Below are 72,089 nucleotides of genomic sequence, written 5' to 3' on the forward strand. Positions count from 1 at the left end.
TGCACGATACAAGAGATTGTAAGATTTCATCATGAACTATTAGGTTTCGAGGTACCGCTCATCAACTTTTGCATATGAACAAAAATGCTTTGAATCATTGAATGAATGTAGAGTTTGAAAGAAAAAATAATATACTTGTTTCTAAATAATAGACAATGTCAACTTTAGTATTAAGTGATGGAAGCAATTTTTAAAACTTTTTTTTGGTATTGTTATATTGCCACAATCGATTCTGAATGCTCACAGTCACACAATCCTTCTTGAAGAATGTCGCTTTCATAGTTTGCGCATACTCTCGCTCTCCTTCCCACTCTACATGATCCACTTTATATGACTTAAATGCGTTCTAACTCGTTCGGTGTGACTTAGATCCTTATTTTCATACATATATAATAATATTGTTATATAAAGGGATTATTACTAATACTTGGGCTTAAGGCCCAAATGTTACTCTAAAATGGAAACAAAGTCTTGATTTTCACTAAAAGGATTAACCTAGAGAATATTTCTCTACAATGAATTTCACTTTATACTTTATACCACAAAAGAACTTATATTACTAAAATGACCCAAAGTTAAATTTTAATATAATAATAAAGCCTTAGATTATGAAATAAAATTACAGCAAGGTCTTTGAACAAAATATTTAATATTTTCTTTTCTTTTTAATTTTCTCACGGTAGATTAAAATTATACAGTAGCTTAATAAAGACTTATAGACTTCTTTGGACAAAAGACCGCATATATAAATTAAATTTAACGAAACAGTATAGCTCTGATACCAAAATTGAGTTGGATCTAACCAGATAGAAGCATGCAAAATAACATAGAAGTAAAATAACAATTAAATCACAGAAATGACTACCGAACCTGATAACACTCTGATAACGCTCTATAGAAATGCCTGAACACCGACAAAGAACGGGCCAACAAGCCAACAGTTCGAGTCAACTCACAGAAGAAATTGTTAAATTAAAACTAAGGCGGCTTGTACTAGTTGGATTCAAGAAAATTCTAGGATCTTCACTGTCTGGCTAAAGAAAATCTATATATTTGATCTATTTGTCGACAGAAGTCTTTTACCCGAAAGTACTAAAAATACTAAATAAGGAAAAGAAATTTGTTGAACAGGAGCAAACTGGATGATTTATTTCATGAAAAATATATACATGGATACACACTGTTTATACATGGATACACTCTCACACTATATGATACAAAGGAAATATACTGAAGGAAGTCACAAAAGAAAACACACTGGAAACTGAAGGTTGGGATGCTTGATGGTTCGAGACTTGATGGCTCTAGAACTCGATGATGCTTACTTGAGTAGAGAGGCTCCTTTTATAGCAGAAGAGAGGGATGAATCGGCGGTTGAGCTTGAAGATGCTGCATGGATGGTTGAGATTTTAGATGCTTTAGAGATAAGATGGCCTGAATTATTGCTGAACCGTTGATGTCTTCTTCTGGAGAATTATTTCTGTTTTTGCTGTTGAGAATCTGCTTTCAGTGGATTTGCTTTTAACTGTACACTGTTGAGAATCATCTTTTTGGATGCTGAAGCTACTTTTTACTGTAGAGAAATTGCTTTTCACTAGAATTTTTGCATATTGGACAAATTTCTGTCGGTAATGCTATTTGTTGGACTGTCAACTATTGCTCTGGCATGCTTGCGGGCCAGGTATTCATCAGTACTGTCTAGTGAGCTGGTTTCTTCATTTCTGTAGGCAAGATTAAACTGTTCTAACAACATCTTTTCTTCATTTATTATTTCTTCAACTTCTAGAGATATCCCAATCTCTGGAGGGGATTTGATGACATGAGGAATTCTTGCTTTAACAAAAATTTCCATGTTGATATTATGATCATAGAGTCTGAAACCAGGATTGTAACTTGGGTTGATTTGTCGATAGGCTTTATAGTACACCAAATGGTCGAAGGTGGCTGGTTCGATCTTATTGCGAAAGTTATTTACAAAATCAACATGTTGGGTAAGAATTTTGACTTCAGTAGGATCAGAATGAATGTAAATTTGATGTTGTCCCAAAATTATAGCTCTATCCTTTACCCATTCTGGGAGAGTGTTGTGGATTTGAAGGAGAATTGGACTTTCTGGCATAAAATTTTGAGTTAGTTTTTGTTTGAATGCAATGGCTTGGTTTAAACGGTTGAAAAAATTACATAAAGAATTAATATATTCTAAGGGAGTATCCTTGGGTATGATGACGTTATAGATCATTCCTAGTTCTAATAGCTTGCTTAAATAACAAATGGCTGTTTTGGTAGAGAAAAAGGGTTTTTTTAGTTATTTCAAAAGGAATAAAGAAAATAGAGTCTATATCTAACAAGATAATGGCTATTAGTATGTCAGTGCCTGTTTGTATTAATCGTATGAAAGTATAGTTATAACGGGTTCCTTTGGGTGGACTGTTGTTTCTGAGGTAATTTTGGATATCAATCCATTCCTTTAACCCATCTGACTTAATTTCTTCAAGGATAAGTTCTTTGATGTCATCGGGAAAGAGCTCAACTTGTTGTCTCAGGATTTCTCTGTATGCAGGAGAAAACACGGGTAATAACTTGGCATACTTGGTTTGTACCTGCAGAAATTGAACCTTCTGAAGATTTTCATCTTCATCAGTCCGTTGCTCAGAAATAGTTAGTTCCGTGGGATTTGTTGTCGCCTTTTGATAAGCTAAATTTAACTTTTATAATGAGATATAAGCGTCTCATATTCTTGCTGTAAATTCTGATACACTTTATTAGATGATACGAAATATTTCACTTAAAGTGTTTAGATTTCTGACGAGAGTTCTATCGGGGTTGTTTCTAGAAAACCAAATATTATCTAAAATAAGTTTTTGGTTAGGAAAAAGATTATGTCTAGCGCAGAACTGTTGAGCTGGGTTTTGGATAATTAAAAGAGAATTGGAAGTGCCTGGTATAAGGCTATAGCTATTGTTGCTCTTGATCTCCATTCCTGCAAAATTTAACAATCGATTAGTAAATGAGATAGAATATCTGTTAAATAATTATCTTTTCCTCTGACATGTTCAAATATAGGTTTAAAACCTCTTTCAGTAATACAGTCAATAAAGGAAATCCATCGTTTAGCATACATCCGCTGTTGTTTTGCTTTATTTGCAAATTTAACTATATTATCACAATCTGTTCGTATAAGAAATTCTTTATCAAGGAATATCTGAAACTTTTCAATAGAGTTGGTTACCCCTAAAATTTCCAGATCTGTCGAGGGTAAAATAGATTGTGCTTTATTAAAAGTTCCACTAGCATGGCGACAAGTTTGTTCTTCATCTCGAGAAGATTCTTTTGTTGGTTTTTGAAGAAGTAATCTTACCCATCCTTGAGCTGATGCATCTGTTTGAATAATTTTATAACTTTTTTCAAGTGGGAGTTGTAAAGGTTCTAACTAAGAGACTAAAGATTTAATTTTCTTAACTAACTCTATATCTTGGGTATTGAAATACCTTTGACCATGTTTTCCTAGTTTTGAATATAAAGGTCTTACTAGTTGTCCTAATTTTGGAATAAAATTACGACCATAGTTTAATAATCCTAAAAATGCTTGTAACAACTTGGTTTTTTCTAATTTATTAGGAAAGTCTAGAATCTTTTTGACAATATGAGATTGTAATTCTATTTTTCCATCTTTTATGTATAAACCTAAGAATTCAATATCTTGTTTTTCTAATATCATCTTTTTACTACTTATAAAGAGTCCTTGTGTTATAAACTCGTTGAATATAAGTTCAAGATATTTTCTATGTTCTTCTTTAGTTTGACTGAAGACTAAGATATCGTCGATGTAAACACAACAGAATTTTGAGTGTTTATTAAATATAGTATCCATTTTACGCTGAAATTCTTGTAGCGCATTTTTTAATCCAAAAGGCATAACAAACCACTCATAATGTCCTTCAGGACATGTGAATGTTGTCCATTCAATGGATTCATCGACCATCCGGATTTGCCAAAATTCTGATTTACAGTTAAATTTAGAAAATCATTTTCTATCTTGGATTCGATTTAGTAAAACATCTATATTAGGGATTAATTTATAATCATACGAGTCTTTCCTCTTTTTATTTCTGCATAATTTCTAACCATAAAAGCTGGACTCCTATATCGACTATTACTTTTTCTTATTACTTTTAGTAATAGCAGTTCCTTAATTTGTTTTTGGAATTCTTCTTGATCGTCTAAGGTATGAGGATTATCTTGTGTCTTAATAGTTATAAAAGGATTTATTATATTTAACTTTGCTTCAATTTTATTTTTATACCCGTGTTTCTGGGGGTCTTCTTCTAAAATTTCTGTGGTTTCAGCTAATCTTATAAGACTATCAATGTTTAGCTTGGGGTTTTTTAATATAACTTTATTATTAAGGAAAATCTTTGGTTCATCAAGATGACTAAGAAACATTAAGGCTTCAGAAATGTCTTCTAAAAATTCGGATACATCAAATAAATTTTCTGTCGTTTCTTCTGTCATAGGAAGTATTAACATAGGTAATGGCTCCTTTATCTTTTTGAGGAATATAAGGATCTCTAGATAGAATAAAGGTTTCTTTCTTAAAAAACTATAAACCTGTAGGTGTGTACATAAATCCTTCGGTAAGTGAGTTTATAAAATTTAATCCTAAGATAAAATCATAGGTGCTAAGAATATTATTAACTACATAAGTTTGGGGTAAAACAAACTTTTCATTATTAATTAATATAGGAATGTTTTGGACACAATGGGTTATTGGAAGTTTTTCATTATTATACTGGCTTATGTTAACATTATAATTTAACTTTACCAAGGCTTCGTCTGAGACCAAATGTTTTTGAATTATACTTTTAGATGCTCCAGTATCAAGCATAGCTGAGGTTTGAACTAATTTTTCTCTAAATTCTAATGTTACTGGGAATTGAATTAGACTAGATGGTTTATATATTGAATTTATAGATTTAACTAAAATATCTTCTTGCTTATCTTCATATTTTGTATAGCAATTATGACATAATAAAGTTTTACAATGGTTTTTACAGTAATGACCTTTTTTAATAGATGTGTTGCACTGTTTGCAATTATAAGAAGAAAATTGAAAACTAACTAAGTTATACTGACATGAGGGATTACTTATAGTGTGAACGAACTCTTCTATTGAATGAAGCCCTTGTTCAAAGTCTTCATCATTATCAAAATTGCTATCTAAGCTCTCGATACTATATATATTTTCATTATCATCGTCAGAGTCATAAATACTTTCTAGTTTATATAATTCTTCTATCTGTTATTCAATATCTTCAAGTATGTTGATTTTTTCTTGTATCCTTTTAATAGGATTCTGTTTGTATCGATGAGGGCAATTTGGTTTAATGTGTCCTGGATCTCCACAAATAACATATTTGTAGTGTCTTTCTTTTGTGGGTAAATTGTTTACCTTATTATCCTTGTCTTTGTTGTCCTGTTTTCTCCTACATACAAAGAAATTCTAAGACAACAAGTTGAGCTCTTTTTCGCCGCTTTCTGAATTGCCTAGGGTTAATCTGACATAAGGTTATTTATTACGAAAGTTCTTGTAGGTCTTGCTTTTACGCAGATTATATTTTTTAGGTTTATTATGCTTATAATTGTAATTTTTCTGAGGCATACACCCATACTGGGGTGGAAAATCTATTTGTCTACACGTATAATAAAATTATTTTTTGATTTGTTTAGACTCTTTACGTTGTCGACATTCTGCTTTTAACATGTTATATACATGATTAACTCTATCTCCTATGGTTAGCGTAACGCGTCTAGGGTTTTCTAACTATTTTTCCCATATTTTAGTTCCTACGCTTCTGGGTAACTTCTGAAGATATCGATCAAATAATGTTTTATCACCTGTTTTACCAGTGGCTGCAAAATACTCAAAAAACTTATTAGTGTAGTTTTTTATGTATCTAAAATTACAAATCTGTAGTAATTCTAAATTATGTAAAGCTTCGTTTTGTTTTATTAAGGTGTCATCTAATAATCTGTCTTCACCAATTAATACTTTTTTAATGAGGCTTTTAAAGCCTTGAATGGTAAAATTATCACGTAAGATGGTATAATCATTTGGATAAATTACTTTATAAGCCTGCCACCAGTCATGAATGGTTTCTCTTAATAAGGTTTCACAATAGGTTAAGACTTGAGTTCTATTGTCAAAATTGGTCAAAATAGATTGCCGAATACAATCTTGTTCCCAATTTTCGATTACCTTTGCCCAGTCTTGGGGATCGTGCCTTACTATATCTAATATTGTTCCTGATGGTTGCGCTGGTATATTATCATATTGTCTACGATATTGTGTTAATGTGTACATATCTAATATATTTCTATTTTTAACATAAGTTTCTCGTGAGGGATTTAATCTTTGTCCAGTAGTGAAATCATCACTTAGGGTATTACTACCTGAGGTGTTAGTCTTTCTTTGGTCACTCATTTCTTGGTCGATTGACTTAGTATCTGATACTTCTGGTGCTTTCCCTTCTCTATGCTCTATTACATTTAACTCTTCTTTTACTGTATTTAATTTTAATGCTGTATAGAAGGATTCAAATTCGACACTTAGAATATTTTTCTTAATATCATCATTATTTCCTTGTCCTAAATAAATACTTTCGATAAGTTGGTATTTAGGTTCTGGATATTTTTCTTGCAATGCTTCTAATTCTAAATTATCAAAATCGTACATTATTTTATCTAGAATTTCATCTTCTAATCTATCATAAAGAACATTTATTTTTTCAGGAGATTCTATCTCTATTAGTGTAGTTAAGAAGTCTTCTTGAGTATCATCAACTAAATTATCTTGTCTTTTATAATTACTAAACCTTATGCTAGCATCTCCGCTATTTGATACATAGATCATATTATTTTCGGGAATCTTTTTAGGTGTAGTAGTAAGTTTAGGTAATTTCCATTTTGTTCCTTCATGGGTAATACTGCTTACTTTTTTGGCTTATATCATCTGGACATATTTGCTACTAAAAGGTTTAACTATTTCACTAAATTGGGCTTCAAATTTTAAGTTATACTAATTAACTGTTTTTCCCATAAATAAAGTATTAACTAATAGATTTTCAAATTGTTCTGTTATATTATATCCTTTTGTGGATATAGCTATCTTAATATGTTTACTGAATTCTCTAGTAGTCATCGTATAATTGGGAATACATCCTACTTTTGCGGCATTGTCGGTTAAGTCTATTTCGGCGCTGACTATTTGTGCTTGTTGATGGTTATTCCATCGGTCATCATAAGTATAAGCAAGTGCTCTAGTTTCAATTTCTGCTCTGTTTAATCCTACTAATCCTATCATTATGACGTCTAAATACATAAGTTCTAAATTATTATCATTTAGTTCTTGGCATGCTTCGGGTGTTATAAGGTCTAAAATAACTTGATTGTTAACTGCACTTATTTTTCTTTGGCTAAAATGATTATATATCTTGCTATGAAAATCTAATAAATTATTAGAATAAAGATTAACTTTATTTTTTACCTTCTTCATTCATTGTTCTATATATTTTTTAGCATCATGTTCATTATCATATAAATCTTCTACTCTCATTATTTCTTTGGCTTTTCTAAGGATAATGGCTATTGTGGTATTTGCTTATGAGGTTGAAGTTGTAATAAATTTATACACTTGGCTGTTGTAGGAAAGGATTGGTTATTAGCTGACAATTTTATCTCTTTTATTTTATCTGATAATTCAGATAATTCTTTTGAAGATTCTCTAGGAATGCTTTCTTGTATTACTTATAATTTCTCTTCAAGTTTATTAACTTTATCAGATAACTGGAGTAATAACTGGATTAAAAAGTTATTTTGTCTAATATGTATATTAATTAACGGTACGTCTGTTTTAAAGTTAGTAAATCCTATAAGTTCTTTATCTATTTTGTAAAGTTCAGCTAACGCGGTTAAATAATCAGGACTACTAGTGCTCATAAAACTATTGTAATAATTTTTGGATATCGGTTTTAAGGGATTTTAAAGAGTCTATGATTATTTTCTGGTTTTCAACAATATTCTTAATATCACTATTGATATCTTTAATTACGACTAATATTATCTTGTTATCTAAATTATTTGGACTAGAATTCTGTATTATTTGTTCTTTAATATAATCTAAATTTTCTCTTAATCGTTTTATAAAAGTATCTAAATTATTAAAGTCAAATCTATTCATAAACTAAAATCGTTGTCGTCTATCTTCTAAAATATTTTGTATTAATATAATTCTAGATCTAAGTTCTTCAATTCTTCTTTGTAGACTACGTATTGTGTCTCCTAATTCTAGTGCTATGTAGAAGTTTCTAAAAACTATTTGACAAAATTCTAATACTTGAATAAGTTATTCTTTGGGTAAATTGTGCATAAATTAAACTCCTAGGGGTGAAAATATAAATTCAGCTTAATACAGGACTAAAATAGAACTTAGTCCATGTATTTGTAATTATGTAAACTACGTTTGGCTATGGGTAATATATTTTTACTGTAAAAGTCCCTTATATAAATATGTATATAATTATACATACATATGCTTGAATTCGTATATATTACTAGTATTCATAAAACTTTAGTGCACAAATGAACGTGGAGAGAGGGCATTAAGCTTCTTTGTCCATTCAATTGCATGCAAAAGCCATCACACCTCAACAATAGGGTACTCACTAGTCTGCTACACGTTGCCTAATTAGTACTTACCCAACAAATCCTAATTAGTAATCTCTTATAACCCTAATTAGTAATCTCTTATAATCCTAATTAGTAAAGTAGGTCCGGATAAACATTAATGTCTCACAAACACCATGGAGATCTCCCCGCCACAGATTGTGCTTTTGCTTTTCTGTCTCTAATAATTTCAATAACTTTTCATAGGTTGAAGGCCATCAAGAGGGTTCACTTTGGGAAGCAAAGTAAACTTGATGCATACAAAAATAGTCTATAGAGCCCCAATTGATCTAGGTGACCAGAGCACAGGACTGGCAAGGACCAAGATGAAGAACAGTAGTTTACACGAGCTCTTGGCAACAAAGCCTCAATTTCGTAAACAATGAAAAAAAAAGGGCAGAACCTGAGTAGCATGGGTAATGGTAAAAATGAGAATGGAAGCTCAAATTACATTAGAGCACAAAGGAAAAAGGAATAGGGAAAAAGTATGGACTTCTTAAAAAAAAATTAAAAGCGAGAACAGAATTCAAGTTTACAGCTCACAAGAAACAACAATGGCGCAACTATTTCAATATCTGTACTCATAAACAAAATCAGAAACCAACTAATAAAACTCAATCATGTCAAATTCAAACAGCATATGATTTTGCTACTTGTTTTAGGCACGATACAACACAAAAGCAAAACAAAATTTGCGAGAATAGATTCCTACTACGACCAAATTGTGCAAAAGACAGGTCCCCATGGCACAGTAGTAGGCATCTGTCAATTGTAAATAAAGAATAAAAAATCTTCAAAGTCACTAACCCCCTAAAAATAATATCATAAATGACTTCCCAATCGAAAATAATCTACCTTGCCAGATCAAAACCCATCAAAGGATATCAGCAACATTTGCTGGCAGCTCCTCAATTACCACATTATAAAACTTCTGGATGTCAAACAGCATTCTATCGTCGTCTCGGGTCACAAAGTTGATGGCAACACCCTTCCTCCCAAATCGTCCACTTCGTCCAATCCGATGAAGATAGTTCTCGGGCTGCGTTGGAAGATCAAAATTGATCACAAGAGAGACTTGTTGAACATCAATACCACGCGCCAAAAGATCAGTGGTAATGAGAACGCGAGAGGAACCGGACCGGAATTCACGCATGATAATATCTCTCGTGTTCTGGTCCATGTCCCCATGGGTGGCAGAGACTGTGTGATCACGGCTGCGCATCTTGTCAGTAAGCCAGTCGACCTTGCGCCGGGTGTTAACAAAAATGACACTTTGTGTAATGGCCAAAGTTTCATAAAGATCACAAAGTGTGTCAAGCTTCCATTCCTCCTTTTCAACATTGACATGGAATTGTTTGATACCCTCTAGAGTGAGCTCATCACGTTTCACAAGAATTCTCACTGGTTTATTCATAAATTTCCTAGTGATGTCAAGGGCCTCAGGTGGCATTGTGGCAGAGAATACCCCGACCTGAATTTTTGGTGGCAGCAACTGGAAAATATCATAGATCTGACAAAAACAAATTTTCATCATTAGAACAGGAATTGCTTCATTAGCAAGCACAGCTTCAACTGAAATATCTCCATATATAAGCCTAACAACTCAGCAGCATGCAATCAATGAAAACAAAAAGGCAGTGCATGTAATACTTTTCTTCAAAAACTACAGTCCTAACCTATTTCTCTTCCAACTTATTTTATTTATGCAATTCAACTCAAAATTGCCAAGGGGCAAGTTATTATTATTATTATTATTATTATTTTAAAAAGACGAGATATTGTAAATCAAAGCAAGCTTCGACTTACTATATAGAATGGATCATTCCTCATGTATATATTTCATTAATCATTTCAAACACAAATTATGTGATACGCAAGTATGCAGGTGACAACTTCAGACAAACAATACACGTGAATCAAAGAAAAGCACCTGATCCTTGAAACCTCGTGAAAGCATTTCATCTGCTTCATCCAACACAAACATTTTTATGGAATCAGGGCGAAGTGACTGTCTCCGCAACATGTCAAAAACTCGACCAGGAGTGCCAACAACAACATGAACTCCACTAGAGAGAATGCGCTGATCTTCACGGACACTGGTACCTCCTACACAAGCATGAACCTGCACACCAAGATAGTCACCAATTGCCCGCATAACCTTCTCGATTTGCTGTGCCAGTTCACGGGTGGGTGCAAGAACCAGAGCTTGGCATTGAACCAAGGCATAATCAAGCTGCTGGAGAATTCCAGAGCAGAAAGTTGCTGTTTTTCCAGTTCCAGATTGTGCTTGTTGGATCACATCAAGTCCTCTGCAGAAGGGAACAATCCCCCTTTGCTGAATTGCAGAGGGCTTCTCATAACCTACAAAGAAATTCAGACCCAACATCAGCTCTCCACTTTTCCAAAAGGGCGATTAAGAAGATAAACAACAATATAAGTCAATAGTTTGAGAACATTGCACAACATAAATTTTCACCAATCCCGACGACGCACTAGTCAATCCACAAATAGATAGGCTACTGCCTCTAACTCTATTACATTTGAGTCACTGAAATTAACAGCTCTCATTGATTTAAAATTTGAACGCTCTAGAAAAGAAGCTACGATAACTAAAATAGTAGAACTGAATGATCATGATCATCTAATCAGGCATAGTGTCATTTAATTTTTTAATTGAAGAAACAAATAGGCTTTATGCATTGCGCATCAAAACCTCCCCAGGAATTTATAATAAACTAAGAAGAGAAAGCAATAAGTTGCTCTACCATAAGCAAAGATGCCCCTCAGGAGATTCTCCAGCAATCCCATTTGATCAAAGGTTTCATGAACTTCATCAGATGTGGTGAAGAATTCTTGCCCATCAGTCCCAATGGTGTCCCTATCAATTCATTAATCAAACATGACAATTATCATTAAAATTACAAGGTAAGAATGAAGTCACAAATTTTTAAAAGTAAAAAAGGAAGAAAAAGGACAAGAAATATCGTACAATTCTTTCATTTTGGCGTCATACTGAAGGCCATCAAATTTAGAACCCTCTGGTGCTAACCCAGCCATAACTGCAAAGTTCTAACAGTATAGGAATATGAAGCCCCACAAATTAACAATGAAATTGAGCAAGTATACAGACAGTGAACTTGAACTGGTTCTTGAGAGACACAAGTGACATAAACAGATTTTTTCCTTTTCCCCTACTTTCCCTGATGAGTTTATCTCTCACCAGGGAAGAGAAATCAAATTTAAACCAAAATCTAAGCCTTCATTGAATTGACATCAATTTGAACACATATAAATACACAAGTATAAACATACCTACAAGCACATATAAAATACATAGTACACAAGTATAAACATGCCTACAAGCACATATAAAATACATAGTAAACAAGTATAAACATACCTACAAAAATAAAGACAGTAGTGGCATAAGGAGATGGTGCAAGACAAGATTTTTAACCAACACTCTAGTAACCTAGTCGATTTTCGGGTCTAGAAACATGTCAACAACAGAAGAAACAAGAGCTCACCATATACCAAGAAGTGTTCTTCAAGGACAGAATGAGGAGGGAAGAGTGTATCTCTGGAAGTATTTTCTATCTCATCTTCAAGTGCATTAAATTTCCAATCCTAGCAAAACTAATCCTCATACAGAGTATATATTTACATCACATGTATATAGCCTAGCAAAACTAATCCTCATACACTATATATTTACATCACATTTATATAGCATAAGCCATAATGTCATGAAGGAAAAAAAAAAAAAAAAAAAACAATAGATTTTTTTCCAGAAAAGTGAAGAAAGGCAATAGATTTAATCAGAACCATTTCAAACTATGGGTTATCAGATATATGCGAAAGTGAAGCACAGTTGATATTGTCATCCCAAACAATCATGCACACAGATATATATATACACATGGACCATATTTTATTCAAAACAGATATTCAAGCCAACCCAATAAAGCCCAATAAAATTCACTACAAATAACCGCTCAAAATAAATATACATATATAGAGAGGTGAAACATATTAATAAGTACCTGATATGAATGAAAGGTCGTTAAAAATCTGTGGAGGGCAAGGGTTTTCCCAAACTCCTCCGATCTACGCCGCCGGCTTGAGGAAGAGAAGAACGAAGCAGTAAAGGAAAGATTTGTGAGACTGGGTAAGTGTGTATATCGTGTGTGTATATCGTGTGTGTATATATATATATACTTGTGTAATTCTAATAGAATTGTGATATATTTGTGTGTTAATTCTACTAGTAATAGAATTAGGATTTCGTCTTGTGGGCTTTTTTTTGGCATCCTGTTTTTACCCATATTCTGATTTACAAGTCATCGTCTTGGGCCTGCAAAGTAAGTGGGCCTGACCAACAAGGCCGGATTGAAATGAAAAACAGGTACTTGAAATAAAAAATTGTATACTCGTGTATTGAGTAACCTTTTAAAAATAAATAAATAAATAAAGTAACCTTTTTACTAAAGTTTGGCGGGAATCACAAGTAATGTGAAAAAAAAAAAAAAAAATGTACTTCAATTGTCATATTATAACTTCCTTTTCATTAACATTATTTGCCAATATTTGGCGCTTCTATGCAATGTTAAAATTAGGTTAAAATATTATATTCTCGGTCATTGTTTAAGTATAATAATAAAAATTTAAATTGAATAATGTCAAAAGTAAATTTATCTCTAATTTCCTTCTGGACATAATCACTAACTCCAAATTTATTATGAAACTGTTAGTAAATATCAAAGCCCTTTAAATAATTTTCTGAATTGCTAATGAAATGGTCCACACTTCTGAATAATCCTGTAATGATACTGTTCCTTCTAGGAAATCTATAAATAAAGAAAAAGGAGCTTTATGTGGCTGGCCAATTCGTCATTAAAAAAAAAACTCTAAGTGTAGTTTAGATAAGATTATTGTAGTCTATAATTTGAAGTTTGAATTCTCTGTAGTATAACATGTCAACACATGTGTCGTACGATAGTGGATGGTCACGATCATTCACATGTATGGTCGTGTCACACGTATGAGTGATAGCGGTCACCCGATTGTTATAAGAGGTGCTGTAACAACAAAATATTTACATCCCTATTATTTGTATAAACCGTTTATAAGAGTGAGGTTTAAATTATCTATACTTAATTAAGTTAGGAGGAAGAAATTGGAAAAGTCTTTTGATGACCATAAATAAATCAACCTTGAATGACACAAACACTTCCAAGGTTTACACAAGTACGAATTAATATTTCCAGTTATATTTATAATTCCAATTAATTTTGCAGTCTGTTTCATAATTAGGATTCCATTTTGTGTTATAGTGATGTGCCTAAGTAATTATCTGCTGTTTCAATTCTAGCTCCAAAAATCTCCGAGAAAATTTTTAGCTTCCAAGGTTCATCACTTGCAATATATTGAGTATATTTTATAAGTTTGACAAAGTATTTCACGACTTAATATCTTTTTTTCTGTTTGGTTGACAGTTTATTGAAATGTTGCGAAAGGTCTGTTATCATATAATAGCATTCTCCATTATTTTTTATTTTTCAAAGTTTTTGAAAGCTGTTTTCAAGACTTAAAACAGACTCTCAACTCAATAAAGGAAAATTATTCTCACCAAAGAAACATTCAATATTCGCGTAGCTTCCTCTTAACAAACTTCTTAAAAAAAAAAAAAAAGTTACAGAACTCACATAAGAAAAAAAAAAGAAGGTTCAGTCCAGACAAAGCTACCAAATATGATGTTTTATAATGTGAACTAGATACAAATTAAATCCACACAGATCATTTTTCTCAAGCCAGACTGAAGGAACCTGCAGTGCTCTCAACAAACTTTCTTGCTCCTTTAAACCATCTCTTGTCTCCGGCTTGAGCCTTGCATATGTAGAGCTTGCCATCAGACACAGTAGCTGTGATCAGTTGGTGCTTGCCGCCTTCATCTCCGTCAGCAGTCCTTGTCAACACAGACAATGAGTAGTACTGCTTGCCACCGATCACCGGAGTAGCAGTCTCCAATATGTTTGCTGTTGCTACTGCGTCCGGATCAAAACCACCCTGACCAATTCCAGTTCATATTCCATAATAAGAACAATCCCATGTGTATAATACAAATTTCATGTTCTCGCCATGTAACATTTTTTAGCTTAAGAAATGAGGATTTATGTGATTCACCCAAAACTTGGACTACGTTGTTCAGAATGATGACAACCACCCCCTACTATACCGATGTAGAATTAGAGCTACTTAACAAATGTGAAAATGCCAAAATACTTCCCAAAATATTCGATCAAGGGTATTTTCACGAAGTTCGGGTAAAGTGTACAGTATTATCAGGCATGCTCCAGGCATGCTCCATACTCGTATCATCTACAATGGGAATTGCATTTCTAGGTGTCTAATTGAAATAAACCATATATAGTCAGCAATATTGTCCGCACAATATAGCAGTGTATTAAATAAATTTTCCTCTAACTAGTGCTAATGAGTTACCTCTGAAGAAGTTTTGCCAGAGTAGGATTGTTTGCCCAGCAAATAGTCCACCTGAAAAAGAGTAATATCAAAACTTAGTTGTCAGCTAACATTGTTCCCAACATATATATGTGAAGTTTGGACAATCTACTAACCAAAAGAACACCAACAAAAGATCTCAAGACAAAATGACAACATCAGGAAACAATTTTCATGATTCCAAGCAAAGAGAGAGGATAAAAAAGGCTTACCTTGGAGAGGAACTCTTCGGGTGAACCAAAGTCATTAATGGATTTCTTGTCGGTGGGGGTGACCATAACAGCGACCATGGTGGTGGAGTCGAAGTTGTCCTCGTATCTAAGAACCTGACCAGGGTACTCAACCTCCTTGCTTGGGTTCCATTTTGCTGGTAACAAGATCTTGAATCCCGGTCCATTGTAAGGCAAGAAGTCTGTGTTTGTCTTCGGCTTCCCAAAAACATTGGCTGCAATCAAACATTATTCATAGAACATATTCCATCACAAAAGAAAGAGCCAACATAAGCCAAATAAATTGGCTGCAACCAAACATCACTTAAATAGTTAAGAAACATGTTCTACACAGAGCCAAAATATGCTAAAAACATTGGCTGCAACCAACTATAACTTCAAGACCTAAGAAACATTTTAAGTGCACCAAGCCAACATTTACTTCAAAACTTAGGAAACATGTTCAAGTACACCAAGCCAATATAAACCAAAAACATTCTTAATTTTTCTTACAATACAAAGTAAATAAATCAACATACATACATATTTGAAAAATGTTAAGAAACCAGCTAATTTGTTGGATGCTAACAGAACAGAGTTAATAGATACATTAAACAAGCTTTATTGTGGATTTCTAATATCATCTTATTTAAGTGCACAATTGTGTATCGCGAAAAAATAAAATAAAATTGTGGGCTAATTAATCAAGCTCTTAACCTTAACGCTTAGAATCAAATTTCATACTGATACATTTATCAATTTGTCATAATTAATGCCTTACAATAACATTATATCAGATGCTAATTGGTAATTAATGGGCTAAACATCTTTTGAGCCTATAACAACAGACCATGAATGAATAAAAGTATTTTATGATATGTGTCGTGACATCCAACATGGCACTTAAAAGAAATAAATAAATGTCCCCCTGTTATAACCAGAATAACACCATTGACATAATTAGCATTCACAAACACATTTACATTGAGAGAGATGACAAAAACACTCTTAATGTGAAATATCATCATTGTTTTTAATTCAATTCAGGAGAATGAAGTATAAGGACTACTACATCATTTGATTTAAAGGAAAAAAGAAAAAGAAAAAAAAAGGAGGGCATTTATAAAAATGTCCCCTTACACTTAATAATTATATAATTGTTAAAAGTACAATCACACATTCACACCCCACTTATGAAAGGTAATTTTGTCCACTTTTGAGGGGTAGTTTTGTCCTTTTAATTATTAAAAAAATTCCAGTAGAGTGTAGCATGAATATCATCTCCCTTTCTAAATTTCTAACAACAAAATTAGATTTTTGTTTATAATTATATTATTTCCTAAAAGAAAATGTTGAATTTGTTTATAATTGAATCTATTTTTTCAATTTGAAGGATTAATCATGGGTTATGCAGACATATATAGAAGTAATTAAATACCAGCTTCCCCATAAGCTGCATCAGCAGGGGCAACCTTGGAGCCAATGGCTGCAGCACCAATGAGCACAGTGAGGGCCAACCGGCGAGAGACGACGGCGGCGTCGTCTTCATGGACGGCCTGTACTTGTTTTTGGGCACGGCAGACAAGTTGGTTGGGCTTCATGGATGTCACATGGCGTGGCTTTGATGATGATACAGTTGTTGGTGTGGTGAGTGCATTGTGGTGCAAGAAACAAGCTGTGGAGGCCATTAATTCGAGTTAATCTCTCTCTCTCTTTTGATCTTCTTTGTATTTTGGGTATGAAATGTGAGATGAGAAGTAAGTAGAAAATGGATTATGTTGTTTTTCTTTTTGTGAAGGAAAATGGCTGGTTTTGGATTTCGGATGTGGGAAGTGGATGATGATAGGATTAGATTTATGAGTTGGATAGAGTTCTATTGGCTATGCTTTTGCCACGTGTCACTTCACAATTCTGCGGTGTTTGTTTTGTTGCAATCATGTGGACTTGTATAGGGACACTAATCCTATCTTCGAATAGAATTGAAGTTAATCGAATATTGCCATTGCTGGTTTGATCCTGGTTTAGGAAAAGCGAACTGTGATGCAAACCTTATCTCACCATAATTACATACATACCTTATGATTTCACAAATAAATATAAATAAAAAGAAAAAGAAAAAATGTTTTTAAAGCTGAAGAGTTGAACAACATAATTCATTAATTTATATTTTTAATCGGTCATATATATAAAATATAAAAAAAGTGGAACCCATACCTTTTTTTATCTTGTAAGTTAATACCGGTTCAATTAAAATATATCATCCATAGGTATTCCAAAAAAAAATTCATTAATCTTTCGAAGTTTACCGGAATTGGATTTCAAATTTTTTATTTTATTTTAATTACACCTTGTAAATCATACTCTCTTAACAGAAATATGGTGGTGTTGTAATTTTTGAATCAATAAAGAAAACTATGTAGGCCTGTGTGTATATATATATATATATATATATATATATATATATATATATATTTCTTAACAAGAAACTCACACAGCTTACAAAATGCACATATAACTTATTCAAAATTAATTAATCAAGATACTAAAAGTGTATATATAATAGTGATACTAAAAGTGTACATATAATAGTTTCTCTTAGAGTATATACATTCATGCTCACGGATATTTGTAAGTTTGGCATACACAATGCATACATATATATTAGATTTTTAAGGGCTCATAAAACTGAAATTGTATGAAATAACATGGAGTAGGACCAAAACATGCGCCTTTATGAACCAAATGGAAATACAAATCCTCAAGGATGTCATAGACTAACCCCTGTTAACCTAATAATATAACAAATACGGTATTTGAATTGTGATATAATAGACGAGTTCTATAATAAATACGGTATGTGAATTGTGATATGATAGACGAGTTCTGATACTACGACTCTCTCATATATATTGTGAATTCCATCACACCACGGTAACATGGTGGGACCCACAACATATAAGAGAGCCATAAAATATTCCCCTGAAATTAGGGAATCCAAGAAGTTATAAGTGACACACTAGTTATGAGTCTCATTATTAGTGGAGCTCCTGCTCTTTTGCATATTTCTGTTTGTTTCAATAAAAACAAGCACCAAATTGCTGATATAAGGTGTGGAAATAGAAATCTACAATAGCTATATAGATAATAAGTTAAATTGGATTGAGAAATAGTAATAGGGATGTCACTATTAACACATACAAGCACCGTAGATCATGGTTAGCATTTGCTCATAATCAAAGTTAAATTTGCCGGCTTCCCGGCCAAAACACAGATTATTACAATGAAAACAAATGTGACCTTAAAATTGTTTGCCGTTTATTCCATAGACTTATATACCAATTTGTCTCTTGACTTTGAGCTTTAGCTTATTAGGGAAGTAATTTTGACCACCACAGCCTGCTTTTGACTCCAGTTTATATATATATATATATATATATATATATATATATGCAAGTAGTGAGGGTTATTTATTAATATATTGTACAAATTTATGATTCCTCTATGTGACAAACTTGTCAATATTGATGATTCTAGTTAATCAAGTTTCTAACTATCAAATTTAGTACAGCAAATAGTGAATTGCTTAACTTTTTATGATGCAATTTTTGTGGTAATTTTAGTGCTTAAGTCATGTATACATCATCTTTAGCAAGTAGTTAGTGAGGTTATATATATATATATATATATATATATATATATATATATATTGTACTAATCTATCAATCTATATGACAATGGAGAATTAATTGCTTAATCTTTTATGATGCAGTTTTGTGGTAAGTTTAGCTGCTGAAGTCATGTATTGCACCAACCAGTCAAACCTTTTTTTGATTTAATTTTCCATAGAGACAATTTGAGAGTCAAAGGATGTTAAAATAGTATGATAATTAATTAATTTGTTATAATAATGTGATGTGATTATGTAATTGTCAGGCATTTATGTCCCTTTCCTTGTGTCCCAACTCTTAAATAAATCACTAAAAAACAGTCACAAAGTGTTTGGTATTTCATTAATTGAAGTATATGAATCAAGTGGCATAAGCTATCACCCAAAATATTATTAGGTTTTTTTTTTTTTTTTTTTTTTTTTTAAAAAAAACTTGGTTCCTTCAAGTCTGGTTGTGCAGATCTTGTTGGTTCAATAATACAAAGAAGTGGACATACTACCATATATTGCATCAGATAATCAAATGATTTATTTCCTTTTCCTTGCTTTTTGAAAAAGTGTGTTGTATGATCACCAAGAACATAAGTTTTAATGGTGGATTAGGTTTATGTCATTGTTTTCAATTGCATGATCAAAAGAAGGTATTAGAAAAAAAAAAAAAAAAAAAAAAAAAATACACACTTTAAAATGCTTAAACAAAATTAGTCGAGTTACATCATTTGTGATATAAAATGGTTGTTTCCGTTGACGTTTATAAGAATTAATTATGGAATCTACAATCATACTTTTTTCTTTTGGATTTTATGTCAACACTTACATACGTCTGTGTTACAATAAATTCTGCATTCAAGTAATTATCAACATATTGATTAACATAGAGATGAGAAAATTTTATCCGTCATGTCTGTTGAAATATAGAATTGTAATGAACAAACAACAAGAATGGCCAAAACCTAAAGGCAGGAGCCATTTAAAAGCATAGTTAGATACACAAAGTGCTTCAAAAAAAAAAAAATATATATATATATATATATATATAAACCATTAATCCAAAAATATATATTATGCTAATAGGAAAAACAAAAAATATATCTATAACTTAAATTGGATGTCCTTTGATATTGACTGGCTTGGCTCAAAATTTACTCCATTCTATAATGTAAAAATACTCTATGATTTTGGATATAGTCATCTAATGAAAAGGAAGCTTCAATTTATTTATTTCATGCTGTCAATTTCTTAAGGTTTTCTTTCATGAATTCAAACATAAAAATGACCAATTTTTATGTTTCAAAGATATCCAAATAAACCCTTGTGAAATTTGGCAATCCGGTGTGAAATGGACGTAGGCAAGAATTGTTGTGTCAACAACATAAGTTTTTTAATAAATGAATTTACTATGGTACCTTTTTTATTTGTTTTGTCTTTTATAAAAACACCAAGAATAAGGGTAAAATTGGTATTAAAATTTTTTAAATAAACTTTATAGCCCTTTCATTTCATTTCATTTCATTTCATTTCATTTCATTTCATTTCATTTCCTCCCATTTTTAAAAGGATAACAAAACTCACCAATCATTAAGGGTAGCAATTTGTGTTAGTGAGTTGTGTCGATATAAAGATATTATACTAAATAGGTAAATATAAACCTAACCCATTTAATAATCATGTCAAGAATCTTCAACACTAACCCAACCCGTTTATTAAACAGGTAAATGTATTAACCCGTTTAATGACCTGTTTATCAAAACGAGACATTTAATATTTAATCAAATACTAAATATTAGAAAAAATTTGTCATAATTAACCCAAATATTCAAAATAAAAAGAAAAATTATAAGATATAGATAAAGTTTATGTTAAAATAACTTAACTATCTATAGTAATTGGGTTTAAATAGGTAACATATTACATAGATCATAGTCATGATTATAATATGTTAACTTAAATAGGTCATAAACAGGTTACACGAGTTGAACCCCTCAACCCTAACCCAACATTGTTAACTAAACGGGTTAATCGTGTTGACCATTTTATGACCCAAACTTATTTATGCCAAACCCAAACCCTTTTAACTCGTGTTGTGTTATCGTGTCGTATCGTAACTTGCCACCCCTACCCATCATGCCTAATTTATATCTCCCCATTTCCTTTTTTTTCCTTTAATGATTTGTACCAAACATAATCTAACATTCCCCTCCATCACCTTTCTTTAATTTATATTCTTTTCATTTCTCTTCGACCCTCGTATTGGTAGATTGTAACGCTATTTACATCATTTGAAAGTTCTGTGAGTCGTACGCAGCGGAATGTATTTTAGAAAAGTATTAGATTTTGTAAAATAGATCAATGTCATTACCAACTTTACTTATTTTAGTAATTAAACATTTAATCATATGCATATAAAATAAAGCAAAGTATAAAGTTAGAGATGACACCAGGATTTTAACGAGTAAACCCCAGTTGATAAAATACGTCAACTGTTATGAGAAAACCTCGTGGACTGCGCAGTCCAAAGTAAACCAATCCACTATGCTTGAAACAAAGTATACCAAACTTTGACTCTGGCTCATACCCTATCGCTCTACCCAACACCAACTGCTGACGATCCTCTGGCTTTACGACTCTCCGTCCAATAACAACTTGACCTCAGGCTTACACTTGCTATTCGTAAAAAAGTAGCAGGTAGATCAGACAACACTCCACGAATACTCCAATCCTTCCAAAGTGTGATTGCGTTTACTTCTGTTCTTCAATCGTCTGAATGATGTAGAAGAATATCTGTTTCGTCTGATTGATGTTAATACAACTGTATGATCACGATTAGGATTTAAACACCACAACTCTAAACTCACTATGTGTTTAAGTGTATGTGTTCTAGAAATATATCAGAAAAATTAACTTTGATTTTCTGCAAAAATAGTTTTCTTACGGCTTAGAATAATATCTTAATAATAATGTAAAAGCCGTAAATAAACCAATGAATATGACATGGTTTATATAGAGTACAGACTGACATAATCCCTCTGAAAATAAGGTAAAATTCGTGCATAGGATTTGGTACAATTCTAGACCAACTAGGAAACAATTCTGAATAAGGAAACTAAAGTTGTATAGCAAACAGGACATCTTAAATCGGTTCAAAGAAGTTGAACCGGTTCAAGTTTGGCAGAGAATTTTTGAAGCCAAACTTGAGCATCTTGAACCGGTTTAGAGGGGCTGAACTGGTTCAAGGTTTGCAGACCTAAATTTTTTAAGTCCTTCAGTCTAGGTTCATTTTACGGTAAGTTCCGGCCAAAATGATAAGTGTAAAATGTGTCCGACCTTGTTTAGAATCCTTCCTAAAGTGGTGTTCTTACCTTTTTCTTCAAAAAATCTTCAAGTATGGAAAGTTTGAACACCTTCCCAGTTCTGTAGTCCCTGTCGAACTTGATAACTTGTAGAACAAGTAATTTGAATTACAACTCAACTTGGACTTGTTATGTCTACGATAATTGCCAAAAATAAATTAATATCTCACAATCTCCCCCTTTGGCAATTTTGTGACAAAATCCTAAAAACAATTTTTTTTTTTCAATATACCCAAAGCAGAAAAATAAATTACATTCCTTGTTAAAAGGCAAAAATTGGACATATGACCACCATTCTTCTTGGAAACAAGACGTGACCTGATTCCTGCACACTATCAAGCAACAACTACCAGTGAATATTAATAAATAGAAATTTATAAAAACTCTCCCTTAAATATATATCCAAAAAAAAATTGACTATCTGTTCTCTCCCCCTTAATATCATACTGTGTTATCTCCCCATTTTTGTAACAAATTGACAAAAAACAGTATATAAACATGAGAACAGAAAAAACATATTCCAAATAAGCATATTGAAGTCATTGAAAGCATATTCCAGGAATATCCAAAAAGAAAGACAAGATGTGCAATAATTAAACAAAACATGATGTCATGATGCATGAGAAAATAACATTAAAAACAGCATCATGTCCCCTCAACCACATAGAGATAATAAACAACATATTTAGTCTTCACCACTCTCCTCCTCATCCTCCTCATCCTCATTTGTATACTCATCCCCTTCCTCATCTTCTTCCTTATCTTCAGCTCTCAGAGATGGATCGGGAGGTGCATGCCTGTATACATCTTCATCTGGAACTCTTGACGGCTGTCCTCTCAACTGATTCATCTGTAGTTTGAGATCTCGGATCTTAACCATCATCCTATCAAACAACAAATTCTGATGCTGAAGTAGATGAGAATACATGACGTTGGCATCTGCTTTCGTGAAATTTCCTTTTGGAGGAAATATTTGAGAAATTTCTGAAACTTGTGATGACCCTTCATCAACAATTCTCCTAGCTCTTCTAGCATTCTACCGAGCAGTCTTTGACTTGTTCAAAGCACGAGGATCCAATTCAGTCATGTTAGGCTTATGATAAGCTCTTGGAGGAATCTGTACATTCTTCTGTTTAAGAATTTCCATGATGATCATTGGAAACAGAGAAGAATACTTGCGAGAATTTTTCTTGTAATGAGCTATCAAAAGCTGCACAATAGATTCTGCAAGCAGTATAGTCTCATTATTAGCAAGAAAATAAAGCACTTGTGCTCGATCAAGAGGTAGTTCATCCTTCTTTCCAAAGTAACCCAGATTAGCCATAGCAAATAAATTGAAGAAGGTCGCTTCATCTGTCAGAAAGTGAGCTGGAATACTATCTTGGTTCAGAGAAGAGTTCAGCACACGTATCTTTGGAACAATCCGTGTAAAATCAAGACCGGTGACTGTCAAAGGCAGAGTGTGTCCACTAAAATGACGAGACCAAGGATAGTCTCAATATCCTCCTTTTCAATAGTATAATCAACTCCAAACAGAGAGACAATGAAGTAAGTGTCATAAACTTCACGGATATTTGCATAGAAATAGCTAATCATATCCGAACAATAATAGCCTTTGCTAAGCTTAGTGAAGTAAAGCCAATTATTCAATTTGATATAGTTCACAAGTTTGCACCCTGCTGTGTTTTGGAGTTTCTGAAGATTCACATTCCTCTCTATCTTTATTGGCCCATCCCGGTAAATAGAGATATATACCTTCCAAGCTTCTTCATTGTAAAAATGGGACTCATCAAATTCAATCCTACCAGTGCTAGAAACTGATGGATATCTCATTATAGCCATACTAGGAGCTTATGAACCACTTTGAGGTTCTTGGATAGAGATGCCGGTTCAGGACCTTTTTGGTGGTCTTGGATTTACAATTCCTTTCCCCTTTGCTTCCTTAGTCAATTTAAGAGCCATGTTCTTAGAAAATATTTCACTTTGAAGCTTGTGACTCTTTCAGGAATTTTATCAAACACTTGGTGTGCAACCCCAAAAGTGTTGATAGAATAGCTTGATTTCTTCTTCAATTCACCCAAAAAATCAAACAACAATTGCAAACTTATATTCCCCAAGCACAATTAAGCTTCAATCTAGTCAATCAACTCAAACAATTAACCAATCCTCGAAGTTGAAATCCCAATCTTCACAAAACTCACTTAAACCCATTTTTCAACTTCAAATCTTCACACAATTTCTTCAATCTTTGATTTCAATCTCCGATGCATGTAATGATCAATATTATAGTATGAAATGAATGACAAGAAATTGATATGATGCATATGGATATATATGTGTGAGATGTAGAGTGAGAGAGAGTAAGAGAGGTAGAGTAATGTTGCAAACAAATGAGGCCTGAAGCATTTTTAAACCCAAATCCCGAGCCCTTGAACCGGTTCAGCCCTCTTGAACCGATTCAGCCCTATTGAACCAGTTCAAGACCCCCAGTCTTGAATCCACAGAGAAATTTGGAAAAACAACTTTTCAAATTCTTTCTAAAAAAATATTTTAACACATCGGTGATTAAAACTATCAACAAAAACAAACTGAAAACCTAAAAATCAAAATCTTTTTGAATTTTCCAAAGTTTTCAAAAAAAAATTCTGTTTTTTTTTTCATTAAAACTAAAATCTAAATCACAAATCATTAAAATCATCCAGTCAACACATGATTCAAAACCCTTTCAGAGAATTTTAAAAATATCTGAGAGAACAAATATTTGGCTTCACAGATTCTTCAAATAATTTCAAATCTCAGAAAGTAATCACAACATGAAATCAAACTTGCAAATTTTACTGAAAAATTTAGAAATTAATCTAGCAAGTTCATGTGTGTGTGTGAAATATAATCTAATCCATCTTCAGTTAAATTTCAACAGATCATTGTCTAAACCTTATTGATCGAAAGTATCAAGATAAAATTGTTTTGAGCAATTTTTTCAAGGCGGCTTTCACTCTAAAGAGTAGTCAGCAATTCCCTAACTCAACTTATCTTCACTTTTAGCTTTAATTCACAGTTTAATGGGAGTTTTCAATCAAATCTCAATAGGTAGCCTTCTCCTTAACACAGTATTCAGCAAATTTTTCTTTTCAGGCTGAATTTTATTTTATTTTTAAATTTTTTTAAGCTCTTATTTTTTTTTTTTAATCAATAACCTTTATAAATTTTGTGAACGATAAACCCTAGTCAGCAGATCAAAAGATTTTCAATCAAATTTGTCAGAGATGGACTAGTGCACAAAAGTATATGAACTTAAGAGATTCAAATCTAAAAATCCCCTAATCAATGCAAATCATCTTTTAATGTATAAATTACAGACTAAGAATCTATTTTTATCCAAATTATCATGTGTCTCAATTTGCATTCAAAGATAGATCATAAATCCTTCAAAAGAATTTTCACATGCATATCAAGAAGATTATGATCAGAAATTCTCAACCCTAACCAAACCCTAACAAGTGATCCAATGAGAACATAATATTCTTTTAAACACAGGCCATGATCACTGTATTTTATAGGACTTAGTTTGAAGATGAAGTCCTCTTGGAAATTTGTTCCAAGGACTAAATAGGCACATAATCGATCAAATTAGTCTTTTTGATCCATACAGTTCTCACTCTCACTTCCTGTAATTCTTTTTCATTTGTTACCTCTTTCTTAAGCAAATTTACAGCTTTAGAAACCTTAAGTGTCAATTTCTTTTTCCCCCTGGAACGCACCTTGTTCTTAACATGAGAATTTTGACAATCAATTTTAGAAAAGCCTTTATTTTTCCTGTGAAGGCATGTGTTATACTTATGTCCATTCTTTCCATAAAAAGTGCAATGTAACAATTTAGGCACATAAGTCATATCAGAATGTGATGCATCAGACAAACATGGTTTAGGCATAATAGCAGGTTTAACCTTTAACAAATCCTAACCCTATTTTATCATTCACATCCTTACCCATGTTGATTATCTTATTCAAACTGTTTTGACTCATATTGAATCCTTTCAATTTATCTTGTTCAGATTTCAATTCAATTTCAAGATAATCATTTTTCAAAGCAAGACATTCCTTCAATGAGTTAGCAACACTTTACCTTATCCTCAAGAATGATAATCTGCTTCTCAAGTTCAATGATGACAGAATTGCTTTCCATAGCCTTTCTTTTTCCTTCATCAATCTGTTTCTTTAGGTCTTCATTCTCTCCTCTTGCTTGGATAAGCTCTTTTACTAACTTATTGACTGCCTGTTTGGTCTCCATAGTTTCTTTGACCATTTTCTTCAGTCTTTCATCGTCTTTTTCAACCTCTTTAACTTGTTCATCATGAACTTCACTGTCTTCGTTATCTGAACTGTTAGAGTCATATAACTTAACGACATGAGGACCTCTATCAAGAAAAGTGAGATAAAAAAAATTATTAGTATCATCCTGAGGAGAATCACTATCACTCAAAGTAGAATTTTCAGCCATAGAAACTTTTATTGCTTTTCCTTTATTCCTATCCTTTTGTTCTTTCCTAGGACTATGACAAACATTGGATGTGTGACCTTTGCCACCACAATTCTAGCAAGTAAATTCAGTTTCTTTTGATTCTTCTACTTTCTTCTCATTAAACCTAAATTTTGACGTTTTGTCAAAATTTTGAGGATTAGCTATGTTGCTAGTCCTTCTCCTCTGTCGTCTTTGCAAATTCTGACAGAATTGCCTAGACAAGAATGCAATATCATCCTCAGAGTCATCATTTATAGAATGCTCAACTTCTGTAGATTTTAAAGTAAGATTTTTCTCCTTCGGACTTAAATCAAAATTCTACATCTGTGACGGCTCAAGTTTTTCAACCCGGTGCGTCAGTGATGAACCGAAAGATGATCCGATAACGGATCCGAAATGCGGAAGCAAAAGACAAACAACGGTCTCTAGAGATACAACATGACTCTAAGACACCATTGTGACCCTCAACGAGGTCACGGGACCTAAATGAATCAAATGTGGAAACAACATTTCAAAAATGGACAAGAATGCACCTAGGGGCAAAATCGTCATTTCCAGCCTAAAAGTGGGTGCCACCGAGCACACCATTGGAAATACAACGAAAAATCAATGAACTTAGACTAAAAAATCGCTTGATTCGGAGTTCGGATGAAGAAGATATGGCTAACGGAGGAAGAAGGGGCAAAACGGTCAAAAAAAATGGCAACCAAGAACATCTAACCGGTTAGGAAGCCAAAAATCTCGCCAAAAACACTGCCCAAGCACATATAACCAGTTACGAAACCCCTCGTCACCGTTTACATGTGAAGGAGGCAGAATGAGCAGCCCAAAAACCTGGCAACAAGGATTTTTCCGGGAAAAATAGAAATTTGAGAGCCAAGATGACATTTTCTGGAAAAACTCAAAGAAGAAACCCCCCTCAAAATTGAGTTTTCTATGTCGTTCCTAAGGAAAACCGAAAAATACGCAGTGTGAAATGCCCAAAATGCCCTTCCAAGAAAACTGGTCCAGAAGGTCCAAAAAGCTACTAAATTTAAAAACTGAGAGCTGAACTTCGGATGCGATTTCCGATGCCAAGTTGGCATTTTCGGGAAAAACACGAAAAAAAAACCCCCCTAAAATCATATTTTCTAATCAACCATGTGAAGAACGGAATTTATTTCCCAAAGAAAATTCCCAAAATACCCTTAGGTCAAAATATGCAACAAAAGTGAAAAATGAGTCCGTAGGAGGCTCATTTCACCAAAGAAGAATCCTTGCCCAGAAACGACCATGCACGCAAACGTAACTTACCTATTAAGACATGCTACAATGGTCCATGGCCCAAAAATATGGTCGATACAAAATATGATCCCCCAACGGCCAAAATGCCAAAAACGAAGTTTGAAACGAAAACTTGGAATTTAAAATCATAAGATGGTTTCAAAATGCCGTTTGGCCCTTGGCCATACTTCATACATGATTAATGAATGCTAATGGAAGAATCAAAATGGAATTCCCACACCCAATGCAAACATGGTAAAGCAAAAACTCAATATTTTTCAATACTTTCATAATATTCCATGAAGTCAAAATTTACATAGGATACAAATTACATGTCATTGGCCTCCGGCCTCATCTCATACATGTCAAATACATTGTAAAGAGTGTACTCATGTACACATTACATATAAGGAATCAAATGTACACATGTTGACATATAAGAATATAATTGGCATTCCAAGCCAACCTTCACAAAAATGGAAGTCTCCAAGTCCACAAACCATCCAAGCATAATGAAGACCTCAACTTTGATTCTTGTACCTGAAATATGCCCCAGTATCGTAGGGGTGAGTAACATAAAGTTACTCGTAGGAAATGAGCATGTATCGACCTAGGTTTTACAAGTTTGCATGATTTAATTATTGTGCTTCATTCCACCTAACGTCTATGTCAAATGTGAGACTCAAGGAGCATCCTAGCTACCTAGGATCATTTCTAGCATCAATCACCTCATTCATGCAATTTTAGCAACATTGGTTCATGCTTACACAAAACAACAACATAGGAGCATGCTTACACAAGCAACAACATATAGATTCTCAAGGTTATCAACTTGAAGTCTAAAATGCAATATCAACTAAATTATAATAATTTAGCATAATTAGAATATCTAATACCACACATCAAGACATAGATTCTCTAAGTTATCAACTAGAAATCTAAAAGTGTGAAATCAACTAAATATAGCAATTTAGTATGGATGTACTTAACAACATCAAAATCGCCAATAGCCAAAACCACAAGTTAACAAGGTGAACATGATTGTCAACTTAGAATTGAAAGCGAAAACAAATAGTGGGAGACTTGGACATCACAGCTCGGATTTTCGCCGAGACAAGGAAAATTTGGAGCTACAAACCCCCAAGCAGCATACCCAACGCGCGAACTTTATAGGGCTAATTTGGAGCTACTAACCTCCAGGCAGCCTACCCAACGAGCGAACTTTTGACTTAGAGGACTCTTGTCCCCGTACTAGAGCCAAACCCTAGCCATCACAGTTTAACATTGTCCCAAGCAACTCCAAAATAAATAAGTTAACAACTTATACGCATTACTACTACATAGTAACAAGATAGCAATATAACTCTCAATTGTGCATAATAAGCATTTCATATCCATAATGCTATGAAATCACAAGCCAACAATATATTCATAAAGAAACATACTCTCATGAATATAAATTTAACAATAATGCTCTTCAATGCATATAACACAATCTAGTGAATACATCACAAGTCTAAATCCATGCTCTTAAAATAGAAACAACTTCTAAAACATGATTAGATCCATGGATACACAAGATAGAATTTAATTATATCAAAATAATTAAACTCTCTAGATTTCAAATCATTTCCAATTGGCCCCAATTTAATATATGTTAATAGACATATCATGGTCATTACATATATTCACACACAAGCTTAATTAGGCCCATGAAACCACCAAAATAGATTTTAATTAATTCCCTTAATTAAAGTCTCTAGATTTCCAAACTCAACCAAATGCTCTCAAATTAAAGTATGTTAACAAACATGCCAAAACTTAATTTAGAAGTATAACACAACTCAATTCCATGCAAGGTATGGCCATGAACTTAAATCTTTCACAAAAGATAAATATTAATTAAAAAGAGCAATTCTTATTTAATTAATCACAAATTAATATATGTTAACCAACATATTAAAACAAGAGTTTCTACCATGCCACAATTCAAAACCAAGTTTCTCATCATCATGAGAATTAAATCTTATACAAAGAATTAAATGTTTCAAATTTCCTAGATTTGATACAAGGCATGCATATAGATTGTATAAACATGGAAAATACACAATACAACACATATAAAATCCTAAAACATTCCCTACCTCCATTTGAGATGAAATCTCAAATCCCCACCAAAATAAATCGGCTCCGAATCCGACGAAACTCCTAGGTTTTATCGAGGACAACACCACGAACATGAATCCCAAGGAAGTGCCATCAAAAACACAACTTGACTTCAAACCCGAACTCAAGAAATGGTCAAAACGAGATTCCAATCGGTTGGAATCGTAGGCCTCGCCGAGGGGAACAATAAACATAAAGGCATCACCACTTTTTAATGAAGGGAAGAAATCCAAAAGAGGAGAGAGAAGATGGCAGCCATAGATGGAGCTTGGACCGACCATGAGAGAGGATAGAGGGAGAAAAATCTGATTTTTCTTTCTAAGACCTCCTATTTATAGAAAAACTCAAAAAGTGCCCCGAACGGGCCCCGCCGGGTCCGGAAAAGTGAAATTCGAGTAGACGCGCTCAAACGGAAAAACTCTGTGTACAAAAAAGATTCCAAATGAGAAAATATGAACAACGGAAGAAACAGCGTAAAAAACTGAGTCCCGAGGAGAGAGTTATGCCCAAAACAAGTTTGGCGCAAACCGGGGCCAGAAACCCTGAAACTGGAAAATATCGTCCAGGAGGAAATTCTAAGAGTCCACGACTCGACGAAATGTAAAAATGAATCCCATACGAGGATCCGGGCTCAAAACAAGGCATTGAGCCAATAACTTTCATTAATTGCACAATGGTCCTTCCAAAAAGTGAAAACTGCGAAACTATCCCAGAATGAAAATATCTTCCAAAAGATATTTTCTTAGATACCCCTGAAATAAAATATCTTCAAAAGATATTTATGAAAAACACCCCAAGAAAAGAAAAAGTTTCTAAAGAACTTTACATTTATGCCCCTATGGGCACCGGGAGCAACCAGAATACTTTCTCACGAAAGTAAAGATACGTATCTCATAGAAATCATTGGGAATGAAGATACGCGAAATCAGAAACCAACTCCGAACACAAGAAGTGTGGTTACGCAAACAGAGTGACAAACGAGGAAAAGACGAAATAGGGAAAAAGACAAAATAGGAAAAAGACAAAAAGTGAATAGTGTCGAAAAAAGAAAAGTGCGGAACTGACTCGGTCCTCAAAGGAAGTTGTCAATCCACAGAAAAGAGTCTCGGAAATCACTCCAGAGCACTCGAGACGACACTAATCGACAAGAAACCAAACTTAGAATGGAAAAGACAACGAAAAAAATTTATCCGAAAAATCCGGGTCATTACAACCTTCCCACCTTAAAGGGATTTCGTCTCCGAAATCCAACCCCAACAAAACAAAAAGGCGAAACCAGGATAACTACAGAGTACATCTCCGAGTACCCCACACAACATGCCACACCAGCGACCTCAAAGCTGAAAGGAACACACAAACCAGTGTCATTTGCACCCACGTGCTCATGACAAGACAACCTCTCGAAGGCAAAATGACCGCATAGCCACACGACAAGTCAGAACTCACACAATGAACCCAAGGTCAGACAAGGGAATGGAAGACAACAACCGAAAGCATTCCTCCTGATAAACCATCAAACTGATCCAAAAATAACCACCAAAAGGACTCCAAGAAACCACATATTAAATCAGGGTACAGAACAAACACAACGTGGCAGTACGAATAGCGACCAGAACTCGCCCACGACGTACTCGAATGTGTGGTAGCAATGACAGTATCTAGTGCCCGCCCACACTTACTCGTTAGTAAGGTAGAATCGACGACAACTAGTACTCGCCTACAACACACAACTTGTACGGTAGCATGACAGTATAAGGCACTAATTCATAACCTGCCCCCCACTAAGTCTACCTATGAAACCTCTTGATACAAATGACATCAATGTCAAAAATGATCATTGCCAAAAGCACTACGAAGACCAACATTTTGTGAGAGTTGAGATATGGTCCAAAGATATCCGGCCGGACCATCTCGGCTAATCCCAAACTTTAACAACAATGTCACAGGCACCCTTATGCTTAAGGCCCAAAATCCTCAACACAACAAAACTAACAACTCCAATGTCTCAAAATGCTACTACCAACAACATCAATCGAGAATCCAGAGCCTGAGAAGCAAATCAAAACTTTCAGAGATCAAAAAGAACCTCACCATAAGGCATTTCATCGAAAAGCCTACATTTCTCCCTAAAACTGATCAACTACAAGACCAATCACCATAATCAAACATCATATCCACATCCCTATCACGGATAACTAAATCCTCAAAATACAAATCCACCAAGTGGCACACACATCAAAATGCCAACAACTAAGGTCACAAAATGAATCTCTCAAAGCCGTACTTGGAAACACCAAGTTAAATCAAAATTCCTCAATTTTTGATCCACAACCAATCATCGGAACTACGATTCCTCAAAACCATGCTTAGTCATAACTAAGACGAGAAACTCCATAACAAGCCATATCCAACAGCAATCCTCCAAAACTTTTCCTAAAGGTTAACCACATCTAGGTCTCCAAAACGGAAACAAGTCTCCAAAAGACATTCTCAAAAGAGCATCGAGCTCACCTCACAATCAAACAAATCCTTAATGATATGGACACAAGTCCCCACAAAATGATCTCACACCAATCAACTCACTCTGAGCACCACAACTCCGTCAACAACCACGGCAAAAACTCCCCAAGGGAAGACACGAAAGAAAGGGAACCACCAGTCCTAAAAAGGACAACTCCATAACTCCATCTCTGAAACAAAAGACAACAAGGTCAAAAGACTTCACCCCCTACATGGAAGTAAGCCGACCAAAATACATCAAATCCTCACCAAGGACTCAAGACAATGATAGTGATCCTCACAGACCAACTAACCCCAAAACTATGCACAATGCAACGAAGAGAGGAGACTCACTCCTTGTGAAGTCCCTTACACGAACCAAACACGAAACCATTATGGAAAACCGCATACACACTACGTGTGACCAAGGGAAACGAATGGAAAAATCAAACTTGGAAGTCATGCATATGACAAGGAATGCAACTACCAGAAGGAAAATCTACTCACATAGATAAAAATCAAAGGTACATGCGTCTCCACGTAAGCACAAAAGGATTTGTTACTAAAGCGTAATAACAACATAGCATCTCTAAGCATATAAAGAAGGCATGCTAATGCCACACAACAAGAAGGCAAATGTGAACATACTTCCACCTAATCATGCATCACAACATCATAAATCATACTACTAACATGATAGTAAACGAAATTGCAGAAAACAAAAGTGATGCAACAATGAACCCTATGGACATCATGTCCTAGAGCGTCTAGGTAAGAAGGAAGGACCAGTCCTAACCCTAATTGTCTCCAAAAATCAATGCTATAACAACCTGTTTCCAAATAAACGTGAACCCTTACCACAATGGTAAGACCCTAACAATCCATCTCCGAATCTAGAGGTGACACTAACAGTGCAGTGCTCTCACTACCCGTAACATCAATCAATCGACTTGATCCCAAAAGTGTCATCACGCAAGAACTCCTCAAGGAAAATGGCAACTATAGCCATACCAACAACAACCAAATCAATCACCACGACTGATCGCCAAAACAACCATCATCATCACCGATCAAAGGACAATGCCTATCAAAACAAAACTAACATTGATTCCACCTCAACTGCGCTTGTAACTAGCCAGTACGGTAGCATGACAGTGCCATGCACCCGTCCACAAACGTACCCGCCCAAGAAAAATGCAAGTTCCAGAGGAATCTTCCTGATCAACCAAGGATCTTAAGAGGTCCATAACCTCATAATGGCCCAAAACCAACAAATCCACCACTACGGTAACGCCAAATGACTTATCTCACAAGAGCCTAAACAAAAGGTGACCATCCACCTACCTCAAAACCAATACTAGGTCAACAATAACCTATACTACCACGAAACTGTGACTACAATCACCATCAACCTCAACTCGTGCCTCAATGACCAAACTCGTGTCATGCCAAGTATGCAACACAATTATACATATACAATTCTAATCTAGCATACGTCGCAGGTCATGCTCTTTACATTAGAATAAAACAATGTTAAACAAACGGCATATAACATGTAGCACGTAAACACATAAACATGTTATCAACCAAAACATGTTATCATAAAGCATATAAATAGAAAGAGCATGGCAACAAAAGCATGATATGCAACCAAAACCAGTCGTCCAAAGATTTTCGAACCTAGGAGCTCTGATACCACTTGTGACGGCCCAAGTTTTTCAACCCGGTGCGTCAGTGATGAATCGAAAGATGATCCGATAACGGATCCGAAATGCGGAAGCAAAAGACAAACAACGGTCTCTAAAGATACAACATGACTCTAAGACACCATTGTGACCCTCAACGAGATCACGGGACCCAAAGGAATCAAATGCGGAAACAACATTTTAAAAACGGACAAAAATGTACCTAGGGGCAAAATCATCATTTCTAGCCTAAAAGTGGGAGCCACCGAGCACACCATTGGAAAGACAACGAAAAATCAATGAACTTAGACTCAAAAATCGCTTGATTCGAAGTCCGGATGAAGAAAATAGGACTAACGGAAGAAGAAGAGGCAAAACGGTCAAAAAAATGGCAACCAAGAACATCTAACCGGTTAGGAAGCCAAAAATCTCGCCAAAAACACTGCCCATGCATATGTAACTGGTTACGAAAACCCTAGTAACCGTTTACATGTGAAGGAGGCAGAATGGGCAGCCCAAAAACCTGGCAGCAGGGGTTTTTCCGAGAAAAATGAAAATTTGAGGGCCAAGATGACATTTTCTGGAAAAACTCAAAGAAGAAACCCCCTCAAAATCGAGTTTTCTACATGAGTACTAAGGAAAACCGAAAAATACGCAGTGTGAAATGCCCAAAATGCCCTCCTAAGAAAACTGGTCCAGAGGGTCCAAAAAGCTGCTAAATTTAAAAACTGAGAGCTGAACTTCGGATGCGATTTCCGATGCCAATATGGCATTTTCTGGAAAAACACGAAAAAGAAACCCCCCCTAAAATCATATTTTCTAATCAACCATGTGATGAACGGAATTTATTTCCCAAAGAAAATTCCCAAAATACCCTTAGGTCAGAATATGCAACAAAAGTGAAAAATGAGTCCGTAGGAGGCTCATTTCACCAAAGAAGAATTCTTGCCCAGAAAAAACCATGCACGCAAACATAACTTACCTAGTAAGACATGCTACAATGGTCCATGGCCCAAAAATATGGCCGATACAAAATATGACCCCCCAACGGCCAAAATGCCAAAAACGAAGTTTGAAACGAAAATTTGGAATTTAAAATCATAAGATGGTTTCAAAATGCCGTTTGGCCCTTGGCCATAATTCATACATGATTAATGAATGCTAATGGAAGAATCAAAATGGAATTCCCACACCCAATGCAAACATGGTAAAGCAAAAACTCAATATTTTTCAATACTTTCATAATATTCCATGAAGTCAAAATTTACATAGGATACAAATTACATGTAATTGGCCTCCGGCCCCATCTCATACATGTCAAATACATTGTAAAGAGTGTACTCATGTCCACATTACATATAAGGAATCAAATGTACCCATGTTGACATATAAGAATATAATTGGCATTCCAAGCCAACCTTCACAAAAATGGAAGTCTCCAAGTCCACAAACCATCCAAGCATAATGAAGACCTCAACTTTGATTCTTGTACCTGAAATATGCCCCAGTATCGTAGGGGTGAGTAACATAAAGCTACTCGTAGGAGATGAGCATGCATCGACCTACGTTTTACAAGTTTGCATGATTTAATTATTGTGATTCATTCTACCTAACGTCTATGTCAAAGGTGAGACTCAAGGAGCATCCTAGCTACCTATAATCATTTCTAGCATCAATCACCTCATTCATGCAATTTTAGCAACATTGGTTCATGCTTACACAAAACAACAACATAGGAGCATGCTTACACAAGCAACAGCATATAGATTCTCAAGGTTATCAACTTGAAGTCTAAAATGCAACATCAACTAAATATAACAATTTAGCATAATTAGAATATCTAATACCACACATCAAGACATAGATTCTCTAAGTTATCAACTAGAAATCTAAAAGTGTGAAATCAACTAAATATAGCAATTTAGTATGGATGTACTTAACAACATCAAAATCGCCAATAACCAAAACCACAAGTTAACAAGGTAAACATAATTGTCAACTTAGAATTGAATGCGAAAACAAATAGTGGGAGACTTGGATATCACAGCTCGGATTTTCGCCGAGACAAGGCAAATTTGGAGCTACTAACCCCCAGGCAGCTTACCCAATGCGCGAACTTTATAGGGCTAATTTGGAGCTACTAACCCCCAGGCAGCCTACCCGACGCGCAAACTTTTGACTTAGAGGACTCTTGTCCCCATACTAGAGCCAAACCCTAGCCATCACAGTTTAACAATGTCGCAAGCAACTCTAAAATAAATAAGTTAACAACTTATACACATTACTACTACATAGTAACAAAATAGCAATATAACTCTCAATTGTGCATAATAAGCATTTCATATCCATAATGCTACGAAATCACAAGCCAATAATATATTCATATAGAAACATACTCTCATGAATATAAATTTAACAACAATGCTTTTCAATGCATATAACATAATCTAGTGAATACATCACAAGTCTAAATCCATGCTCTTAAAATAAAAACAACTTCTAAAACATGATTACATCCATGGATACACAAGATAGAATTTAATTACATCAAAATAATTAAACTCTCTAGATTTCAAATCATTTCCAATTGGCCCCAATTTAATATATGTTAATAGACATATCATGGTCATTACATATATTCACACACAAGCTTAATTAGGCCCATGAAACCACCAAAATAGATTTTAATTAATTCCCTTAATTAAAGTCTCTAGATTTCTAAACTCAACCAAATGCTCTCAAATTAAAGTATGTTAACAAACATGCCAAAACTTAATTTAGAAGTATAACACAACTCAATTCCATGCAAGATATGGCCATGAACTTAAATCTTTCACAAAAGATAAATATTAATTAAAAAGAGCAATTCTTATTTAATTAATCACAAATTAATATATGTTAACTAACATATTAAAACAAGAGTTTCTACCATGCCACAATTCAAAACCAAGTTTCTCATCATCATGAAAATTAAATCTTATACAAAGAATTAAATGTTTCAAATTTCCTAGATTTGATACAAGGCATGCATATAGATTGTATAAACATGGAAAACACACAATACAACACATATAAAATCCTAAAACATTCCCTACCTCCATTTGAAATGAAATCTCAAATCCCCACCAAAATAAATCGGCTCCGAATCCGACGAAACTCCTAGGTTTTGTCGGGGACAACAACACGAACATGAATCCCAAGGAAGCCCCATCAAAAACACAACTTGACTTCAAACCCGAACTCAAGAAATGGCCAAAATGAGATTCCAATCGGTTGGAATCGTAGGCCTCGCCGAGGGGAACAATAAACACAAAGGCATCACCACTTTTTAATGAAGGGAAGAAGTCCAAAAGAGGAGAGAGAAGATGGCAGCCATGGATGGAGCTTGGACCGGCCATGAGAGAGGAGAGAGAGAGAAAAATTTGATTTTTCTTTCAAGACCTCCTATTTATAGAAAAACTCAAAAAGTGCCCCGAATGGGCCCTACCGGGTCCGGAAAAGTGAAATTCGAGCAGACGCGCTCAAACGGCAAAACTCTGTGTACAAAAAAGATTCCAAATGAGAAAATATGAATAACGGAAGAAACAACGTCAAAAACTGAGTCCCGAGCAGAGAGTTATGCCCAAAACAAGTTTGGCGCAAACCGGGGCCAGAAATCCTGAAACTGGAAAATATCGTCCAGGAGGAAATTCTAAGAGTCCACGACTCGACGAAATGTGAAAATGAATCCTATACGAGGATCGAGGCTCAAAACAAGGCATTGAGCCAATAACTTTCATTAATTGCACAATGGTCCCTCCAAAAAGTGAAAACTGCGAAACTACCCCAGAATGAAAATATCTTCCAAAAGATATTTTCTTAGATACCCCTGAAATAAAATATCTTCAAAAGATATTTATGAAAAACACCCCAAGAAAAGAAAAAGTTTCCAAAGAACTTTACACTTATGCCCCTATGGGCACCGGGAGCAACCAGAGTACTTTCTCACGAAAATAAAGATACGTATCTCATAGAAATCATTGGGAATGAAGATACGCGAAGTCAGAAACCAACTCCGAACACAAGAAGTGTGGTTACGCAAACAGAGTGACAAACGAGGAAAAGACGAAAGAGGGAAAAAGACAAAATAGGGAAAAGACAAAAAATGAATAGTGTCGAAAAACGAAAAGTGCGGAACTGACTCGGTCCTCAAAGGAAGTTGTCAATCCACATAAAAGAGTCTCGAAAATCACTCCAGAGCACTCGAGACGACACTAATCGACAAGAAACCAAACTTAGAAGGGAAAAGACAACGGAAAAAATTTATCCGAAAAATCCGGGTCGTTACAGCATCTCAAAAGTTTTTAATGAACCTACCATCTCAGCTACATAACAGGTAGTCAAATCCTAATGTTCAGAGATTGTTTCAACCCTAATCTGGAATCTTTTAGGTAAAGGCCTTAAGATTTTTTCACAGATTTTTTAATCACTAACTTTTTTTTCCCTAAGTGACGCAGTTCAAAAATTATTTCAAGAAAATTATAATAAAAATCAGAAAAGGATTCATCTTCTTTCATCACAATGTTGCCAAATTTATAAGAAAGCAACTGAATGTTGGACAACTTCACTTTCGAAGTTCCTTCATGAGTGACCTGCAAAATATTCCAAGCTTCTTTAGCAGTTTTACAATAAAAAATTCTAGCATATTCAGATGGAACAACATAATTAATAATTGAATATAAAGCTTTGCCATTAGCATCATTACACTCAGTTTCAATAACAGTAAAAGCAAAAGTGTCTTTTAACTCTTTGACTATTCTATCATCCACAGTTACATCTACTGTAGGAGGTGTATAGCTAGATTCAACTATCGCCCACGTTTTACCATCAGAATTTTGCAAATAAGCTCTCATCTTTGATTTCCAAAAATTATAATTATCTCCTTCAAATAAAGGACCACGTTGATTAGAACTACCTTCTTTCAATGCATGAGACATGTTTAAACCAATTTTTGAAAACTAAACTAAACTTTCCAACAAGGATCAACTCAATGTGTAGAGATTGGCTATGATACCAATTTGTGAGTCGTACGCAGCGAAATGTATTTTAGGAAAGTATTAGATTTTGTAAAACAGATCAATGTCATTACCAACTTTACTTTTTTTAGCAATTAAACAGTTAATCGCATGCACATAAAATAAAGTAAAGTATAAAGTTAGAGATGACATCAGGATTTTAGTGAGGAAACCCTAGTTGATAAAATACGTCAACTATTATGGGAAACACCTCGTGGACTGTGCAGTACAAAGTAAACCAATCCACTATGCTTGAAACAAAGTATACCAAATTTTGACTCTGGCTCATACTCTATCGCTCTACCCAACACCAACTGCTGACGATCCTCTGGTTTTGCGACTCCCCGTCCAATAACAACTTGACCTCAGGCTTACACTTGATATTCGTAGAAAAGTAGCAGGTAGATCAGACAACACTCCACGAATGCTCCAACCCTTCCAAAGTGTGATTACGTTTACTTCTGTTCTTCAATCGTTTAAATGATGTAGAAGAAGATCTGCTTCGTCTGATCGATGTTAATACAACTGTATTGTAATAACCAGGTCATTTTCTTCCTTTCATTTTTCCTCAGAATTTTACAGATGAATTTTTTTCGTTGAAATTTCTTTTCTTAGTTCAGTTTCTCGTCATTTAGTGTCGTCTCGAGTGCTCGGAAATGGTTTCTGAGACTCTTTCCTTTGGATTGACAACTTCCTTTAAGGATCAAGTCATTTCCACATTTTTCGTTTTTCAATACTATTCACTTTTCGTCATGTTCCCAATTTTGTCTTTTCCCTGTTTGTCACTTTGTTGGCATAACCTCACTTTTTGTGTTCGGAGTTGGTATTTAACTTCATGTATCTTCATTCTAAGTGGTTTCCACGAAATACATATTTTTACTTTTGTAGGAAAGTACTCTGGTTGCTCCAGGTGTCCATAGGGGCATGGATGCATAATTCTTCAGAAATATTTTTGTTTCTTGGGGTGTTTTTCGTAAATATCTTTTGAAGATATTTTATTTCAGGGGTTTTTAAGAAAATATTTTTGGAAGATATTTTCATTTTGAGTCTTTAGTGCAGTTTTCACTTTTTAGAAGGGCCATTGTGCAATTAATGAAAGTTATTTAAAAAATGCCTCATTTTGAGCCTAAATCCTCGTACAGGATTCATTTTCACTTTTCGTGGAGTCGTGTACTCTTAGAATTGCCTTCTTCTGGTCGTTTTCCCCCAGTTTTAGGGTTTCTGGCACCGGTTGCTGTTGAACTTGTTTGGGGCATATCTTCTTAATCGGGACTCGGTTTTTGACGTCATTTCTTATGTTGTTCATATTTTCTCATCTCGGTTCTTTTTCATTCACGAAGTTTTACCGTTTGAGTGCGTTTGCTCAAATTTCATTTTTCCGGACCCGGCGGGACCCTTTCGGGGCACTTTTAGGGTTTTCCTATAAATAGAATGTCTTAAAGTGAAAAGTCACTTTTCCCATCATCTTCCTCCCTTTTTGGCTAGTAGCCATGGGAGCTCCTTGGGCTGCCACCTTTTCTTCTTCTCCTCCACTTGATTTCCTTGGTAAAAAGTCTTCGGCCATAACATTTATCGTAAGCCTCGTCGTGCTTTACCTTTCCCCCTTATTAGAACCCGTTTTTGGAAAAATTTTGAGTTCGAGTTTAAAGTCAAGTTGTGATTTTGATGGGACTTCCTTGGGATTCTTGTTCATCGTGTTGTCCCCGACAAAACTCCAAAGTATCGTCGAATTCGGAGCACTTTTCTTTTAATGGGGATTTGAGATTTTCATCTCAAATTGAGGTATGGGATGTCTTAGGTTTATATTTATATTGTATTGATTGTTATATAAGCATATACAACTTGTAAGCATGCCTTTGTTCAAGTTTTAGAATTTAATTTAATTAATTTCTATATTTAAGATTTAATTCATATGGTTGTGTATAACTTGGAATTAAATTATGGCATGCTAGTAAATTAGGCATTGGTATGTTTATCAACATATATTAAATTGGGAGCATTTGTTTAAGAATTGTAAATTTTATTTAATATTTATCTATTGTGAAAGATTAATTCACATAGTTGAAACAAGTATGAAATCAACTTGTATTGTGATATTAAAGTAGGACTTGGTGAGTTCTTTAACATATATTAAATTGAGGATATTTGGAGTTATTTAAAAATTTAGAGAAAATTAATTAATTAGCTTAATTAATTTTATTTTAAGTGTTGTAGTCACTTAAATTGATTTTGGGTATAATATATGTGAAGACCGTGCTAAGTCCTTTAACATATATTAATTTGAGTTTATTTGGAATTGAATTGAAATCTAGAGACTTTTCATGTTAAGGTGATAGTCTCATGAAATGTAGTGCAATGAATTACCTTGTGAGCATATTACTAATTAGATATAGAATTAGTACTTGGAGTATGTTAAAATGGTAATTGGACTTAGCGTGATATGTGATATCATTCTCTTGAATAGCTTGTTTAAATATATCTTGTGTAGGTATATAACTTGTTAGAATATTACAATTGTTTATTTTGAAAGCTTGTTGCTAAATTGAAGCTTATTTAGTACTTGTGGCTTAGGATGGTAATGTGGCTCAATTGTTGTAAAATATTCTTATTTTGTATATAAATTGCATATTGAGGACATGACGTATCATATGCTATTTAGACTTGAATTCTAGGACATGGTTTGTATGGATTCAACCTTATTTATGCATGGAATGTGGTAATTTGCATTTGATTTAGTATAAGTTTTGAACTTATTGATTTTAGAAAATTTGTGAGGACATAATTTATGTGATGGCTAGGGTTTGGCTCTAGTACGTGGACAAGTATCCTCTAAGTCATAAGTGCGCACTAGGTGGTACCTTGTAGGTCGTAATTACCCGAAAATACTTACTTAGTCTAGCGATCGCATGTCATAGTCTTTTCACTATTTGATTTCGCATTTAATTTCAAGTTGTTAATCATGGATTACTTGTAACTTGAGAATTGATGCTTACTTTGGGTATTTGAATCCTATCTAGCATACTTGAACTTGTATACTTGCTCCATGAGTTTAAATTTCATTTAGTATACTTGTGCTATGTATACTTGTCTTATGTATATTTCGTTTAGCTTAGTATACTTGTGCTTGTATACTTGATCTATAAGTACTCTACCTATATCGAATACTTGTGTATGTATGTTAGATATTGCTTATCTTGTTTAACATGATTTAAGGTACTTGAACATGTATGCTTGTGTGTCGTATATCATGTTTTAATATGGTTTAGTGTATTTAAGCATGTATACTTGTATGCTGTAGTTCATTTCAATTGCATGAGTAGTTTAAGATGATCTATGAGTCTCATTTTGACATAGACGTTAGGTGACATGAGCCTTTTTAACATATTTCACCATAAGATGATTTTATTGTAAAATGCTAGGTCGATGCATGCTCATTCTCTACGAGTAAACTTGTTTACTCACCCCAAAGTTACCGGGTTATTTTCAGGTACGGATACCTTGGTTCGAGGTACACATCATTCCTTGGATGACTTGTTACTTTTAAGTTTACATTTCATGCAAATGTTAGCATGAAATGTCATTTTGTAACTTTACATATCAAAATTTGTATCATTGATTCCAAATATGTAATGTGTGCCTAAGTACACTTTTTGGATGCTTATTTTGTATGTATGACATGAGGCCAAGGACCATTAATTCTAAAGTTTACAAATATGTTTTTAAAACTTGATATTTTAATACTTGGTACTATTCATTGACTTTTTTTTTTTGAAAAATGTGTCGACCGATCCGAAACTTCCAGGGGTCTTATGGGTGTATTTTAAAATTGCATTTTCAATCTAGGCAATTTAAAAACCTCCCGAGACCCCATTTCATTTCCTTTAGCAGCAGCTCGAAAAGATTTTAAATTTCTTGACCTGGTTTCTTGGGGGTATTCTGGGCATTTTACAATGCATTTTCTTTGTTTCCTTCCGCTTTGTCGGGTAGAAAACTTGATTTGGGGGGGGGGGGGGGTTCTTCTTCGTGTTTTTCCAGAAAAATTTGTTTGATGGCCCGTTTTTACTCTCAGTTGCAGACAGATCCCGTAGTAACTTTTTGACCCTCTTGACCTTTTCTGATCTAGGGGCATTTTTGGTATTTCATAGTGAATTTTTTTTTGTTTTCCTCCGCATTGTCAGGTAGAAAACTTGATTTTGGGGGGGTTTTTTCTTTGTGTTTTTCCAGAAAAATTCGTTTCGAACCTCGTTTTGGCTCTCAGTTCTGGCTAGAACTTTTCTTCTTCCAGCATGTCATGGTGCTTGTTGGGGTGCTCGTTTCGACGTCGTGACGTCGACTTTTGTTTTCGCTTGTTCTCCTTCGTCCGGACTCCAAATCGAGTGAACTTTTTTTTTAACTTGACTAATTTTTCACTGTCTTTCCAACGGTGTATTCGGTTGCACCTGGATCTTCCTGAATAATTACCAGTTTACCCTTTTAGCCTTAAGTACTCGTTTTCTTTGTCTTGCCATTTCTCCTTCGTCCGGATTCCGAATCATGCGATTCTTGAGTCCATCTTGATTAGTTTTTTGTTGTTTTTCCAGCGGTGTACTCGGTGGCACCAGAATCTATATTTTCATAAATGACTATTTTGCCCCTGGGGGCTTATTTGTCATATTTTCGATCTTTTATTTTCGCGTCAGTTCTCATTGAGTTCCACAACCTCATGAAAGGTCACTTTGGTGTCCTAAGGATGTTGTATATCCCTAGAGACTTGTTTTCTGTTTTCGCTTCCGTATTTTGGATCCGTTATCGGGTCAAATTACGGTTCATCACAAGACGCACTGGCTTGAAAAACCAGGGCCGTCACATGTATGATCATGATCAGGATTTAAATACCACAACTCTAAACTCACTATGTGTTTAAGTGTATGTGTTCTAGAAAGATATCAGAAAAATCAACTCCGATTTTCTGCAAAAATAATCTTCCTAAGGCTTTGAATAATATCTGAATAATAATGTAAAAGCCGTAAATAAACCAACGTATATGGCATGGTTTATATAGAGTTTAGACTGACCTAATCCCTTTGAAAATAAGTTAAAATTCGTGCATATGATTTGATATAATTCTAGACCAACTGGGAAATAATTCAGAATAAGGAAACTGAAGTTGTATAGCAAACAGGACATCTTGAACAGGTTCAAAGAAGCTGAACCGGTTTAAGTTTGGCAGATAATTTTCGAAGCCAAACTTGAGCATCTTGAACTGATTCAGAGGGGCTGAACCGGTTCAAGGTTGGCAGACCTGAATTTTTTAATTCCTTCAGTCTAGGTTCATTCTACGGTAAGTTCCGGCCAAAATGGTAAGTGTAGAATGTGTCCAACCTTGTTTAGAATCCTTCCTAAAGTGGTGTTATTGCCTTTTTCTGCAAAAAATCTTCGAGTATGATAAGTTTGAACACCTTCCCAATTCTGTAATCCTTGTCGAACTTGATAACTTGTAGAATAAGTAATTTGAATTACAACTCAACTTGGACTTGTTATGTCTACGATAATTGCCAAAAATAAATTAATATCTCACAAGTTCAATGAATAATTATACATCTTTCAAATCCGAAGATGCTAAAAGGAAGTTATCTGAGTGGAGGCGTGGATTCCACCATATGCCATTATCATAACATTATCTGACGAGGCCTACATTTTACTCGCACAAACTCCATTTGACAACATTTGAATTCGAATAATATATCTTTATTCTTTCTAAAAAGAATTGTGACAAATCTCATAAGTTTAGGATTCAAAATGAATTTCATACTATTTGTTATTATTATTATTATTATTAAAGTCTATTATTAACCGTTACAACTCAATAACTCAATTCGGTTTAACGGATATCTAAAGAAAATATTAAAATTTTACAAAAATATTATAGTTTCGAGGAAGAGTTGTGATGCTAATCATGAATGTAATTCAAGATCTGTATCTTGAATCTATGTGGAAGTGACGTGAAAGTGATGTGACTGCTTCCTAATTAATTAAAACATAAATTCAAAAATCCTAATACAACTTATCTTCCATATCCGACCGATCACAAAGCTAGATGCATTACATAATGTCAATCTTGTTGCGTCTGTCTTTGGCGGACAACAACAATCAAAGTCTACACACACTTCTATGTTTATATTTTGGTTAATTTTGTGGGTTTAGGTTAATAATATGATTTTTTTTTCTTTTACCTTTTGGGAATGATTTAAATTGGATGAAGAAAATCCTTATGGAAGAAGGTAACTACAATTTGTGGATTTAGGTTAAGAATTTAAGTTTTTCCTTTTTACCTTTTAGGAAAATTCAAATTTTATAGAACTTATAAGCATAAAATGGATATGAATTTATTGATGGCATTTTCATACACTTGGCCTGATCTTTCGCTTTGTGTAATAAAAAATTAAATTTATTTGATCAAACATTAGATATGAAAATGGTGGATCCAAAACAAAAGAAAAATAATTTTGAAAGAAATGTTTAGCTATAGTACCGTCGACCATAGCATAACTTGCCGGGGAATAAGCAATTTCTATGGGCTAAAATTATAAAACTATCAAATAATATTTTTAAAAGAAACTATCATATTGTCCCTTAATATTTTTAAAAGTCCATCATATCATCTCCTCCCCCATTAATTCCTTTGTCTAAAACTAACAGGATCTTAAAACTAACAGGATCTTATAGTTATATCATTTTATGATCAAAATAACTTTATAATTCATAATAATGAAATTAACCTTCTCACACTATAATTTTAGTTTAATAGAATATTAATATATTATCAAGGGCATTATTATTATTTTACAACAACTTAACTTTCCGTCAAGGAAAGGAAAGGGGACAACGTGATAATTTTTGCTAGTTCACAGGATTGTTTGATAATTGTCTAATTAAAGTAGTTATATGACGTTTTTTAAAATAAGAGGGCGTTTTTATGATTTTAGCCCAATTTCTATATAAGGTGAGGGGAAAAAAAATCTAAATAAAGTAAAGAAATAAAAGTAAAAGTCAAGATAAACAGAGAAGTGACTAATAAACAGTTGCCACATTGTTAAGATAAAAGATCATAAAATTCATTTCTTAATATTTGTTGTTTCTCTTCAAAGAATATCTAGTTTCTATAGAGGGAGAAGAAAAACTCTGTCAAGAAATAAAAAGTAAAAGTCAAAATAAACCGAGAAGTGACTAATAAACAGTTGGCACATTGTTTAATATAAAGATTATAAAATTCAATTCTTAATATTTATTGTTTCACTTCAAGGGATATTTACATTCTATTGTGATCTAATTTTATATGTAGATTATGGTTTACAGTATTGATCGTGGTATAATAAATTCGAATATCGCATGAGTCTCCCGATGTTGCGAGATATCTTTTTTGATTTGAAAAAGAGGGTGAAGAAAAACCTTGTCAGGAAATGCACTTCATTTATTGCTATGGGACCGTATATAACAATCTTTCATACCTAAATATTCATGAGAATGCAATACGGAGTAATTATAAATATATTGAATTAAATATTGCAACACCGTTAAAATAAAAAATGCAATACAATTTTCTCCTTATTGCATCATGATGTCCAACTCAGCACATGATACTGGGTCCTGATTCGTTTATACCGTTCATTGCCGCGTATTCAATGGCAGTGCCGTGTTTGGGATACTTGAACTACACGCTCAAAATGATGAAAACGCCCTCTCAACGGCTCTATATTTTAAATCATAAAATGCAGCAACACTTGCCCAAGTCGTTTTCATGGCTTCAATCACGCCACTTCCCTCCTCCAGGTAAAATACCCAACTTGTATATATTTTATTCTAAAAAACTTCTAAACTCTTTAATCTATCACTTCCTATATACACACACATACATTAGAATATTCATATAATACATATTTTTATATGTAATAGATGATTAAATGAATATTAATTTTAAAGTTTCCAGTTGAATTTCGACCGTGGAATAATCAAATTATTCAAGCATAATTCATTTCTTGCGCAGGGAAAAAGACAAATTTGTTGTACTTAGCATCTTCTCAAAAATTGGTGTTTGTAGATTCCGAGATTGTATAGTTGTTTATTATGCCCACAATCTGTTTGTGAATTATTCAACAAGAAAAGTAAAATACACGTATATATGTTGTATAATCTTAGTACATGGAATTTCTTCATTAACATATTATTGTTAGGTTTGAAATTTGTATCTTCAAGGTTTTGGCCTTGCTGGACTTAGCACCTTTTGGGTTCTTTTGTCCAAGTACTTGTATATAAATTACTAATTGAATGCTACCAAGGAGTCAAATATTCTGCTGATTGAACTGAGAAATTGGCAACTTTTATCGTCAAATGTGACTTTCTGTTGTGTTCAAGGTGCAGATTGCTTTGAAGTATTGCAACCCATAATTGAGTTTGTGATTCTCAATCATATACTCACTCTACTATTGTTCTTGAGTGGAGTTTTGGTCGTAGTTTCAGTTTCAGGGTTACAAAGTTTTCGTTTGGTTAGCTAGTTTAGAAGGATTCTTTGTTGAATCTCAAGTTTCTTGAATTTTTGGTCAATATATCTTCTTTCTGTAGAGCCCAATTATTAGTAAGGGGCCGTGAATTATCTATTTGAGTAGTACAAATAGTAGAGTTCTTCGTTAGAGGGGTATCTTTTCTTTAATCCGAACTGGTTGTCAGGTGATACGGTAAATGGTGGAAACAAAGGAAGATCAGTAGATGATTCTTTTATAAAACTGGGGACTAGTCATCAAAAGTTGAATTCAGTTGAGGCTTAGAGAGTTTCAGAGGAGTTAATAGGGAAAGAATTTCATGGACGCACATGGAAGGGGCTACTCGGACTTTGATAGGAACACAAGCGAAGAGTTATTCTTGAAATCCTTGATGGAGAATTCGGTTGGAATGCCAGTGCCAACCATGGAAATGTTGGGTTTTAAGAATCTTCCTCATAATGTTCGTACAGATAGTGAGGAACTCTTCAAAAGCTGGCTTACAAATGGAGAGGCAAACAACTATCCTTCTTTTACTTTGTTTTCTGATCCATTTTCAAATATTGATTCATGAAGTGTTGTTCAAATAATTTGAATATCTTAGCTAATTTTATGTTTCAGAGAAGGTCTGAAGCCTAAAAACCCTGATTTTCTTATACCATTTAATTTAATAAATAAATTATTATTAATTCCCTTTCCTTTTCTACTTTTGATTTCTTTGATGGTAACTGGGCTGCTGGGAAATTTTGGGGCAGAATATCAGTTAGCTTTACAGCTGAATATGAGTTTTTTTTTTCTTTCTCAGTTATATGTTAGAACAAGGTTTTTGTATGCTATACACAAGTTTATCTCAGTTCTAGACATAAATACTCCAATGAAGGTTTTAGCCTGTATATTTCAAGAAATAATTCTTTTCACATAAAATTACTCTTGGGAAATATCCATGCATTTCAGTTTTTGTCATTTATTTCCTCTTCTATTAAGTGAATACTACCCCCATTTTGTTTCTTTAAGATGGTGATAGTAAAAGGAAACATTTTGCTATTCAGTTTTTAGTTCACATCATACAAGTACAGTTTTAAATCAACAATACTCATGACTAGAGGCATTCTAAACTTATCCACCTACCTATATTTGTACTCTATGGATAGTGTACCCCGTGGGCGAGTCATGGAAATAATAGGAAACGATTGTGGACTGGCTGTCACTTTAGCACCATAGCCCCGTGCCTTGCAAAGTTATTATCCACTAACACTGTGCTTGTATAGTTTGCTCAAGTAAAGGAACTACATGCATATCTTAGTCTTTTGTATTTCTTGTTTATTTACCTGATTTCAGTTTGTTTTAAAAAAATTAGTCTAACATCTTATGAATTTTAATATCTCCTTGGCGGTCATCCCTTCGATGTTAAAATTATTTTTATGGTACTAGGCATTTTGTAATTTGTCATGAGAAATAGTGAGCATTTACATTCCATTCTGATTATATCACTGATATGCTAGTGATGGAATTATTTGTTTCTAATTTTTCTATATGTTATTGATCATATCATCTCAGGAATCCAGAAGGCACTATCACAATTATTTAGTGGTAGTGCTTTTCTTTAACTGAAAAAGATAATGGAAGGGTACCTCCTTTACAAAGTCAGATAAAGTGAAAATAATTGAATCATTGAAATCCCTCTCTTTACTTTGTTTAAGAGTAACTTTTGATAAATAGTTTTTCTCTAATATATTTTGCTACTTTAATTATACATCATATTTTATCTTTTTCTTCTCTCTCTCTCTCTCTCTCTCTCTCTTCATGTTTATATGAAGTTTTCTGATTTCACTGTTAGTTTTCCCTCTATATTGTTGTTTGTCTCAGTTGATATACTTTTGTTTTCCAGAATCATGGCTATAATTCAACGGGCATAGCTCATCGTACTCGACAAGCATCAAGAAGGTTAGTAGATTGCAATAGTAGACAATTTCATACCTACTGGGTGGTAGAAAGCTTCTTATCCAATACTTGGGTGTAACTGTTTGCAAGACTTCCTTGAGGATTTTGCATTGATACATGCTTGTAGGAGGCTTTATTCCATTTGTATCTTTCTTTGTTCTTTAGAAAAACAATTCTCTTTTCGACTTTCTTATGTATTTGTGATGCTTATGATGGTGATGTCTGCTGTGAAGTCTTTTTTGACAAGAAAAGTCCATGTGGAGTGATGTGTGCAACGAAATCTTAAGATCTAGGGGAAAATATAAGAGGTTGGACAACAATTTTGTTACAATTTCATGCCTTCAGCTTAAGAAACGGATCTCTGAATTTTTATGGTGCTGTAGTAGTTACCTGATGATTCCATAAATTTGAGTAGTGGAAGTTGAAATTCACATATTTTAGTTGTAAACTTGAAATTCTAAATTGGAGAGAACCATTGCATAAATTCAAAGGTATTCCATTCCGTCCATAAATAGGGAAGTTCAATTGAACCTGAGTTCCTTGTAGAATTAGTTTTCCTATTCCTTTTCCTAATTTCACTTGAAGACCCCGAAACTCTAGGGCTAATCATGGCTATGCATTTCACGATGTGTTTCTTGTACTTCTATTATATGACATGATAGATGTCTCTATAATTGCTCTTCAGTATATAGTAGGTCTAAGTTTGCTATAATTTTGATTTTGAAAGGTTTTTGTGCTGTCAAATTTCGTTTAAAGTTTCAAATTTTCAGGAATTATTTTAAAATAGATATGAAGTGTGTGAATCTGTGATGCATAACATGTGGGAAGTTTTTTTGAGCGCCTTGAGAAGTTTAAGTTCAAGAACAATCTTTAGAGGAATCCGTACATGAGTGATGATGTGTTTTACGGGTTACTAAGGCGGTGGCTATGCATGCTTGGTGGGTTGCTAATGTCGTGTTGATGAGTGTTTGGATTTGGAAGGCGAAAGCAAGTTTACCGCGTTATCTTTTTAATTTATATGTTGCTTAATTGCCTATATAAAGTATGATCTCCTATTGTAATGTTGTAATTTAACCATGTTTTCTTTTGATTCTAACTCTCCTCATCTATCGGATAATGGGTCTAGTTTTCAGAATTATTTTTGTCTATACTATCTTATGTAGGGCATTTAAATTTCATGTTAAATGCAGGATATCCACTGAGCTATCCAGCTTATCTAATCAGCAACATGGGGGTATGCTTCAGAAGAAAAGAAGCAATGATATTTTATTCCCACAAAATACTTCTGGGGCTGATGAACCCTCGAGTGACCTCAACCAACATTCAATGAGGTGACTTCTTTACCTTTTGATTTCCTTGAGTGCCTTCAACACAACTATTCAGAATTATTACCCATTTATTTCACTGTTCTATTCCACCTAGGATTATGCTTTCCCTTAAATAAGGATCAGAACGTGTCCGTTCTGGTCATCCATTTTGTCCTTGCAACACCTTTAAACTGAACATGTCATTCATTGCTCATACAGCTATTGATTCTTGTTGTACATGGTCAAGCCATTTCAACTGATTGGCTCTGATGTTATCCTTAGTTGGTGGTACCTCAAATGCTTTTTGAATGTATTCATTTGTATTATGGTCCTTATTCAATTCCAATAGAGCAAGCATTTCTGCTGTTGATGTTGACTGACTTTTGCCTTTATTCAATCAGGAATGCAGTCGAAAGGGGGTGGCAAGCTAGTAACTTACATTTGGCCAAGGTTTGTTTATATTAATACTGCTGCAGAAACATTAGTTCAGCATAATTTTCCTTATAATCTAATATCTCACCTTGCATTGCGTCCATGGTTTCTTATTAATATTGCTGCTGAAACATTAGTTCAGCATAATTTTCCTTGATAATCTCATATATCACTTTGCATTGCAGGCATGGTTTCACAGTTCTCAACCCATGACAAGAAGCCGATCATCTGAATTACGGTATCATTGTTTTCACTTATTATGATAATAAAAATTATATCAAAGGGAGTTTCATTTTCTGGTTAGCACTTTTAGAACAGTCATACCCAGTACGACCTTTTTTGTTTAAAATCATGGGCAAAGTCAAATGCTTGCAAATGAGAAACTTAGGGTTTGAACTCTAGCAGTCCAGGATCCTTTTTCAATTTATTTATAGTGAATTTTATTATTTGAATAAGAGAAATTATTAAGCTTTACATACTTATTTTTCAGGAGGAGGTATGTTGCCATGCAAAACTCTCAAACATCATTGGGTATGGAAACTATGCATAATGTATCTGGGAATGGTGTCAATCTGGAACAAGAATTCGAAAATACGAATGGATTTAATGACATTTCAATGTGTGACATTCCCAATCAGTTTAGCACATTCATGTCTCCATCCAATTCATCGTCATCTACTTTCAACAACCCTCAAGTGGATGGTGTAGATAAAGTTTCTTCTGTTGTGAGTATGTTGAAGGGTACACTAGAGCGCAAGAAGCTTAGTAACCAGATTGAGAAAGGAGGTGTTGAAGAAGATTGCTCTTTAGGGTTTTATGGTGCTCAACAAGTTCTAGGTAACATGAGTTTGGATCAACGACAAGTAAATCATATTCATGAGGTGCCAAGAACTTATCAAGATGTATCCCCTATAGAAGTGAAAGATCCTGGGGTTTTACAAACAGTTGAAGGATCCTTTTATATGGACTTAGAAGGTTTTGTGAATCCTTCAAACCTGATCCAAATTAGCACAGCATCTAGAGAACCTTCGCAAAGTGAATCTTCTGCTGCTGCACCTGTGGTCTCAACTGGTTTTGATGCATGCGATGGTCCCAGCAACTCAGGCCAAACTCTGAGCGTTTGTGAGAGCTCCAGAAAACATGCTGGAAACGGAAGGAGTTCAGAAAATGACTCTAGAGCCAAAGGTACATATAAGATGCTCAAGCTGACTTCAGTGACCAAGTCACAGGCATATCTTAGATTAAGGAAGTTATCTACTGATCATTGTTTGCATTATCTTGCTTGAGTTATCTGCTGTTCCCAGGAACGATTTTTTTTGGTAAGGTGTTCCTAGGAATATTTAGTCTTTCTAGAAGGATTTTTCAGTACTTAGCAGTATATCTGGCCAGCACTTGTGTTTTTATTTGTCTTTTACTTGTTCTCGTATTAGTGTCCATTCTATGAGAACACCTACATTTTATTTTGCTGTGAAAATAGAATTCCTTATGTTAAGCATATGGAATTGCTATTATATTTTGATATTCTTGAAAGATGTGAAGCAGTAGTATTGGAACTCTTTGCTGAATTATCTCACTTCTCTGTTGCATCCTTGCCATGGGCTGGTTTTCTCTTGTTCATTTACTTAAATACTTGAATATGTGCTAAATTATGAACATTCATTAGATGGAAATTAGATTGAATATGTGCTAAGAGGGACCACATATAGAAAATCTTGTCTCATTTTTCACCTTAGTCTCCTCATGTAAACTAGGGCATGTTTGGATGTCCCATGGAAAAAACTGGTCCATTTTGTTAACAAGTCTATCCTTTACAATGCTGCCATTACAACAAGATGGGGCCCTGACTACAAAGGTTGATATTTTATATTTGTATGAAGTTCAAAATGCTCATGAGGGATGGAATCCAAATTTATGACATTTCCAAGAATCATTTTACTTGTTTTCTTTCTCTTTTTCTTTCTAAATATATGGATATTCTCCTTATGCAAATATCTTATTTTTGAACTACAGATATCAGAGAACGAATATATGACAACTTAAAAGATGATCGAAAGGTATGCTCAATCCAATCCATGTACTTTGATAGTAAGTACAGTTTTTGTTCAATTTTACCATGATCCAATTTACTTTGTTGTTTACCTCTGTGCATTTTCAGCAAAAAGGAAGTCTTGTTCGATATGGATCTGTGACGTCAGCTGGCTCAGGTAATCAAATCATTAAGAACTTAACAAACATGACAATTGGCTTCCCATAACTAGATTACAGAGGAATTTTTTTTCTGTTCTTTTCACCTAACTTAGAGAAATATTAGGTTCCTATGATCTGAATCTATTGAGGTGCTAATGCTTGATGATTTTGAGTGAAAAAATCTATGTGCTTTAGGTCATGGGGTGAAGTGATGCTGTAGTGATTTAGGACACATAAAAAAAAAAAAAAAAAACAAAAAAAAAAGTGATGCCGTAGTACCTTAATGGTAGTAAACTATCATGAGGTCTTGTCTAGATAGACAAACTGAAAAATAATAACAAAAGTTAGGGCCATCTCTAATCTTCCCCTCCCAACAACCGTGCATGGACAAGACACTATTAGTAGGGGTCATTGCCTGGTGCAATGGTAAACGCTCAGACTGACAAAACATGAAGTTGAACTTCTGAGTTTGTGAGTAGCCACTTCATGTAAAACAATGCCAAAGGTTAGGTTGTCTCCAGTCTTTCCCTCCCAGCACCCTGCATAGGCAGGACACACATTTGGTAATGCACTAAAGACTAATAATGTGGAATTATTTTATATCATAAAGTTTACATTTTAACAGTCTGAATTGTGCAATGAACTTTGGGCGATGTTGATGTTTTAGAACTTCCAACTCTGTTATTCTATAGGAAAATGAAATATATTTCTTTTATTTTTTTGCTAATATTTGAAGGCGTCAAGAAGCACGGATATAGATACTAGACCTGAATACAAAGATGATACAGATAGGATGACATGAAAAATCCCACAAAGTAGGAGATGGACACGACGAATACTAAATATGTAATTATATATATATATATATATATATATGATTCTATAATATAAGGCAATGACAATTTATTTTTATCAATCTGAGAAGAAAACATCCACAAATCATAATAACAGGTAAGGTATAATTATAAACCTATCATTTTAAGTATCATTCAACTAAAGCAACTCCATAAAAATAATAATAACAGGAGATCGGTCAACATCACAAAGTCAAAATATCAAAATCCAAGAATAAAACATAACAATTACAAATTAATTCTATCATTTAAGTTATATGTTCCATATTATTATAAGACATTATCACAAAGTCACTGAATACATCAGCAAGAGAAAATCTGAACATCTATCATCGAGTAATCTTCACTTCAATGTTAACACCCATGGAAAAAAGAAAGAGGAAAGGATCAGATTATCTCCTTTCCCAAAAAGAAAAGTAAGTATTCATTAATTCATCATTTGATCCAGTTTCATTCACCTCATAATCACCACTGATCCAAATTTTCAACAAGCCTTAATAATTTGACTTTGTGAAATCCCCAACTATTTCCAGCTTTTAACAACTTCCAATTCCAGAAAGTCCTATATATTCCAATCAAAGTGGAATTGTTTATCGTTTAGGATTTCAAAATTTAAAGGGCTTGTTAGAATATCGACTCATGGATTGGCAATTTCTTAATGGAAAACTAGGATTGAAAGATTGAACAAAATGTCTAGTCAATTGCTACACCCACAAAAAGTTGATGAAGACGAGCTCAATGACATATGTGGAAAAAGGTAAATTGAGACCTTAGTGGACATAGAAAAATAGGTTGGGATAATCTATTTAGATGGACTGACCACCCATGACCTAGGTTTGATCTTGAAAAGTATCAAAATAAAGTTTAAACATGTTTTCAATATTAGGGCATTTCAATCAATAAAAAAATTGTTGCATTGATCAAAAACAGTTTGACCCATTCTAAAACACAATTTTATAATTGGTCTACCTTTGTCCTAGTGGCTTTGGGTCTTAACTCCCAAGCCCCATGTCAAGGTATCGAGACTGGTAGAGAGAAAAGAAAGGAAAAACGCAATTGTATAGATCAAAACATGCAAATGTCAAATCTAGCATGTTTAATGATATGAACACATGCATATGAACCCTACTTTTTGTGAGGTATAATTTGAGATTTGAAATTACCTTTTTGCCCTTTCTTGAACCTTTGAATTCCAGTTTCGCCCTTGGGTAGAGGTAAACCTAGCTTTTGAAACATAAACAAATTCTAAAATAAAACATACAGTATTTTGTTTGTACAAAATTAGCCAACATAAGTCCTATTGACCTAATAGGGCTAAAATAACCCATAAATTGTAAGAAAATAGTAAAAGAAGGACCTACTTGGATGGTTAGATTACCCAATGGCTCACTATTAATAATTACGAGTTGTGGAAACTAGCTGGTCGCAGGAGTTGTTGCAGTTGCAGTTCTCTCTCTCTCTTTCTCACACACACACGTCCAAAACTTTAATGTTTTCATTTGGAACCCCCATCATACTTTTGGAACTTTTTGAGAAGCCCTCATGTTGTGTCGCTGTGTGCGTGCTAGCGTTGCACACATGTCAGAATTTAGATACGTATCGTCAGTCACATGTTTAATTTAAAGAAATAAAGAAAGAAGGTACACTTTTTACCGTGTTCAACGCATGTCAGGGTGTGTCTGATGCTTTCCTTTTAGACATGTTCTTGCTTCCTAGGAAGGTGCAATTAATCCTTTTAAAATAGTGTTAATGCCATAAAACATGAAATAATCCAATTGCAAAACTGGAATATTGATGTTACTTTTTGTATATTAAAAAATCATCCTGTACTTGCAACAATTCTTGAAATGTTAGTTGCTGTCTAAATATATTAACATGATCTTTTTCTGCTGCAGTCTAAACATCTTTATCTGATTCAATCTGAAATCATGTTTTACTGGTTTTATAGTTCTCCTTCTCAAGAAAAACTGTTGCAACAGAAATGTTTGTATATGCTAGGTTGGGGAAAAAATGTATAAGAAATGTTAACATACTAAAATTGCTGTCTTACACAAAATTTAATAAAGATTTTTTTTTCCTTTTATGTTGACTTTGTTTCTCTGCCTTTCTGCTTATTTTGATATAGGCACTGTATTTATTGATTATTTGCTACAGATCAACTATGTATCATTATGCTGTCCTATAATTTTCTCTAACCAAAAGAAGTTATGCAGTGGACAAAGCGGATCCCACGAAGAAGCGTAGAGTGGAGAGGTCGCGGAAGTACGTATCACTATCTTGAAAACTTGGGAAGAAATATCTTCTTCCTTTATCATTTTTATTCTTTCAGATACTTTTAGATCTTTTCAGTTATATAGCCTTGGGAATACATTGTCTCAATGTTTTAGCCATTTTGGATGTAAAAGTTGCATGTTTTCTTTGCATGCATTGCTACTTTACACTGTTTGAATATTGTGCTTCTTATGTTTTTTATTGGTTTATTTTTTTCTGATTTAGGCATGGAATTATATGTCATTCAACATGGAAAAATATGTCTTCTCATATTACTTTCCATTATATGCTAAAAGTTTTCCAGCATAATGAACATTTCTTCTAGGTGTTTCCTGTGTTCTTTGGACTGGGAGTTATTATTATCTGTTTAGAAGTAATGTCTGTCCCTCTGTTCTTATGCTATGAAATCTTTTTTGACTTTATTCACTGTTTCAGATGTTTTTATATATTGCTTATACCTTTTAAACATTTTTTTGTAGTTTGCATAAACACTTCTTTCAATGAACCTCAAGAGGAATTCATGAAAATAAAAAACCTTGACCCACTACACCTGATGGGACATGATATCCCTTGCTGAAGTTTTACTCGTGTCTGAATCCAGAAACCACCCCTGGAAGCCTCCTAAAGACCATTACCATCACATGTCGGACTTGGAAATCACTCTACGATTTTCTGTTTTATAGAGTTTGTTCCCAATCTTATACTAAATATCAATCTGGAGTTGTTACGACCTTTACTTATCTTGCTGTCCTGATTATGATTGTTAAGATTTTTTTTCCCCTTTGGCTTTGGATCTCATTTTGTTTCGTTTCTCTTTTACTTAGTTACATGAATATAGAGAGAATTTGTCCACAACATATATGGTTGTGTAGTGATTTGTTGATGAATGGACATACTACATCTTATGTTTTGAACACCAGATGATTCTTCATTTCTAATATACAAAATTGTTCTTCAACCCCTTGATTGCTTTTCAGTGAAATCTGACGTTAGCATGCAATAAGTCCAGATTTTACATAATTAAATAGTCTGGTATTTTCATTATTTGTCACTGGACACAGATACTCGTACTGTTGATTATATATGCTACATGAAGATGAAACCGTGTTCAAACTCAAGTAGATGTTTATAGCAAGCAGGTTGCCTTATGCTTAATTTTCTTGGTGATGTAGAATGGCAGAGGCAAAGGAAAGAAATCTGACACCAGCAATTCCATCAGATATGCAATCTGTTATGAAGCGATGCGACAATCTTGAGAAGGAAGTGCGATCACTCAAACTTAACTTGTCTTTCATGAATAGGTACCAAAACAATCAATTTACTTTCAAATGGGTAATCATATTTTATATCAATTTTAAGGTTTATTTCTTGTTTAGCTCCTCATTCAGTTATTATGAAGCATACACATACATCCATTTCTTTTGGGGTAATGACAGGTGGTATTTGATGATATGCTTGTTCAGTGTGGTGTTATTTTTCTTGCTAAGATTATGTGTGCTCTGCACATGGCATTATGTGCTCCTAAAATAGTAAAAATTTGGGGTTTGCTTTAGCTAGCTAGAAATCTTTTAAGAATAACATTTTTATCATTTAGAATCACGAAATACCTTTATAATCTGAATCTTTGGCACCTGGCTCCCTCCAGCACACCACTGCTAAAATTCTCTCAACTATATATTTGGGTGTGAAAACTGTATGTTTTTTGGTTTGATTGTTGTCTGGATTAGAACAGGGTCCGAGTTTGGATGTACAAAAATCTATTTTATGAAATTGGAACAAATTTGAAATTGCTTGTAAGAAATATATTTTTATTCAGTAATAGCCATTCTATTGAATCATTTCATTCGACGCATCCATAGGCAAAGGCCAAAATGAAATTACTTATTATATTTTCCACCCTTAGACTTTCCGTATACTCAACTAAAGCCTTGTCTTCTACCTTAAGTTTTCACCCACAGGCAATTTAATGACAATACTCAAGAAAACTTTATTCCTAATACATGGAGTTTATTTTAAGGTTTCAGGTTCACAATAATGCACCTGGCTTTGACCGATCACAATCCACCTCTCTGCAGAATTAGCTTGCCATGTGAAAAATAAGACACCCAAAAATAATAAAGACGACATTGATTAGGACTCAATGTGCTTGTTTATGTTGTTTAAAGAAAGAAGTATGTATATAAACAAATAAATATTAGCATCTTGCCACACCTGGCAAGCGGAGTGCTTAGATAACAGATTCTTACTAAGTTATGTTCATTGCACTATGATGTAATCTATCGTGATGAGGAATATATTGAAACTAACTGGAACTGCGTATGATTCTTTTATACTCCATTTTGAAAATCCATATCTAATAATCCGGTGATACCTAGCCATTGAAGTGAGCTTCTACATTTATTGAACTTGATCCTGCTTCTTTAAGACTTATCCAACATATGATGTTTGAACTTGCAAATTTGAGAGCTATAATCATTAATCAGTTTTCTTTTTTTTTTGTTTTTTTTTTTTTTGTGTGTGTGTGTGTGTGTACAAACTATGATAGTCTAAGGTCCTTCGCATGGATCTTACTGTGTGGAAATCAGAGAACACTTCATAGCATGAGAAACGCGATTCAATTTCCCCTCCACAAGCTCACACACAAGCACGCAGATTATGACCAAAACTTAAGCATTTGTGACTTGATGAGAAACTTTCTTTCTACAACCACTTCTTCATGATGCAGGAAATCTGGATATCATGTGTGTCTGTGTGTCTCAGTGCTTGCTATAGTCACTTGCGCACCATCAAATAATATATCTCTATCCTTGTAATAATTGCACTAGTTGACATGTTACCTACTTTGTAACTTTCTATAATCACTGCTATACTTGCCTCCACACAAATGAGGAGGAACCTCCTCATCACCACTAATATGGCACAATGACAAGATGACTGTCTTTTTTTAAATTTAAAACATTTAATGAAAAAACCAAGAAATATTAACATTTTTCTCTCTCATATTTAAAATTCAAAATGGACACATGTTATTCTAACATTGTGACACAAGTTTTGTTCTACAAATTTTATTCTACTTTACCTTTCAATAAATAAATAACTAATAATAATAATTCTACTTCAATGGAAATATACCAACTGTATGAATCTTTTGTCCTATCATTTGAGGTACTATGATAGCAGTATATAGCTCAAGATAGCCTATAAATTGCAGAAAAACCTATCTGTCCCCTTTTCAATTTAGAGATTTTTTTTGTTTTTATTTTTATTTTTAGCATGATTATATTGTCATTATAATCTCCTGGATTATAAAAAAAAAAAAAAAATTTGCCTGGCCAAGATCTAGTGTTTTTTTTTTTTTTTTTTTTTTTTTTTTTCTCTCTCTCTCTCTCTGTGCGCAAAATAGAAGTTTCTGTTTTTGCTCACCATTTTATGTCTAATGAATTTCAGAAAGGATTCTGAACAGACTAAGCAGATAGAAGGGCTTCAAAAGCAGAATGATGAATTGACGGAAGAAAAGGAGCGCCTTCTTGAAGAGATTGAGCGGATTATCTCCGAAACAGGAAAGATGTGAGACCTAATTCTGTTACCATTTTCTCACTTCTTTTTGCCTGGGACACAAAACAACCATTTGTATTTAACCATTTTAAGAAGCCAAGCTGGGGCAACAGTGCAAGGAGTGTCGAAACGTCCATTTCAGCTTTCAAAAGTACCTCAATCTCAAGCAAAATTGATTAAAACAGTGTCATATCATAGGTGGAGGTTGCTTTTCATTGTCGGTATGAAGTACTATAGTCGCTGTATATGGCATAGCCTAACAATGATAATAGCTTCCATTTTGTAAACTTGGAGAGGTTGTATCAGACAGACTAAGCTTCAGTTTCAAAAACTAAGTAAACTAGTTGCAAGGTGAGGTGATTATGATGATCTCTGTAAGGCTTTGTTTGGTTCCCTGGTTTTCGTGAGGGAAAAGAAAAGACAATGCAAAGGAAATTATTTTATCTTATTTGATTTCCATGTAATCTCTCGATTAATCAAGAGATGAAATTCAATGGAATATTGTTTTCCATTCTCTTTCACTAAATTTGAATATTGTGGAAGGGAAAAGGTATACAGCAAGTGCATGTTTGGGAAAAGGTTAACTGGTACCCCAGTCAAACACTTTGTTCATCTCTGGAATTAATTTATTTTTCATTAATTTTGGCTTTCATTTATTAGTACTGCAAATTCAAATTCATTGGACCAAGGCAAGTCCTTGCTCTTGGTGGCAGTTATGAGGAAGCCTCGAGTATATTTTTAAATAGGTCAAATGATTTGGATATTTCAACAGTTTTAGCCCTACCTTTGGAAAGCAGTAAAATAAATTAATACAAAAATAACAAAAATTAAGGGAAAGTATTTTTTAATTTGATCATGTGAAGGGCTAATTTGACTTAATTTTTAATTTTTAAAATTTTCTCATCCTTTACTTTTGTGGCTCTTCATATAATAACTCCATCATTTCCCTTCTCCCATCCTCTTCCTTTCCTTCCCCCTGCCAAACATAGCATAAGCTGCATAGCATAAATTTCCATGGCTGGTTTTTCTAAAGAAAGATCAGTGACAACTATAGAGAAATTAAATATATAAATGGATTGATCACCAAGAGGAATATTCGAACTATGGGGAGGATAAAAATAGTGAGGAAAGAGCAAGTAAATTGACCACACCACTTGAGCACCAATCATGAATGCTTGAGTTGTCCAAGTAAATCCAATTAGGTTTGTATCCCTTTCTTTTCTTTAAATCAGTTAGACTTTTGGTTCACTAATCCAATAAATGATAATGTTGTGTGTGGAGCATGTTTTGGATTTGGATTAAATTTAATTTAAAATTTTAATTAAATTTATTCTAATTTGAATCGCAGTTTTAATGGCGTGATTTTAATTAGTGATGACAATTTGTCCCGCGGAAACGGGTACCAGCCCCGCCCCGCCCCCTTTATAGCGGTTTTGGCGAACCGCTTAACTTATTTGGGCAGAAAGAGTTGTTATTAATGAAAATCAGTGCGGATTCGGGGCGGGGGCGGGGGAGGTCGTCTCACCCGTTTAAGTAGGTAAATTACAAAATTACCCTTATTTTATTAGTATATATAGTTAGCACTATAAATTTTATATTACATTCACGCACTTTCTAAATTGTTCTAGAGATCGGCAGAGCCATACGAACTAAGAACGTTCATACCCTTAATTGTTCATTTTTTATGAATTTTTTTAATAGTTATATAATTGTATTTGAGGAAAAAATATTAAACAAGGATGAGAAATTTTGGAACTAAATGGGGCGGGTACTTGCGGAGGTGAAAAAGTTAAACGAGTGGGTATGGGGTGGAAAGGTCTATGTTTAGGTGATTTTGGATGAAAATTTCTAAACAATTGCCGCCGGAGGGGGAGGGGGAACTGCCCCCGCATCTCTAATTTCAATAATTGAATATGTAAGTCCCGCTATGAATTTATAAAATTTAAGGGCTGAACTTGTATAGTAAAAGTTGGGACCGCATATAATACAACTCAATTAATAAACTTCAAAAAAAATTGACCAAATCAATATTAGCAAACAAATTTGAATTATTTCTTGCCACCATATTTTGCATAAAATTCAATAATTTCAAAGGATTCATCAATGAATTATTTCTTTGCCAAGAAAAAAATAAAAAAAATAAATCTTATTTCATTTTTATGTAACATAATGCTAGTATTCAAATTCAACATTTAGTTTTACAGGTGAAAAAAAAAAAAAAGAAAAAAAAAAAAGAAAAAAACAAACAACAACGCTTGATCATTTAACTCATTTTAAAATATTAGCATAACATAAAAAAAATATCACGAGAGAATTTAATATAAATTATATAACAAAATTGAACTAACGAATATTATTATTTTTGGGTAAGAGATATCATGTCCATAAACAAATATTCCAAAACCTCATAAATGTGTTCAATCCTCGAATACATGAATTAAGAAAATTCATCTTTTAAAATAATAAATTTGAATCATGTTTCACACTAATGAAAATGTATCTCATAATTGGATGAATGAACTTAAAATGATTTATCCTAAAATTAGATGAATCAAGTAGATTCATTGAGAATATTAAATGTCATGTATGAATGAATACTTGTGAAAACATCTCCCTCAAAATACATGCATATAATGTAAACATATTTATATAAATTAAAATATTTTATTTTAATTATATATAAACATATTTTCAAATATATTTTAAAATATTTTCCGACCATTCACTTGGAAGTAATATTCTTGTAGGTAAAAGGAGCAACCTTTATCAAAAGGCAATTAAGCTGTAGTCACATGAATTAACCCCTGTAATTGTGGTTTTTTTTTTTTTTTTGTTAAACCCTGTAATTGTGGTTGCCTTTTCTTTTTCCTCTCTGTAACTTTGATGATGTTAGAGAGAATAAAGCAGATCATGAAATGACTACTAGTCAATAGTCTACGCAATCAAGTAATCGTGTGTGTGTATATATATAGTCAACATTCATAGCTGTCAGTGTAAGAATCAATCATCAGCATGTATAATTTTTTTAATTTTAAAAAAAAAAACTTGTCTCATTTATGATGACCAGATTATAACGATGATTTAGTCTCCACGGTCATATTGCATGCGTAGGACAGTGACAATATATTTAACTATGATATATATTCTACTTTAATTTGGACTTATAAATAAATAAATAAAAATAAAAGAGGACCAAAGATTTTTTTAATTTAAAAAAAAAACTTGTCTCATTTATGATGACCAGATTATAACGATGATTTAGTCTCCACGGTCATATTGCATGCGTAGGACAGTGACAATATATTTAACTATGATATATATTCTACTTTAATTTGGACTTATAAATAAATAAATAAAAATAAAAGAGGACCAAAGTGATGTATATATATTTTCAACAATGAATTAGTTGGAGAGAGGAAGTTGGGAGCTAGTTTAGGAGGCAGTGTACTGGTCTATAGAACAACTTGAGGAAGTGAAAAATAAATTTTAAAAGAAGAAAAAAAATTGGAATTAATGTTGTTTCAAAGTTTTCTTTGAATAATTTAAGGATTCATAACTTTTTGTTCAGCCAGCTTAAGTTATTCCAATTTTCACGTGAGACAAATTCTCCCTTGATACATTCTCTTCTCTCCGAACTTGCAACGTCCTCGTTGCGGCTCGAACCACCCTGCCTAGACGTGACATAGGATCAATGACTGGATTAGCTTTGATACCAACGGTAATAGATGGATGCTTCGTAATCCGACTCAAAAATTTAAGTTATTAGGTGGGACTAACACCCAACTCATATATACATATTCATTTTTTCATCCAGATCAGATGTGAAACTTCAAAATTTAATCAAGTTTGTTCAATTGTAGACCAAGGAATTCAGTGGTGAGAAGAGAAGCTTCAAAATCAAGTTATATCAATCTGACTACTTCCCATATATTGTAACACCAAGAAAAGCATATATTGCAGCCCTTAAATCAGTATGTTTGATTAATTACTTGGTACAAGTATAATGTTGTATAAAGAAAAGAAGAGTTGTTTCAATTACAATTAAATAGAATTGTTGTAGTAGATGAACATTTATCCTAGTCTAGAATAAATCAATACAAAACAAAATACAGAAAGGGAAACATATAATACAAGATCAAATGTTGCACCAATAAATTACCCCTTCAAACTTCATCTCCATACCAACTGTTTTTCATCTTGGGGCTAGTAGGACCTTCCTCTCCAAACACTTCATCTGGCAGAAGATTCACCAAGCTCTCAAATGCAGATTTCGGCTCACCATTCAACGAATTCTCCACCTTTTCGACCTCAACCCCGAGTTCATACGTAATTTTCGGTTCCCATTTCCTAGCATAGTTCAGCCATGGTGGCTCCTCAACAACCTTCCCTCCAAGATTCTCGGCCGCAACCACTGAATACCCAGTCCCAGTGTCCATCTGTTGGGAAACGTGCAAGTTTTTAAAACTTTTCGAGAGATTTTAATACATAGATCTTAATTCATCACATAGAGACAAGTTTTATGCAAAAATAAAATATGATATATCATTCAATTAACATATTGAATACTTACATCAAAGGTCTGAGTAAACCTTTAATTCTTTCCTCTAAAGTGAATGTTCTCACTTATTGTAGATCCCTTAGCAAGACGCCTTCTCCTTGGATCTCCATCTTCTTGATAATTGTTTTGCCTTTAGGAATCACTCATATGCCTCCATGAATGATCTTAGAAAATTAGGCTTGTGAGAGCTTCCATTAGATGAGAACACTAATCCTAATTTTCTAGAGAGAGAAAATTTATTCATTTTTCCTTCTCATAAAAATCACCCCTAAAATATACATAGACCATGTATATTTATAGGCAACATAAAAATAAAGAAAAGGAAATAACAAATCCTTCTCAATCTGTAATTCATATGTCTCAAATCTAATATGATTCCAATATCAAGTTAGGCTATGAGTGAGAATCCATTGGGCCTATTATTTTATTGGCTACAATGAATTAATAATTGGCCAGGTCCATGGACCCAATTCAATTAATTAATAAATTAATTTCTACTCCACTAAAAGAAATTAATTGAACTCCAATTAAATAATAAATAACCTCTAAATCAATATTGCACTTTGACCCCTCTATGCATAATTAGTTATCGGATAAATAAAGCCACCAATCCGACTACTTAATTAATATATTTATTTTGGTATCATTGATTATTTCTGACTCGATCACAATAAAACATTTGTTTGAAAAAAATAATAATTTAATATATATATATATAATAAATCATTTTGTCTAAAACCACACGAAGGCCTTCGAATTTACTTTATGATCAATCATAATCAATACAAAATAAATACAAATAGTAATGATGCAAATATTGAAAATATAACCCTCTAACTATTAATCACATAACTACCCAAAGTGTCGGTCTAAGGATCCCGAAGAATCCGCCGAACAAATCAAAGTAATTATTAATTAATAAAAGAATTTATAATTTTCTCATACTTAAGAGTCAAATGCCATGACGATGATAGGGAGCAATTGCATACGACGGCTCTCGCAATATATCTCAACCTAACGCGGATCCAGTTCAAGTCTTAATTAATTATGAGTCCATTCATAATTACCGACTATGAACAATTTATAATTACTATTTATATATCATGCATTGATTGCCATCACTTACATATATATATAAATATTTCTTGTAATCACAGGGACACTATCAATTTCATAGTGAATCGAAACATAATACATTGAATTCACCAATTATATAAATCATAAATATTTCAGATATGTCAGGAACATATGTCACTATAATCCAGATAGGAATTTGCTATGCCAGGGCATATAAATCCCAACACCATCACCATCTTGCTTTTGACGGTGTATTCCTAATCCCAACTCCAAGACCTCCTTGTAACAAAAGTCCTGGCTTTGGAAAATTAGCATGTCCATGAAGTGACGAGTATGCCACGGCCTTATTAGTACCACTGTGGAACTCAAGCAATGGAGCTTCAACCCATGTCCCTCCACTATGCTGCGAAAAGTAAACATTGTTCAACACACCATTAAAATTGCTGATTCTTAGGGTGAGGTGCTCCCAATCCCCGATATGTTCCCCTATCCGGCCTAATGGAACGTTGATCAGCTCAATTTTAGCTGTCAAAGGTCCATTAAAAGGGTAGAAAATCCACATAGCTATATCGGTGAATGTTGCACCGAGCATAGGCTTGATGTGTAGATAAGCCTTGGAGCTTCCTATCTCGCCTTTCATAACTGCATCTTTTGCATTCTCATCAATTGGAAGGTCCAGCCAGTATAAACCATCATTCGAGCCACCTTGAGGAAGGTTTGAGCCATTTGGTTCCACAGAAACCGATTTAGACTCTTCCCCATGTTTATACAGCAATGCCCCATTGCTGAAAAACCAGTTCACAGAAGAAGGGAGGTAAGTTTCTTTAGGATGAAAATAAATCCATGGAGAGTAAGCTTTAACTAACGCCTTGATTTGGCTTAAATTAAGCATAGAAGAAGACAAGTTTAACTTGTTATTCTTCAAACACACTAGAGAAAGAATGGCAGAAGAAGTCCCACTATCTTGGAATATAAATGTACCAACACAACCACTTAGTGCTTGTGTCCCCCTATTGCTAGGTCTCAAACCATGCACATTAATCCCATCTGAGCTGCTCTCTGCATCTTCTCCCCAAATCCATTCATCGGCCTCACATTGCTCGGTTAGGTCAGAACGAACACACCGGATTTTGTCAAGCGAATGCTTCTCGGGTGAGGCGGTGACAACATGACCTACAGCTTTGTAGCCATCTGGTGGTGTTGGTAACCAAACATAACCATCCCCATCTTTCTTAATCTCCAATGACTCACTATTCCAAACCAGAGTGTAGTCAATTGGCTGCTTCAAAGCTTGGCCTTGTGAATCACTACTTGTGTCATCATCTTTTCCAACAAGAACCCACCCGAAAAGAGGATTGTTGTTAGGTTGGCTGTAGCAACCAAGCATGAAGAATCCATCTGGTATCGACGAAGGCTCGAAAAATGTTGCACCAAGGTCCCCTGGTCCACCTTCATAGGTAGCCCAAACTTTACTGAAAGATGAAACTTGAGTTACTAAAAGTCCTCCTAGATCAATTGTTCCACTCCCAAAACCTTCACATGTAAATTTCAAACTCAAAATGAGCTAAAAAAATTCACACACACACACACACATATATATAAGAAATTAATTGAGCTAATGATAATAAAGATAAAAATAAACCTGGAGGCCAAGTGGGAATTGGAGATGGAAGCATAAAAGTTGTGTCAATGGGCAAAACTTTGCTTTGAGGAAGGCAGTTCCCCATTGTTGATTTTTCAAATGAAAATTGAAGGGAAGTGAAGGAGGTTTGAATATATGGATAAACAAAGAGAATATGTATATATAGAGATGGCAATAGGCATATTCTAGTGTATATGATATGCAAGTTATTGAAATAAAAGTAATATGAATATGTGTGGTCTGAGCTCTTCAGGGATGGCCCATCAATGGACATTTCGTGCAAGTAATCCTACTGGTTTTTTCAAGGTTTCTTAATTTGTGTAACCACTTTTTTTTTTTTTTTTAATAGACACCAAACACGGCCTAAATATTTAAAAGGTTAGGTAAAATACAACACCATCCACTGAGGTTTGTAAAAAGGACACACAAATGAAATTTAGCCCATTTTGGGACAAAGACAGCCCCTCAAGTTTGATACAGTTGTCAAAGACACCCCAATGGTAATGAATTGACATTTCTGCCCTTTGCCCTTTATATTGACCATGAAATGACATTTCTGCCCTCAGAGACCAATTCCAATTTTTTTCCTTCTCTCCTCTGTTCTTTCTTCCTCCGCTCCAACACACACACACACACATATACACAGACACATACATATATATATGTATATAAAAATACATATATATATATATATATGTATATATATACAGGTGGCGATGGTGAATGGATGCGGACCTTCATCTTTCGATTCCATTGTTGAGCTTGCCCAACGCCAAAGTACACAAGTCACGAGTTGGGCTTAACGGAGCCAGTGGCAATAATTGTTTGACGAGGGCGACGGTGAGTGCTCTTGCTCGGTTGATTCTCTCTGTCAGGTCTTGATTTATCCCACGGTGACGCACAAAATTGGAGCCATCAGTCCGACGAAGCTTCAAACTACAAAACCCGATTCTGTCCAGCGAGCCCCAAATCCGGTGAAACCCAGTTCAAATCGACGGACCCCAAGCACGAGCAGTTCCCACGACCCAAAAGGAAAGAATGAGGTTTCAACAGATTAAGAGGGATCGCAGAGAACTGGGTAGTTGCGCCGCCTTATGTAATCGGAGGGTATGCTGAGAAAGGTACGCAGATCTGACTCTGCTTTCTGGATGATTGAGAGGAACTCTTTCCCTCTGTAGCTCATTTCCATCACGCTCATTCTGGTTTCACGCCAATTTTAAAGATTGGATTTGTAACACCCCGATAATTTTAAAAGATTTATTAATTAGGATTAATTATTTTATTTTATTTTTCAATGATTTATTTTATTTTATTGAGTGCTAGATTAATTATCTTATTTTAATTAAGTTATATTTCGTGATTATGTATGATGATTGATTGTTTGTGTGGTTGATTATTGATTGAATTATTGGTATGTTGATTTTATTGGTATCATATGACTTAGTTGTAAATTCTTGTTTGTTTATGTGCTTCATGTAATTAGTTATTTTAATTTCTGTATTTAATTAATTATCTTATTTATTTAAATTAATTGGATTGGGCTTAAGGAAAGTTGGACCAAAAGATGTGGTCTTGGGCTTGTATGAAACCTTATTAGGTTAATTAATGAAGGTCCGTGATTATTTAATTATTTAAATGATCACTTTTGTATCAATTATATATATATATATATATATATATATATATATATATAATTATATATAAATATAATTAATTAATAATTGTTATGGAAAGATATATATATAGATATATATTTATTGATATTTATAAGTATATATGATTTAATTAACTAATGAGTTAATTATGGAAGGAATATATATTTATATATATATATATATATGTTTATAGATATAAATTATTTAAAGATTATTATTTTAATTCATAATACTAGTTGGAATAGGATTTGGAATTTAAGGTGTATAAAAATACACATAAGGCTTTAGGGTTAAAGGTTTTACACGTTAGAAAAATAAAACAGACAGAGAGAGAGGAAGAAGAAGGGCTGACAAGGAGGAGGTCGGATCTGAAAAGGAGGACGTCGGAATTGGAAGAGATAATTAAAGCTTAAAGCGTCGGTTTCGTTTCGAAACCTTCAGGCGAGTTTTCTCTAACTTTCCTCTTAGAACTCATAAGGATTTCACCTTGAGTATCAAGGCTTTAATTAAATTTATTTGTTTAAAAATTATGGTTAGATCGGAATAATTAAAAAGTATAAACTATTATATTTGATTTTTAGATTATTGGATTTTAATTGATATATATAGGTGTTATGTATATTTTAAAATCAATCTATAGGTGGATTTGTGACCCAAGAGAGTTAATTATGGTTTCTTTATTTTCTAGAATTGTTCTGTAATTTTCTGGAATTTTTCTGATATTTTTAGGAATTTATTAGGATTTAATTTCCTATTATTTGTTAGGAATATATATATATACTAGGTAACTGGCGCATGCGGAGCGGCGGCACAATAAAGAATTGATCTAGTGCGGCGCGGTGTAGGATAATAGGGTGTATACGCCAATTAGGGCCATTTGATTAATTAAACTTATGTGAATTGATATGGTGCATCGCGGCGCATAAAACTTTGGTGCGCATGTGTATCTGGACCATAGAAGTGGTCTGGTCAATTATGGGATTATTTGGTGTATTGCAGACCATGAGAAGATGGTGCACTCGCTGATCTGGACCTTAGATCTATTATAGTTAATAGAAAATAATCTAGTGTGAGCGTGTTCATTTGCGCACTTATTTATGACCATTGGATGCGGCATAAAGGAAGTGATGGATTCAGTGTGGTGAGCTCACGGTAGCTGAAAGAGCTTAGCCAATACCAGCACACAAGGAGGCTTGAATACAGCGCGTGCAAGTGCATAGTAAGCACGTGGGCGTGCGTGGGAAACTATGTTGGCCTAATTCGACACTAGAAATTAAAACGGTCATAACTTAGTCATTTTAAATCGAAATTGGGTCATTCTTGAGCTCAAATTCAAGGATTTTTCGTCTTCTTTCCAATGGTACCAATTTCATTATCAGATTCCCATCCTACTAGGAGATATTTATGTTTTAGTGAGAAAGTGTCGGAAAACTATTTAAACCAATATGGAGTATTTAAAGGAAACTATTTCTGACATATTTAGTTCCACTAATTTGTGTAAATATAATAAATTAATAATTTGTTATGGAAGGAAGTGTATATATATATATATATATAAAATTATTTATATATGTGTATATATAGTTTAATTTGTCTATGAGTTGTATGGATGGATGAATATATATATATATGTATGTATGTATGTATATTGATTTTAAATAATCAAGGATTATTAAAGAAGGTGTTAAACACATATATACATTAAATAACATATGTGTAGGTATATATATATATAAATCATTTAAGATGATTAATATTATCATTCTTATTTGGCATATCTTAATAGGCTGGTTGTTAAATTAATGATATGCGTATAATATGCATGTGATGGCTATGTATGATTTAGCGTATTGTTAATTTTAAAGTTAATTCATGGTTAAAGTGTGGGCATGGATGAATTGTCAAATGATTAAATATATTACCTAAATATTTGTATGAATAGAATACATATATGGAAAGCATGGATGAATTGCTAATTAAATGTATGAATAAATATACCTGTGGAGGCATGGTTGAATTGCCAATGTATAAATATACATACACGGAGGCATGGTTGAATTGCCAATGTATAAATAAATATACTTATGGAGGCATGGTTGAATTGCCAATATATAAATAAAAATATTTACAATGGCATGGTTGATTTGCCAAAGCATAATTACGTTGTTATGTGTTAGATGATTAAAATATCATCTATGGTTGTTGTATGTATGGATTGGATTAGGGTTAGATATTCTTAAATGAGAATAGTTTAGTACTTACTGGTTAGTGTATTATTTTACATTAATAAAATAATATTGGGGAAGACGTGGATGATTTGTCAAAACTTGGATTTTGGATATGTGATTTAAACAATTAAAATCATTATCGGGTTGGGATTAAATAGAGTATTTCTTTTATTATAATTTGTTGTTTAAATGATTAAACAACTGATTAGGATGG

The 72,089-nt window shown here is 33.8% G+C and overlaps 4 protein-coding genes across 5 annotated transcripts; 1 reads left to right on the top strand and 3 right to left on the bottom strand.

Annotated features, from left to right (window-relative positions):
• Window positions 1-9,183: 9,183 nt before the first annotated feature.
• LOC132285895 (eukaryotic initiation factor 4A-6-like) lies at window positions 9,184-14,234 on the bottom strand. 2 transcript variants are annotated; one of them, XM_059788123.1, is made up of 5 exons: window positions 12,765-14,234; window positions 11,711-11,790; window positions 11,487-11,599; window positions 10,652-11,082; window positions 9,184-10,231 (listed from the first exon to the last, which is right to left on the bottom strand). In XM_059788123.1, exons 1-5 carry the CDS (start codon window positions 13,044-13,046, stop codon window positions 9,596-9,598), a joined length of 1,542 nt encoding a protein of 513 aa, XP_059644106.1. In that variant the 5' UTR covers window positions 13,047-14,234; the 3' UTR covers window positions 9,184-9,595. The 2 variants fall into 2 exon arrangements, with proteins under 2 accessions (XP_059644106.1, XP_059644107.1); XM_059788124.1 differs by having other exon boundaries at window positions 11,711-11,780; window positions 12,765-12,843.
• A 122-nt stretch (window positions 14,235-14,356) lies between these two features.
• Window positions 14,357-17,261, bottom strand: LOC132285896 (oxygen-evolving enhancer protein 2, chloroplastic-like). The gene is made up of 4 exons (XM_059788125.1): window positions 16,888-17,261; window positions 15,453-15,685; window positions 15,223-15,273; window positions 14,357-14,787 (listed from the first exon to the last, which is right to left on the bottom strand). The coding sequence occupies exons 1-4, from the start codon at window positions 17,135-17,137 to the stop codon at window positions 14,527-14,529; spliced, it is 795 nt and encodes a 264-aa protein (XP_059644108.1). The 5' UTR covers window positions 17,138-17,261; the 3' UTR covers window positions 14,357-14,526.
• A 31,073-nt stretch (window positions 17,262-48,334) lies between these two features.
• Window positions 48,335-61,163, top strand: LOC132284676 (protein CYCLOPS-like). The gene is made up of 11 exons (XM_059786801.1): window positions 48,335-48,682; window positions 50,057-50,112; window positions 51,300-51,440; window positions 51,818-51,866; window positions 52,034-52,086; window positions 52,339-53,033; window positions 53,859-53,902; window positions 54,004-54,052; window positions 57,103-57,151; window positions 58,333-58,461; window positions 60,608-61,163. Exons 1-11 carry the CDS (start codon window positions 48,491-48,493, stop codon window positions 60,729-60,731), a joined length of 1,581 nt encoding a protein of 526 aa, XP_059642784.1. The 5' UTR covers window positions 48,335-48,490; the 3' UTR covers window positions 60,732-61,163.
• A 3,702-nt stretch (window positions 61,164-64,865) lies between these two features.
• On the bottom strand, window positions 64,866-68,077 carry LOC132281435 (hypothetical protein At1g04090-like). The gene is made up of 3 exons (XM_059783135.1): window positions 67,993-68,077; window positions 66,599-67,889; window positions 64,866-65,179 (listed from the first exon to the last, which is right to left on the bottom strand). Exons 1-3 carry the CDS (start codon window positions 68,075-68,077, stop codon window positions 64,879-64,881), a joined length of 1,677 nt encoding a protein of 558 aa, XP_059639118.1. The 3' UTR covers window positions 64,866-64,878.
• Between the last annotated feature and the right edge of the window lie 4,012 nt (window positions 68,078-72,089).

Source organism: Cornus florida, unplaced genomic scaffold, assembly GCF_030987335.1.
Source record: "Cornus florida cultivar Cherokee Brave unplaced genomic scaffold, ASM3098733v1 CherokeeBrave_3.0.0_Hap2_Chr11, whole genome shotgun sequence".
Taxonomy (NCBI): Eukaryota; Viridiplantae; Streptophyta; class Magnoliopsida; order Cornales; family Cornaceae; genus Cornus; species Cornus florida.

Bases quoted from the DNA above. Each gene is read 5' to 3' on its own strand.
- LOC132285896 (XM_059788125.1), bottom strand. From the start codon at position 17,137: ATGGCCTCCACAGCTTGTTTCTTGCACCACAATGCACTCACCACACCA. The intron at 15,686-16,887 runs GTATTTAATTAC...GTTTGATTGCAG, and splicing joins TGCAGCTTATGGGGAAGCTG to CCAATGTTTTTGGGAAGCCG. The intron at 15,274-15,452 runs GTAAGCCTTTTT...ACTCTTTTTCAG, and splicing joins CCGAAGAGTTCCTCTCCAAG to GTGGACTATTTGCTGGGCAA.
- LOC132285895 (XM_059788123.1), bottom strand. From the start codon at position 13,046: ATGGGTAAAAACAGGATGCCAAAAAAAAGCCCACAAGACGAAATCCTA. The intron at 11,600-11,710 runs GTACGATATTTC...ATGAATTGATAG, and splicing joins GACGCCAAAATGAAAGAATT to GGACACCATTGGGACTGATG. The intron at 10,232-10,651 runs GTGCTTTTCTTT...TGTTTTTGTCAG, and splicing joins CACGAGGTTTCAAGGATCAG to ATCTATGATATTTTCCAGTT.
- LOC132284676 (XM_059786801.1), top strand. From the start codon at position 48,491: ATGGACGCACATGGAAGGGGCTACTCGGACTTTGATAGGAACACAAGC. The intron at 51,867-52,033 runs GTTTGTTTATAT...TTTGCATTGCAG, and splicing joins GTAACTTACATTTGGCCAAG to GCATGGTTTCACAGTTCTCA. The intron at 54,053-57,102 runs GTAATCAAATCA...GAAGTTATGCAG, and splicing joins TGTGACGTCAGCTGGCTCAG to TGGACAAAGCGGATCCCACG.
- LOC132281435 (XM_059783135.1), bottom strand. From the start codon at position 68,077: ATGGGGAACTGCCTTCCTCAAAGCAAAGTTTTGCCCATTGACACAACT. The intron at 67,890-67,992 runs GTTTATTTTTAT...TGAAATTTACAT, and splicing joins AATTCCCACTTGGCCTCCAG to GTGAAGGTTTTGGGAGTGGA. The intron at 65,180-66,598 runs GTCAAAAGCAAG...TCTCTCGAAAAG, and splicing joins GTTGGGATTAGGAATACACC to TTTTAAAAACTTGCACGTTT.